Source organism: Silene latifolia, chromosome 6, assembly GCF_048544455.1.
Source record: "Silene latifolia isolate original U9 population chromosome 6, ASM4854445v1, whole genome shotgun sequence".
In the NCBI taxonomy this organism is placed as follows: Eukaryota; Viridiplantae; Streptophyta; class Magnoliopsida; order Caryophyllales; family Caryophyllaceae; genus Silene; species Silene latifolia.
In genome coordinates this window covers 3,971,565-4,043,653 of record NC_133531.1, presented here as the reverse complement: position 1 = coordinate 4,043,653, position 72,089 = coordinate 3,971,565, and the positions used below count along the sequence as shown (strand labels likewise).

The window sequence follows — 72,089 nt, the reverse complement described above, 5'->3', positions numbered from 1 at the left end:
TACAAGACTAACTACATGTTGGCAGGTGATTTCTCCACAGAAACCTTACTCCCTCAAGATAATCAAAGGCAAATATAAGCTACCCTCCAAGCTCAGCATGTCGGAAACTCTCACGGGTCACTATTAACATTTGAGCATCCAATTATACAGTTGCGATCAAAACAGAGGTTATACTATAATAACTCCTGCAAAAAGTATCAATAAAGGGACACATCAATAGAAAGAAATCTGATCCAGCAAATTAGCATGTGTAAACTGTAAACTTGTGACATCTTGGAAATTAGCATGTGTAAACTGTACGGCTAAAAAGGTTTAATACAAGTTTATAACTTTTCGGGCTAACAAGGTTTTAGAGTAAGAGGCTGGCTAACAAGGTATAGTCAAGAAATCATTCTCACTAAACAGATGATAAAACAGTTAGTCCCCAATAACCAAAGACACATCACGTATAGTTTTGTGTTGAATTATCAGACTTGGGTGCCAAAAATTGCAACAGTACAAAGTCACAGATACCCTCCTCTCACATATGCTAAACTGTCAAGTTTATAGATGAACTAAAAAAAATTCAGAATCCATCAACAAATGATGCTGAGGAAACTTGAACAATTTCACCCCCAAACACAACCACTTAATCATGGCTCCAATATGCAAATTATCAAAATGCAAGCAATTACAAACTTATGTCTATCCGAAGATAATACATGTTTGATATCTATTATGAGCCTACACGGGTCACGAATTCAAGCTTAGACACGAAATTATATCATCATGAGTATAAGTATGGCATTCAAATTCATAAACATTCCAAGAGAAACACACAACACCACCATACACAAAACTTTATGCAACTTAAAATATATGGCAACCAAGTAATCAAGTCATACAAAATAGATAAAACAATCAGCAAATCCATAATCTCTGAAGTAGAGTAACTCTATCATTATCATTCAATTGCGAGATATGAGTGTCAATGTCAATGTCAATGTCTTTCAAATTGGACAAAGAAACTGGTTGGTTAAGCTCGACAAAATCGACATTTTCTTATTGATAACTAAGAATGGGCAACAATATTTCAAAACATAAAAAGTTGCCATTTGATAAAAACTCCACCTCAAATGCTTAAATTCAAACAATTGCACCCTCTTATAACCTCAGTTTCATCCAATTTTGGCAGTTATATCATCGAAAACAAACTCGTAAGACAGATAAAAACAAGTAAAGAAGCATAATTAGCTATCCATTGAAGTACAATCAGATCTCACATATTCCAACATATGTCTGAATTCGATAAAGAGAACCAACATAAATCTGAATTCGATAAGAAGAACCAACATACATCTCAATTCCTTACCACAACTAGTAGTAGTACTATTACTATTAATATTAATTTAGTGAGTTGTTTCATAACTAAATTAATTATTATCTTACATGTTGTTCTCTTTTTCCTTCTCCTTCTGGTTCTCCTTGTACCACTTCAACACATCCCTTTCTTTCTTCCATGCTCGGTAACTATCCTTGTGAGCAAACCAGGTAATCCTATACAACAAACAAATAATCATATAATATTATTTAGAATAACCATATCATGTAGATTGTAGGGTCAATTATTAAACTCACCCCGCTCCCAAAAGAAACAAAGTACTATGAAAGTCCTGAATCTGCAGCGGACGACACATCGTCTTGTTTCTGCCAACACAAAATCATAACAATTTAACAAAATTTAATCAATTACCTCTTAATTCTCCAAGACAGTGGCTTTGAGGTTTTTAAACCCCAAATCAGAGGATTTTTGAAAATTTCCAACCTCTGCGTCCTATTTTTTTTTTTCCAATACTTTTTTCCATTGAATCTCCTTTCTTCGACAGGATTAACCCCCACACAGCCAAGACTCCTCCCGCCGGAATGGCAACCAGATTTAAGGCCTTAGAACTCGCCCAAAATATATCACTTGATTTTCTCTGACTAGCATTGTGCATTGCATCAATCACCCTGTTCAAAAATCTAAAACAAAAAAATCAGATCATTTCACCCTAACCTAATTACTCTAATTTATTTATTATAATTAATAATTAATGATATACGGAGTATATAATAATATAATTAGTTCTATTACCCGTGAAAATCTCGAGGTTAGCTATATTGTCATGTTGGTGATGTTATGCAATCCTGGATTTGTGGTCGCACTGAGTCCTGTTGGCAAAAAGGACTCGTAAAAATTTTTTTGTATCAATTTATACTTATACTACCATAATATATCGTCAAAATATATTTTTCACAATTTACTAAACGTTTGCCATGGATTATTAATATTTTGTCACGAATATTGTTATATTTATTAGTGTTTTGTCACGATTATTGTTATTATTATTATTATTGTCTTCAATTTTGTTTAGCTATCTAGTTAATTCAACCTAAAAGAAATTTTTCAAAATAGAAATTTTTATATTTTTATTTGTGAATAATAATTCAAGGTAGATTGAATGGTTAGCATTATTTTGAAAGATTATGGTGAGAATTATAATTTGTGTTTAATATTAGATATATTGGCTTTAATTTTAAGTTTAATTTTTTGTTTAATTTTCTTAACAAATAAAAATCAAATATTGAATTGGCTTTATACTCATAACAAAGGCAGCAGCTGGCTTAAGAAACGTCGAAGGAGTGCTCTCATGCATGTGTACTCTATATTATATTTGGCAAGAACGTAATGTTAGGTTTATATACCTTTTATTAGACTCCTCTAATAGTGAACTAATTGACTTCTTAATTATTTGTTCTTTAGATCTAGTGCATGCATAACAAAATAAGATATTTATGGGGAAAAACAATGTCCCTTACATTATATATATGGTCCGAAATTATGGGCACAAGTAAGGTCACCTTCCTTCACTTGTTCTTGAGCTTAATATGTTGGATGATCCTCCAAAAATCTCAAAGTATATATTGCACCCAAGACTTATCTCTTAAACTAGTATACTAATTAACTAGATTAATACACTAGTATCCTTAAAAATGATTCCAATATTATGTTTATTACTACACTAGTAATCTTGTTTTGATATTAAAATGGATGAACAATTTATTGTATTCTAAAACTTGTTTAGAGAGAAGTGGGAGAATATGGAGCAAGCTTTTGCATGTAATGTGTAAGAATGATGATAAGAGAACAAAATTCTCTTAAGAAAGAGGAGGGAGCACGGTTGGGGCAAGGAGAAAATGTCAAGGATGACATCTTGCTTTATGCTTTTTCTCTTCACAAGAAAATAGGATGTGTAAGCTAGTATGTAGGGTATGATTACTTCTTATTTTATCTCATAAAATAAATCAACCATATTCTACCATAACTCCCTCCATTCGGTCCAACCTACATAAAATGGACTACCATTTTATTTTGTCAATTTGTCAATTGTCACACAATATGTCACATTTAGTATGTTACATGTTATTAATTAATTTAATGCATATTTATCACATAAATATCATTTTATAAATTAATTAAATTACATATAACAAATTGACTAGTGATACTTGATCACATAAATAAAATGGGTCATATAATTATAATTCACAACATCTTGTAATTATAATTAACCATTCATTTTTATCTCTATTGTTTCCCAAACAATAAACCATTTTAGTAATAAAGTATTTCAATTACTAAAATAAATCTTATTTAATCCCATTACAATAAGATATCAATATTCGCTCTCATAAATGAATTGTTCAATTTTAAGGAATTGATCACCTTGTATCGTCATACAATTAATCAATTTATCTATTAAAGGAATTGTCCTTTAGGTGTGACCTTAGGGGATCAACTGACCACCACCGTCATACGACAGTAATGTCAAACTCTAGTCAGCCAATCTTTACCGATTAATGACGATAAGTTATTATATAATAAATCATCCCTCACGTATTCTTAATATGAGATTTAATTATGATATTAAATCATGTGATCGCACTATATTTGAGGACACATTTTCCAACAAACTCCCACTTGTCCGAGACAAGTGTGCGTCACCAATTCTCTTGTCCTATTACATTCTCTCACTCAATGCAAGGTGTCTCTCAGGTCGTACTTGCATTTGATCATATCTTGAGTGGTTTCCTCGATCTGGAGAGTAACTGTCTGACCGTAATTATCTACCATAGATACCTTCCTAGCGTGACCACGCATTTTCAGTTCACTACTACTCGAGTGGCCTTGAGATTTCAAACAACCCTGGCAAGGGGTGGACAATTCCTATCACACTATTCTCTTCGTTCAGCCACAGTTCATCATAACCCAAAATATACCCATTTGACCTCATTTACGATAATCTAGAGTATAAATCAAAGCCAATCAGAAATTTATGCCAATTTGGGCGAATAGTCTCTAGTTAAAAGAGTTGACTCATAAGAATACTATAGTAGCTCTTGTCATGACCAGACTTTATGAATTACCAGAACTCTATAAGTGGTCACTGCCCGACAGAGTGTCCCATACAGTCTGCCTATGTGATCGACTAGTCATCCCATATGACTCTATGGCACTTGAACTTGCCATCAATCGCATCACACTTTAGTTACTTCGAGACGTCACTTCATATAAGTAACTAGGGGCGAATACCATGTCAACCTAGTTCACTTTAATGGGGTTCAATTTGTCTCTACAACGCATTTGGATATAACAAGGTAACGGGTGAGTTTAATAAAACTTAAACGATAAATGCGATTATCACATATAAATAGTTAATACTCTATTGCTACTTCATATCTTACAATCTTTAGTGTACCATTACACTAGTAAAAATGCAATAAAAGCTTGGCAAGTGGATATACCCTATATCCATAAATTTCAACTTTGTCAATTGCTATTTCATCTATTCAATGTTATTTCTAATAACTTGAATTTATCTCTAAGTATTTGTCTAGTCTTCTTACTAGACTTGAACTCTTTAACTTGAAAGATACTCCCACTGTTATCACATAACTTGTGATAAAGTCATTTGTAGAGGGATTCACCCTTAATCCCTACGTTGACCATTTTATCACAATCTACTTAGATTCCTTTTGTAGAATTTGCAATGCGTGAATCTAAAACACTTTTCTAGTCTCTTACTCCCAAGTCAATAAGACATCCTAGGATTTCAACAAATCTCTTTTGGTTTGGAAACTAAAGTTTGTGCAACTTTTCAACACATAACTTAGTTTATCATCCAAACATATGAACGAATCCTTAATTCTTCTCAAGAATCTCAAGGATGTTCTTTAAAGCTTTCACAGGCCATATCATGGGAATTAACCTGTTATCGACTTATAATGCTCTAGGTATATATCACATCATGGTATGTGCGTCTGTTGGCATACATGATCATTCTAATGGCGGAAACATTAGCAAACGATTTCATGTAATCAACAACTTAATAGGTTCAGTGAACGACTATGACTCCATCATAGTAATTCCACTTCCATCAACATGAATAACCTATTCAACCTTGTTGATGTTTAACAGATACGAAAGATCTTATCCTCATAAGACTCTCAACTCTATGCCAATATTCTCTCTCACAGATTCAAAAATCTAGAATACTTTGAATTCCTTTCCAAGTCTCCCAATCAATCTTTCACAGAAGAAAGCATTGGTACATTATTCTTAATAAGTAATATGTTATCAACATATAAGACATGGAGAAACAATTATAGCTCCCACTTAACTTCATGTATAATCATGATTCTTCAATCATGTGAATGAAACTATTCACTATTATTACATGAACGAAAAGTATAATCATTTAATGCTTGTTTAAGACCATTCTAGGATCACTTAAGAAAGCTACGCATAAGATGTTAGGATTCTTAGATCTTTATTTAAGGTTTTGTGTTTCAAACACATCGATCCTTCTCTAAATCCCCATTTTAGAAAAGCGAATTTATAAAATCATTTGTTATTCTTCATCAAAATGAAATGTGGCGATTCCTAACATAATTTATTTTGATCAACATCTTCATGTCAATCTATGCATTTAGGTACTCCAAAGCTCTATTTACCTTTAAGGAGATCCTCGCCTTAAAGTAAATCTACTATTGAGTAACAATTTTTGGGATTGTAATGCTATGTCTTACTTTTGAGGAGACCCTCGCCTTAAAATAAATCTACTTTTGAGTAACAATTTTTAGGATTATAATGCTATGTCTCGTATGTAACAAGGTCGATTTGGGACAAGGTCATAATACCATTACTTTCACAAAGCAACATTTTAACAACAAGACATGTGTGCTAAACTCCCACTGAGCTATACTCCCACTCTATCTTTATAGATTATAGTTCCATTACTTTCACAAAGTAACTCATTAACTATAAGACATGTTTGTGAAGATCTAATCTACTCCCACTCTATCTCTTAGAAATACCTCTATATTCTCAAGAGATAGTTTTGTGAGTTACAAACATATATATAGTGGAGTATTAGGAAGTTTGTCAAGATTGACATGTTAGCACATAAAAATACCATCTCTATCATGGCAGTTTGATTCATGTCATTTGCGTGTCTGATCCATGTGATTTGTTAAATAGACTCTATATCTCAGGTATCTCATGGCTGACCATCCGTTTAGAATTATGTGTCCGTTTTGGTTTGCAAATTCCCAAAATTAAGTTCAATAACTCAAACCGACTTATATTAATTTGATCTTATGGGTAGTGACACTAGGTCATAATCCATCTTTAATAAATCAAATTTATTACTTAGATCTTTGCCACTACGATCGAATCGTAATGCTTTATTACCTTGTTCAATTGGTTCTCTACGTAATTTAGAAATTTCTCAAATACTTCACTTTATATTTGATTAAGTAAATATACTCATATCTACTTAAATCCTCGTTAAAAGTGACAAAGTAGTCATAAATTCCCTTTGCGGTGATGTTTATTAGAACACATACATCGGCATGTATTAGTCCCAACAAATCACTTGCTCATGTCCCTTTACCACTAAAGAGAGTACAAATCATTTTGCAAAGGAGACAAGATTCACAAATTCCATATGATTGAAAATCAAATAGTTCATTAAATCTAGTCGACACTAGCCTTTTAATGCGTTTCTCATTTATGTAACCTAATTGAAAAAGCCAAATGTACAAATCATTTGGATTACTTTGTTTGAGTCTTTTGGATCGTATTTTGAAGATATTTTTGCTTCAGTTGGAAGTGTCTAAAACTTGTATATCATAAAGATAAGTGACATGGCTCACAACCATGTCTGTTTTCAACAAAATACAAATCCTTTCATGTCTAACATAAAAATGGAAATAATGTTTTAGACAAAATGGGTACATAATCATCATTATGTTGATTACAACTCAAAGTTATTAGTTATAACAAGTACACAAGTCCCTCTTGAAGTGGCGACTACCCTAGCTCCATCTTCTTGTCGGATATTTATATCACTCTTGTTTAGCTTTTCCATATTTCCAAGTCCCACTTGGAGTAATAAGTCCAACTTTGATATCTCCCAAATACTTGGGGCAATTTCGCTTCCAATGGCCCATGACATTACAATAATGAAATTCCTCATATGATTGGGCACCCTTCTTGGTCTTGGTTTTGGTAGTCCCATTATCTATTTTCAATTCATTATCAGGTTTGGGTTTCTCACCCATCTTTGCCTTCCCTTTAACAATGCCAATACTCATTTCATTTGCAAGGACACTCTTGCTAGAACTCCTACTCAATTTAATATTTCTCTTTGTTTCTTCAAACAAGGATGCCTTGGGTTTAGCGAGATTTTCTTCACAAGATTTTCTTACCAAGGTGGTGGGCATTAATATTGGAGTGGGTGGTGTGGAGGTGGTAAAGAAGCAAAAATTTCCATCCTGACCAATGCCAACGTGTAATTTTCTAATCGTATCATTGTCATACTCGGAGCATTTTTCATCGAATGATTGGAGCCATGAATCAATGGTGATTGATGTAGGAGTATTAGATGAATTCATTGCATATAATTAACTACAAAAATGGAAATGAAGGAAATAATTAACATCTATCGTTTTAAAATTACTTGTAAACAAGTATTGCATTTATATAGTGACCTCTACGGCTCTACCCAACTATTATAAATGATTCCGAGATCCAAATTCATATTAATACGGGTACGGTGAGCCGAGTCATCCCTTATTAATATAACTCGGTGGATTAACCTCTTAATCGATTTTACTTCTATAACTCTCGGTCGATAAAAATTACTCTAATTTTCATCTTTAGCTCGGAACACATGCGACTACGGTCATGAATACTTCCGTTGAGCTCAATCCAAATTTCGTTGTAATAACATTTTATTACCCACTTACCCAACGTAACAAGTTTAGTACTCCGGTGAGCCGAATCTACTTCCTTATGAAATTGAGATTCATGGTTTCTACTATTTGGTAAGGCTAATTCTCAATTATTAAAAGTGAGAGGTCTTGTCAATTTATTATCTATCACGTTTTAAGTGAACTAAAGCGGTGAACTACGATAATTGTAATTAACACGGTCGATGACTCGATATGATATGCATGTTGTTGTTTATGGCGATTTGGCAATGCATGTAACATATTAAAACAAATGCAAAGCAATAATTAAAAAAAAATTCATAGTATGGCCTTCCTAAAATTAGAAAATCAAATAATCTATTACATATTCGGAAACCAACTCCTTCGTTCCTTGAATCTTCAATTGACACGCCTCCCAAGAACACCGTCTTCGTCGGATCACCTTTCCGAATGGCACCGTCTTTGAAGATACTCTATAATTACAAATAATAATAAAACTACAAAGCTATTCCTATTATACATTTGTAAAATGGAAAAACTAGTCACTACTACAAATACAGGCAACCACAACGGCCCTTTAACAACGCTTATTCACGAAAATCATCAAAACACGTTGTAGAATTTATTCCGCGAATTTTACCAAACTTAATTACAACGGTTATGTGTTGTTAGCCGTTGTTATTTGTTTTAACAACGGGTCATACTTAAACAACCGTTGTTAATGAAAAAACTAATAACAACGGTTAAATTTTAACCGTTGTTAATGGTTTGGCGCCAAATTAGTGAAAAGTAATCACAACGGTTATATTAGAACCCGTTTTTAATACTTTTTAACAACGGTTGTAATCTCAATAACCGTTGTTATTAATATTATGAAAATCTTAAGAACAACATATTGCTTTATTCTGCTATACGCTACAAACACAAACACAAGCTAATACTGCTACTATATCATCCTCCATTCCTCCCCGATCGTCTCTCTCTTCATCTCTCCATCACTTTGTTGTCACGTCTTCTCTCCCTCATCGCGCGTGTTTATCAATCAGGTATATATATGTTTCTTAGCAACGCTTATTATAAATAGATATAGGATTTTTGGGTTATTATCTAATTTGTTGATAATTTAGCTTAATTGCTTTCCTGAATTTCGTTTATTTGTTTGCCTATTATTGTATTTTCTGAATTAGTTGCCTATTATTACGAATGTAGAATAATGACTCGAACTTGGATGATTGATGCAAATATGAGTGACCGCACCTACAAGGATGGTTTAGCTGAATTTTATGAATTCGTTTCGAACAATTTGAATGGTTCTTCTAGTATTGCATGTCCTTGTGAAAGATGTGGTAATATTAGCTATATGGCTTTTCTGGACGTTAAAATACACCTAGAAAAGTGGAGATTTAGTCGATCCTATACACTTTGGATTTTTCATGGGGAATCATTAGAGGAAGAGAATAACTCTTAAGAAGATGATGTTGAGGTACACGAAAGGCTAACTGATGATCCCGAGTTTGCCGAGTTTTTGAGTTGGAAGAGTTGGAAGTAGAGAAGTTGAATGTTGGGTCTATAGATAATGAAGAGAATGATGATGAGTCCATTGCTTTTGAAGATGTAGGTGATGACACTAGTAATTGGGATGACCTTAACAACATGTATGAGAAGTTGTGTGAGTCCAAGCACCTCTTTATCCTGGTTGTAAGTTCACAAAAATGTCGACTGTGGTGAAGTTGTATAATATCAAGGGGGCAAATGGGGTGAGTGACACGTGTTTCACTAGTTTTTAGCCTTGATAAAGGAGTTGCTTCCTGATGGTAATGTTCTATCTGTTAAGACATATGAGGCGAAAAACTAATAAGAGGAGTGGGTATGAAATATGAGAAAATACATGCATGTCCAAATGATTGCATATTGTATCGGAAATTATATCAAAACTTAACCAATTGCCCTAAATGTTTTGAGTGGCGTTATAAGGATAAGGAAGGGATCCCGGCTAAGGTGTTGTGGTATTTTCCATTGATACCAAGAGTCATAAGGATTTATGCGAATCCCGATGATGCAAAAATGTTAACTTGGCATGAAACAGGGAAGAATAAATGATGGAAAGCTAAGACACCGTGAGATGGTAAGCAATGGAAATCGTTCGACGCTAAGTATCCCGAGTTCGGCAATGAACCTAGAAACTTACGTCTAGCGCTGTCCACCGATGGAATGAACCCACACGGAAACATGAGTAGCCAACATAGTACTTGGCCAGTAGTGTTGGCTATTTATAACTTACCTCCATATGTGTGCATGAAAAGAAAGTATTTGATGTTGTCGTTGTTAATTTCCGGCCCTAAACAAACTGGAAATGATATAGATGTATATTTGGAACCTCTTCTAGATGATTTGCGATTGTTGTGGGATAGTGGGATAGAAGTATTTGATGCATATAAGAACGAAACTTTCAATTTGAGAGCGATGTTATTGTGTACAATATCCGACTATCCGGCTTATGGCGACCTTTCTGGGCACACAGTTCATGGGAAAGAGGCTTGTCCATTGTGTGGGGAGGATATCGAGTCTGAATACTTGAAGTCTTCTCGTAAGTATGTGTATATGGGAAATAGGAGGTTCTTGTCTCATGACCATTGTTATCGCAAGATGCAAAAAGCATTCAATGGAAGACAAGAACTTCGTCAACCTCCTAGAATTTTGAGTGGGCATGAAGTTTATCAGAAAGTAAAGCATATTGAGATAGATTATGGGAAGAAGAGCGGCTCTAAATTGTCTACTCGTGGGTATAAGAAAAGATCCATATTTTTTTGATAAACTTCCATATTGGCCTGACTGGAGGTCGCATTGCCTCGATTTCATGCACATTGAGAAAAATGTCTGTGATAATATTATCAATACCCTTCCGAATGTTCCTGGTAAAACAAAGGATAACGCCGCAGCTAGGGAAGATATGAAAATGATGGGTATTAGGCTAGAGTTGGCACCACAGAAGAGAGGTAATCGTACATTTTTACCGCCAGCAGCTTTTACCCTTTCACGGAATGAGAGAAAAGAGTTATGTGCATGCTTGAATGGAATTAAAGTGCCACATGGTTATTCGTCGAACATCAAAAGCCTAGTGTCGATGCAAGACCTAAAACTCACCCGGTTAAAGTCACATGATTGTCACACTTTGATGCAACAATTACTACCTGTGGCTATTCGTTCCATTTTACCCGAAAAGGTAAGATATGCTATAACTAGATTCTGTCTCTTCTTCCAGTCCATATGCGAGAAAGTCATCGATCCCGATGACGCGGATTCATTGCGGGACCTCGTTGTAACCTCTCTTTGTCATTTGGAAATGTATTTTCCACCCTCTTTCTTCACTATCATGATTCATCCGACCATTCACTTGGTTAAGGAGATTTTGTACCTTGGGCCCGTGTACTTGAGATACCAAAGATCCTTTCGAAAGATTGATGAAAGTCTACAAGGACTATACATCTAATCGGTATCGTCCGGAAGGTTGTATTGCTGAACGCGCTATTTTAGACGAAGCTCTTTCATATTGTTACGCTCATCTCTCCCCTGAGGAGTTGATTGGCGTTCCTAAGAATCGTCATAGTGACTGGATGACCGGAAAAGGTATTAGGGGCCGGGTTGAAAAAATTGTGACACGTGAAATGTTGCATTTAGCACACATGTATGTGCTAAACAACGAAGATGAGGTGCAACCTTATATTCAACAACACAAAGATGAGCTCAAATACGATCACCAAAACAAGACCGAGAAGTGGATTGCGAACGAGCATACGAAGACGTTTCCAGAGTGGTTTAGGAATATTGTCTTACAGTGTACTGATCAAACTGGTGATGACATCTCTCCTAGGTTACTACGTCTTGGTTTAGGTCCAAATGCCAGGGTCACCTTTTACAACAGTTTTGCCATTAATGGATATACTTTTTACACCCGCGAGCAAGATGAGGTGAGCACAATGCAAAATAGTGGTGTGAGTTCTGAATTTGAGGCAATGCACTTTGCTACTTCAAAAGATAAAAAGCCTATTTGGGGAAAATGCCTTTATTATGGTGTTATTCAAGAAATATTGGTACTAGATTACATTGATTTCACAATGCCTTTGTTTCGATGTAACTGGGTTGATAACAACATCCATTGTGTCCGAAAGGATAAGATGGGATTTACGTTGGTCAATCTGGGTAAGGTTGGCAATAATAAGGATGATCCTTTCATAATGGCATCCCAAGCTAAACAAGTGTTCTATGTCACCGATCCTAGGGATAAGAAGTAGTCATTTGTACTGTCTATAAGGAAAAGAAGGAGTAGTCCATCCGATAATGATGATGATGATCGGGATGTCGTTTTTGAGGGAATGGATCGCCTACCACGTATCTTATTTCGACGATGTTGACACTGATCATGAGGACACTGAAAGCATCTATATGCGTGATGACCATGGTGAAGGTATTTGGGTTAACGAAGAAACTATGACATCCAAGAAACGTCCCCGATCCTGAGATAGTTCATCAGGACACATACAGTATATGCATGCATGCTGGTGTAAGTTGTCTTATTTTCTTGATCTTATTATTAGATGTGGATGCTGGTGTTGAAATTGCTGAATAATGTATTGTTACAGTTTGGTTGTAATGGAATTACTGATAATTTTTTAAAAAAAAAGGTTCAACAATAACAACGGTTATATTTAAATTACCCGTTGTTAATACTTTCAACAACGGGTGTAGTACCTCTACCCGTTGTCAATTATTTTTTTGACGTATTTCATTTTGGCGCAAATTTGGTGAAAATATATTACAACGGGTATATGTTACCCGTTGTAATAAACTTTTGACAACGGTTGACTTTTATTGACCCGTTGTTATTAACATATAACAACGGTTCTTCTTTGAGCACCCGTTGTTAATAGTTTGTCTTAATAAAAAACTAATATAGAAACCCATCCAGCATGCCATACACAAACTAACACACACAACATTATTACTCCAACCGTTGGTATCCTGTGTTAATCCTTCTCTTTCCTCGCTTTTTACATTCTCGTCGATTTCTCAAACCCAGATTCCGTTGCCTTCCCTTATCATCCTGCTCGTTCTCTTTATCATCATCATCAACAGGTATGTTCACTTTAATTTTGTGTTTCGTCATTAGGGTTTTAAGACGATCATCTTGTTTCTTTTTTCATGCATTTGTTTGTTTTTCGTCTTCTTTGTTATCTTTATCATCCCGCATCATCTACTTTACTCCTCTTATCAGGGTTTAGGATTTTAGAAGCTCAATCTGTTGTTTTAAGTTTTCATTCCTATTAGGGTTTAGGGTTTTAGATAATACTCTGCATGTACGTTGTTAAGTTGTTCATATCCAGCTATATCATTCATATTTGGTTTTTAGGATTATCATGGGTGAAAAACGTAAAAGAAGTCAAAAGAATAATGAGCCTGGTGATAATAAGCCTGGTGAAAGGGATGCTACGGTGCAAGAAAGTCCTTGCAGCTATAGCCGCTAAAATGTACAATAGTTCGAAATAACATGGAGTGAGAAGGGTTTCCCTCTTTGGTCCAAATGCGGGTCTTTTCTCCAATTGGATTGGTGCTTGCACAAGACAGTTTGTGCCTATCCATTTAGAGGATGTTAAAAGTTTGAATCCAAAATTGGCGGAGTTATACTTGGCTCGTATAAAGGAAGGCTTTATTATACCCGATGAAAGTCATGATGAGTATTTAATGCATAAGGCGGTGTGTCCACAAAAAGTGGAAGTGTGGCGTTGCTAGGGATTGGTTGTATGTGGACAAGGCAACGGGGAGATGCGTAAGAGCCCACCGGAAAACAAGTGTCCCACCATCAAGCAGGAAGAATGGGATCTTTTCAAAAAGATGAGAACTACTGAGAAGTTTCGGGTTAAATATCCTCGCCTTTTAACGATTTACCTATCATTTTTTTAATTAATGAGTCCTTTATATAATCTTTTTATTATCTCATCTACTTGCGCTTTTATATAATTATTTGAAGGCCGTTAGCAAAAGAAATCGTGCTAACATTTCATGCAAGAAGGGGAAATTCTATGGTTCTCGAGGCGGTTCTGAAAAGATAGAAGAGGACCTCGTAAGTAGCATGCATTATTGCCCCGTGAGACTTTATTTTTTTAATCACACTTGGACTTGCATTGATACACATTTACGTGTATAAATGTTACCATGTTAATGTGTAGGTGGCAAAGGGAGTGAAAGAGGTGGATCGGCATGTAACTTATAAACATGGGCACACGCCTAAAGGATCCCTATTGCCGCATGACAAATACGATGTGGAAGTTTTGGCCAACATAGTAAGCATTATTTTATTAAGACGAGTTCATTACTAACTTTATTATTTTAGTCACAAATATAATTTGAAGTTTATTTAATATATTATAGGATAACGTATTGAAAGAGGTAGAAGAAGGGAAATTCACTCCCGGTGGTCGTAATGACGTTCTTGCTAGAGCGATCGGCCGACCCGAACATCCAAGTCGTTTGAGGGGCGTCCCGTTACAGGTTGGAGTAACGAAATATTATGGGAAAACTGCCCAGATAAAGAAGAAAAGGAAGACTAAGTCCGAGAACGCCGACATGGTAACATTTATTCTATTATTTTCATTTAAGTTCAATTCACATGTTATTGTTGGGATAAAAATTGCGACACATTACATTCTTGGCAAGCGACTTGATTAATGGCATCCGTACTACTAAAGCTGAATGCTGGAGGTAAGCTTTCCGAAGAAGAAGTGAAGATGATGGAGGATGTCATTTCTAAAGGGGGTAATAATAAGGTACAACAAATTGGTGAAGAGGCCGCTACTACCTTGGCAATACATGAGAAGGAAGTATCGGTCAACGAGATTCGAAAGATCGGGTACCTAATAATGCTTCCGTTGTAACAACTAAAGCCGATCGGGTACCTAATATACTTCCTTATTTTTCTTTTGTTTTTTTTTTTTTTTAAAGATCGGGGGTGTGTTCACCGCCAACTTCCGACATGGTGCCATTGAATTGGTTAATTTTATTAGGTAAATAATGGGTCCGAAAAGGAGATGCAACTTGATGAGAAGACGGTGATGGAAAACAAAGATACATCCCCTTCAAGTCGGTTCCACTGTTTTCGATAAGGTATGCATGAAGTGTTTAATTAGTTAAATTTATATGAATGCTGAAGTTTGTGCAAAAATCGGCCTGAGACAAAAAGCGTTTTTGCAAAATCTTTTGAATCTTTGAAGCGTTTTTGCAAAGATATATATAATAATGTATATGTATGTGTATATTCTTCAAAGCCGTAAACAATAGGCCATTATTCTTGCTGACCCTAATAGAATCGAAAAGCCACATGTGCGTGTTGGCGGGGTCTCGTAGAAAACAAATCTGCAGCAGCGAAATCGTAGTTATTCATGGCGAAAAACTTTTGCCGAATCATACAATAGTAGAGATAACTCTACAGTCTTTCCAGGCCATGAAAACTTTCCACCGCTGTCCCGATTCGTGGACGACATTACCATTCTGGGAGATGCGCTTGGAAGTTTCATCCAATGGCCTAATACTCACATCTACTTGGCGAAGATGTCTCCGCCGCCTCCCCTTGAGCAAATGGAAAGAAATATTGGGGTTAGAAGAAATACCTTTATATATATATATGTGTTACATTTTTAATTGTTGAATGTTTTTATATGTTAAATTTATATGTTATTTTTTTTTGTAGGGAACAAAAAAGGCGGCTTTGGCGGATAAGCCTAAGTCCACAGACATGCCAACAACCTCGACTTCACAACAACTTGATGAGGTATGTATTTAATTAACTTCTCCATTTTTTTAAAAATTAACCTCGCCCCTTTATTTATATTTTGTCTGTATTTATAAAAAGCATGGTAATTTTGTGTAGGGGACAAAAAAGACTGATAAGCCTAAGTCCCCAGTCTTACCTGCTACTACTACCTCATCATTGAAAGAGCAGGTTGACGAGGTATTTAATTAAGTACGCTTTTATTTTTATTACTCCAACTAGGATATGTTACCTTTGGATTTTTTATTATTTTAATTATCTATACTACATGTGTAGGCTGGTGGTAGTAGCACCACATCAAAGACTCATTCTTTCCCGGTAGAAAGTTAGGAGTATAAACTCCACAAAATATAAAGGGAAGGATTACATGCAAAAAGTAAGAACGGGGATGATGATGAGACTGTATGAGGAGGCTGGCCATCGCATAGCCTCCGAGCAACTGATAATTATTCCGCTCGAGGAGGATATTCTAGGGGCTGAGCGCCAAGCATGCATATCATGGGATCCTGCCAGCCGTATGGGGGACTAGACCAGATTGATATAGCACACATATTTGTTTGGATGAAGTAAGTTTCTTAATAAATAATTTCATAGTCTAATATTCTGACTACTAGGTAGATAGTGTTTTAAATACCGGAATTAATACCGTAATAATGTAGGATATTGCAAACCAGAGTGATCCCCGAGAAGAATATTCCATCTGATCAATACGGATTCTTGTGCCCCTATGTTTTATCTTTATTTATTGCGGATTTCTCGTTCGAACAACGGGTAGATTATATTGCTCAAAGAATTGGCGACAACCAAGAAGCTGATTTTTGGCGTTTATAATGAAAAAGGGTAATAAACAAATTAATATTACGTTTCCCCTACAATTGCATTTTCATAACTAATATATGTACTTGTTAATAATGATGATGTCTCTTGATGTAGGACTCATTGGGTGCTAGCAGCCATCATGCCGACAAAGAAAAAGTTTTCGATTGGACTCTTTACATCATCAACCAAGCGAGACTTTTAAGCACTTGATTAAAATGTAAGTTTATAATACTGATTTATTTATAATAACATTTTCAATTTTTATTTATAGAAAAAGCTCGTTCATATTTTTGCCCCTAAAAAATTAGTTTCTGCCTCCTTTTTTATTTTTTAAAAAAAGGGCCTTTAAGAAGAAAAGAGCAAACGAGGAGGATCAACCCACGAACGATTCTGATGTTGGCCCTGATTTTATTACGATAACAGGGGTACGTGCTCAAATACAATAACATTAAGTGCAAAATCCGTGTTTAATACTAATACAATACCTAAAGTTCAAGATTCTGATGTGAGCCTTCTCTCGTCTGTTTTTTTTATGTAATAATAGGCCCCTCGCCAGCCAGATAGCATACAATGTGGATACTACGCTTGTCGGTTCATGTTGGAGATTATTAGGCGAAGATATCTCGTTATTCCAGAAAGGGTTAGTAATAATTTAAACATGTGTTTATTACTTTTTTTAAATTAGAGCTAATGTTGTCTTGCAATTGCTGCTATATATACCATAATGTTGCTAATGTTGTCTTGCTTGCGCTATATATACCATAATGTATTCTCTTCGTTTTTCCGCAAAGATATGTAATCAACTAAATCACAACAGATTGAGCAATACTCAAGTATAGATATAGACGAGGTAAGAGACATGTGGGGCAACTACGTCTTAGAATATATATAGATAGAAATTTTTTTGTTGAAGTTAGGGAATGATTAATTAGTTCATGTAAATTCAACTCCTTGTAATTATATATATATATATATATGATCTCATTTATTGTATGTGGTTGAATTGAATCTATTGAGTTAATGAACCCGCTATGATTTATCTTTGGTCTTTGGTATATGGTGTCTTTGATATATGCGAGTTTTTGAATGGCATGAAACAAATTTAATTTTTCAGAACATTAGGTGTACGTAATAAAAACGGTTACTAAAAAAAAACCGTTGTGAATACCTTTCACAACGGTTAATAAAACTAACACCGTTGTGAATGACATTTACAAATACCCAAGATAATATTCAACAACAAGTTTTAATCAAAGAACCGTTGTTAAAAGTATTCACAATTTTGGAGGTAAAATTACAACAACGGGTATTAAACAAAGAACCGTTGTTACTAACAATTTCAACAACGGGTATGTAACATAAACCCGTTGTCAAAAGACTTCATAATTTTGGAGGGAAAGTTACAACAACGGTTATACATACGACAACCGTTGTTATATTATTCCCTCCAAAATTTTGAAACACTTTCCACAACGGAGAACACCCAACAACAACGGCTTTTAACCGTGGTGAATACTTTAGACAACGGTTTCACTAAATAAGCAAACCGTTGTAAATACCTTCTACAACGGCCGCTTTAACAACGTCCGCTTTTTTATTTTACAACGGTTTTTATCCGTTGTTATAGGCTGTATCTGTAGTAGTGAGTAAAAATAAAAATAAAAGTGATACGAGATCACACTAAATTACAACCGAATCAATATTCCCTTTTATTACGGGTAATATCGATTAAAACTAAGGCCATAGATAAAATTACATAATTCAAAATTATATAAATAAAAGGACATTCAACAATTGAAATATGCAGCATTATAATATGTACCTATCATGCCAAATTACGTGCCAAATCGCCCTATTTAACTTGTATCGTATATGTAACCCGGTTTTATGGAAATGCGCGATAATAACTTCTTAAAATCACAAATTAACACTTAAATCACATATAAGCTCAAGTTAATTTATCCTAACACTCTTAGGACTCAAAAATTAGTCATCACTCAATTTTTGACAATAATTCAACTTGATTTCTCTATTGGTGTCTTATTAGGTAGAGATTGCCTTGCCTCTTTACCTTTGCCACAATTACTCTATTTAAATGGTCCTGAAACCAACACTCATTTAGATGAAAAATGATTTTCAGGCCAGAAAATTCCAATAATCTTCCTACTGAAAGCAGTTTTTGTTTAAAGTCTGGAATAACAAGAACATTATGAAGGGTGATATTGTCAGTCAAGTAAACTGTTCCAGTTTTATGTACTAGTTTAGTACTTCCATCTGGCAAACCAACCATGATGGGATGTTTAAGATTTTTGACATGATGTACTAAGGACAAACAAGATGTCATGTGGTCAGAAGCTCCTGAATTCACTGTCCAAACATCAGAATGTGACCTTAAATTTGGTGAAGGTTCAAAGAGAGAGGTTATACTGCAAAGCTTGTGGCAGGAAGAGTATAAGAAGCATTAGACTGTGCAGTGTTTGCACTAAGCGCTTTCATGACCTGCTGAACCACTTTGTCCACCCGTCCTGGTGCCAAGTCAGGAGTTCCATATTGTTGTCGTCCCTGAGACTGATTATGAGTGGCATCAGTATTATAAAATTCTTGCTCATCAGTATCAAAAGGAGTCTCATCTTCATAATCCCGTGATCCAGCTCTGACTGCATCTGCATTGTTTGCAGCTGGCCTTCTATAAACATTGTTGCCTTGCCTGTGATAGCTGTTAGAGCGGCCTCTGCCTCTTCCATAAGAATTCTGAGATCTGCCCCTGCCACCTCTACCAAGGCCTCTGGCTAGGTAGCATTGAAATTCCACATGCTCAAACACATTGCACATTGGACAAGTCTGCAATTGATAGCATTCTGTCACATCATGCCCTTTCTTCTTGCAATGTGAGCATTGTTTAACGGGTTTCTCATCTGTATCCAGTTTAGGCTTATTTGAAGTAGATTCAAGAGTTGAGGCAGACTGCTTGAAACTAGCATACGCATTGGCTTCTGTCATTGCCTCAATAGAATCACTAATCTCTTTCTGTGTCTCAATTCTCTGCAAAAGTCCTAATGCTTTGTTAATTGTTGGCATAGGATCCATTGTCAGGATATTGCTTTTAACAGTCTCAAAACCAGAATTCAACCCCATCAGCATTTGAATAAGCCTGGATTGCATCTCTCTATCAAACAATCTCTTCAAGAACACGCAGGAACACGAATTCAAGGCACCACAAGTAAATTGTGGAAGAGGACCAATTGCATCAATTTCTTCCCATGTTCTTTTAAGACGACTGTAATAATCAACAACTCCAGAGTTCTCCTGAGAAATAGCACCTAGGTCTTTCTTCAATTGATATAACTCTAGGCTATTAACCGGACCATAATGCTCAACTAATTCCTTCCATAGCTGCTTAGAAGAGGAGACACACTTAAAATTGGCGCGTAAAACAGGCTCCATTGAATGTAAGATCCACTGCCTCACAAGAAGATCCACACGTTTCCACTGATAATGCTTCTTATCAGTATCATCAGGCTTTGAACAAGTGCCAGTTATGAAACCTTCCTTGTTCTTCGCCATTAAAGCAAGCATGACCTCACGCTTCCAATTCATGAAGTTACGACCATTGAAAAGAACATCAACAAGACTATTTGTAGGTTGATCATGAGTTGTGATGTATAAAGGATCATCATAGAATGCATATGGTAAAGAATTGTCAGAGGAAACAGTAGTATTAACCGATTCCGGCATTTTGTGAAAATTTGAGTAACAAAAATCACGAATTCTGAACTTCGATTGAAGTATGCAGAAAATTCGAAGGAATTACGAGGAATAAAATGCAATTAATTCTGAAATTCGACGGAATTATGCAGAAATTAACGCCAAAAGAATCGAAAATGACAAATTGATTGTTGCGGAAGCGTTTTGATGATGATAGGGTCGTCACCTACGCGATTGATACCATGTTAAGCTAACCCTAACCTCCATTGATGAAAGCTTCAAGCTTGAAGAAACAGAGCTAAATAAAGGGAGCTTTTATTAGAATATATTTTGTGTTTTTACAATGAATTAACTTAAGGACTAATCTGTTCTTCTAAGCTTATATACAAACTGTAACAAACAAACACAAATTCTAACTAACACACTGCCACATCAGCAATCCGTGTGCACATAGAAGCTCAGCTGTGATTGGTAGCTTGAATGCCTTGCATATTTCCACAATTTTAACTATACATTTTTGTAATGCTTTTATATGAAAGCTAGTAGCCGTAGTAGGTTTATAAGATTCGATTTGTAATATGAAGAGTTGTATGATGTGATTAGTAGCGTTATTTTTTTTACTAATGCAAATTTAATTAATAATGTCAGATTTGTGGTGGCGTATAGTCGACGGATGGGACGAAACTAATTTGGTGCTAATTGTTGTGGTGAGGGAGGGCGTTCGCCGGCGTGAAGGGATGACGGTGCGCCGGTGTGTGGTGGTGCCTGGCGAAGAGGGGGGTGGTTGAATGGGTATAGATTTGCGTTGGTAATGAAAAAATGTAGGTTAAAAGAACAAAAGTGAAAAAAAGGAAATTATTAAATGCTTAAACATTGCCCTATTTTAAATAATTTTGGCGGAAGGAAATCATTTATATATTTGGAAAAATATTAATTAAGATATATAACAAAATCAATGTTATAAAAAGATCTTATTTCATATCTCACCATTGCCACATGTCATTGCGTTACTCGTAGTGTATATAAGATTCTATACACCGAGTGTAACGTAGCTTTTTCGTTAGTTTTTAGGACCCGTACTCGTTGCCACTTGCATATTGTGAGAGGGCATTGTCCGTCTTCAACTTGTAGCGGATAATGTCCCTAGAATTTGTGTTTTTTTTACTATTCTAAAGTTTTAAATAAGAGTTTTTTTTTATTATTATCTTTTGGTTAAAAAAATTTAAATTCTAAAAATATAATGAAAAATGTTGGGGATACGTTGTAATTAAATTACGTTTTATTCAAAAAAAAGTATTAACAAATATTATTTTATTTTCGATTGCACTTAGTCGCATTACAATATAGGGGAGGGGAGATTCGAACCTGGGGCCTAGACGCCTAGTGTCCACAATACCTCTGTGGCTTTGTGGGTATGAGTTTAGATATCCTCCCGTTGAGACGAGATTTGTTTTACAAACTTGTACCCGCCATAAATGGTGCGACGACGAGTATGGGTATGGGTATGGGTATGGGTATGAGTATCAAATATGGTGTTCAAGAAGAACATCTTAATTCGGACATGTTGTACATATTAGAAGACATATAGCTAAGAAGCAACATCTGAAATTGATAAGAACGACCAAGATTTGACATAGCTAAGAACCAACTAATCCTGCATCAATAATCATACAATTCCACCGATACTCAATATTATGTATGTCATACATAGTTACATACATATCCGATAAAACTTTTTAGTTAAAACTACAGGCTAATATTCAGAAAGTCCACTAATAACATATCCTTAGAGTACAGAAACTAGGGGTGGTCAACAATGCGGGTTGACCTGGTCCGGGCCGGGTCGGGGGCGGGCCGGGTTAGGCTTTGGGAGATCCGGGATCGGCCCAGGTAAGGGGCGGGACGGGCCGGTTTGAGGCGGGTCGGGGCAAGCCGGGTCAAAAGTGACCCGTGAGGCGGGTCAAGGGCGGGTCTGGGTTTGAGCGGGCCGGGTTTGACATTTGGGAACCCGTAACCGGCCCGAATCTAGGGCGGTCGGGCCAGGTCCGGGTCGGGCGGGGCGGTTTCATCAGCGGGTCACAGTCAGGCCGGGTCCGGGTTAGCAAGGCCGACCCGCACTATTGACCACCCCTAACAGAAACCATTAGTGAGTCTCCTTGCACCAAAACAAAAACGAAAAATAAAAAAAAATATGCATGACGATATCCCTACGAAACAAGAAGTCTATACGGAAGTCCGACACACATTAACCAGACAAAAGGCCATCTATTTTATTATCTTTAGTACAATTTTTTCTTAATTTTGTACAATAATTTTTCAATAACCTTATTAAAATACCGTCTCTTAGAAGACCTACTCATCCTAAGAATTACTCTTATAACCTATAAATGACTATCGGACTTCTAACAGCATGCCTTGAGCTTCTCCAAATAAGTGAAGCCGATAACATTCTTACACCGAATTCCGGTCTAGTTTTCACCACAACCTTAAAACTCCTCATTTGAGAGGCTCGAGAGAAGTTAAGACTCGAAGGCGTAACCGTGATCTCCACACCTTTCGGAACCCTAATTGTGGCATTGTACACCGAGTTTGGTGGACCCACATTGGTGACTCTTCTTCGGAACACACCAACTGTGGGTCTCTGCTTGTTCTTCACGCTTAGCTGCATTGTAGGATAGTTGAGGGCATCATACCCAAATGAAGGAATCATAGATGTACAGTTGATGGATTTCGACCCAACCAGGACGGATAATGAGGTTCCGTTATAGCCCTCTCGACATAGAAACTGAATGTAAGTCATTTCGTCCATGTCGTAGATTAAGCCTGGACTCACTGCTCTAAGTGGGTTTACTTGACCCGCACCATACGCGAATTCCGCATCTTTGTTGACCCTTGAGCTCATTGGCCTCGCTGTTGAAACACACAAGGATTAAAATTAGACCTGGCAAAACTGACTTCATGAGTCACGAACCAAACCCAATCTAAGCAATCCTAATATTTATAGGGTATTGATTTTCGTAGTACACATTTTACTCATCACAATCCTAATATTTATAGGGTATTTTTCACCTAAAAATAGGTACTCGTATTATATTTGGAACATTTTCTCATGTACCCCTTCTTTTCTTGCAAAAAAATTTGACACAATAACTTTTGGCTATAAGTTCAGAATACAATAATTTTTTTTTTTTTCAATTTAACCTTGTTTAAGAGGTCTTCAATTTCAAAAAAAATCCACTGCCGTCTTAACTCGTAGTCGGAATTATAGACGGTCAAAGTTTATTCGTTAAAAAAGCTTTGACCGTCCATAACTACCGGCTACAAGTTCAAAAAATGGTGATTTTTTTTTCAAATTCAAGGTCTCAGCAAGATAATTGGTTTGAAAAAAGAAAATTACCGTTTTTTGAACTCGTAACAGAGAATTATTATCGGTCAAAGTGTTTTTGTGAAAAACTAGGGATACACCTTAAAAAACGAAAAAGTTCAGGGGTATACGAGAGAATATCCCATTATATTTTCATTGGGAGCCTATGTGGCTACACTATTCCAAACCTGTTGTGAGGATAGCAGACCGAATAGCAGCAGGGGACCAATTCGGATGAAACGACTTGACATAGGCCGCAACTCCTGCAACATGAGGGCATGCCATTGAAGTCCCTGACAAGAGGTTAAACTTTGAGTGTTGGGTATCGCCCTTCAACCCAGTCAGGGACTTCAGAGGAGTATATGCAGCCAGTATATCGATCCCGGGTGCAGCAATATCTGGCTGCAGCAATTAAGGCTTCAATCAGTTACATAGTCACTAAACTGGAAAAGTGGCTTGAACCGAAATCAATAAGGATCCTCTGTCTCACTTTTGTGTCTCATTCTCTGTCCCACTACATTTATCTTCTGACACATCACTTGATGCAAGAATAAAATATGCAATATATAGTATAATTAGTTGATGTGTCAGAATATGTATAGAGTGGGACACAGAATAGGACACCAAATGGGACAGAGGATCCTTACTGAACTGAAACTTGCCCCTTTCTCAGATTTAGACAAAGCAAGGGATGCTTAAAAATATACCTTAAGAAGTCTAAGTGATCCCGGATTTGGACCTCGAGACGAAAATGAACCAATATACGGAGCTGAAACCTTCACTTCTTTGGATTTATATATTGTTGCCGAAGGTGACCTGCCATACCATACAAAACAGCCAACATTTTATTTCAATTGTATTCCATCTCAATCATTTGTTTACCTTTAATTAAAATACCCCTCAGAAAAAATCCAAAACGTAAATAAATGATTAAGACAGAGAGTACAAACATACTACAACAGTAAGTCTTTTTTACCTTGTTGAGTGGATGTATTCGTCAATTTTTTCACCAACAGTAGAATTTACAATAGTACCGGGTGCCATGAAAACCATAGCAACATCCAAAAACCTAGGGCTCGAAACAATGGCACCGATACCTTGGTTTTGTTTTACCACAGACTCGACTCCCCAATCCTGTAGTCTACACAAAACAATTTTTCCTTTTACCTTTGTCGGGCTCATTGAGTTATCCAAACAGAACCTGGTTCATAAAAATGAGAATCGCGCTATTGTAAGTTTACATTGGATATAGTTTTTCCGACAAAGGGAGCCACAATGACAGTTTTGATGGTGAAGTACCTTGCGCTACCTTTGTCTTCGGAATTTTTTGCTACATCCTCCCCACTAACTAGATCATATGACTTTCCGTTCGTTTCAAACAAGTCGACTCCGACTCCCTGATCAACAAGTAAATGAAAACATCATGCACATTTTCATTTAATTCATGTGTTTTGTGTTAAGCAAACTACAAACTAATCTTGCAATTTACGAATTAAATTAAAATTCGTAATGAACCAATTTACCAACTAACTGTAGTACAATACATAGTGGAGATTCGAACCTATGACCTAATATTTAAATGGACAGTGATAGGGCGTCACCGGATGACGCTCAAATTGGGTGCCACCCTCTCAGGCTCTCACATACATTCTTAATTGAAGGGGTCCCCACTCACCCCATGTGAGATGGTGGCACCCAAATTGAGTGTCACCCGGTGGCGCCCTTTCATTTTCCATATTTAATTTCTCCGTCTTCTCCGTCGTAAGGAACTCATACCTTCCATTACGTCTGGTCAATGGTGCGGGTCGGTTGGGTCAAGACCGAGTCAGGGGGCAGGCCAGGTTTGGCTTGGGAGACCCGGAACCGGCCTGAGATATGGGGCGGGACGGGTCGGGCGAGGTTAAGGTGACCCGTGAGGCGGGTTTTGGGGTGGGCCCAGGGCGGGTCCAGGTTGGGACGGATCGGGCTTGATATTTGGGGACCCGGAACCGGCCCGAATATGGGCAGACTAGGAGGCGGGCCGGGTCAAAAGTGACCCATTGACGGGTCGGACCAGGTCCTGCATTTTTGACCAGCCCTACCTTCCATCGGTCATAAAGACATACAACTGGTGGTAAAATCCATTTACTGTCGTATTTAGACATCTTCGATATTTAATAGAAACTTTAATTTACCTCGAGGCTTTTACCATTACCGAGCAAAACTTTACTCCGAAACCCACGATCGATCCCACTAGCAGCAACAGTCAAAATCCAAGGCGCGTGATTAGCAACACTGCCACCAGCGGGCCCATCATTACCAGCGGACCCCACAGTGACGATCCCCTTCCTCATTGCATGAAACGATCCAATCGATATAGAGTCCGACACATAGCTCGGTGAGGGCCCACCGATGGAGTAACTGATTACATCAACACCATCAGCGATGGCGTGGTCAAAGGCGGCTAGTATGTCCATGTCAGAGCACCCTGTGCTGACCCAGCATACCTTGTAGGCCGCTATCCGGGCTGCTGGGACCGCTCCTCGGGCAGTCCCCGCTGCCAGACCCGAGAGGCTGGCGTTGTTGACAAGGACGCCTGCCAAGGTGGAGGATGTGTGGGTCCCGTGGCCTTCGACGTCGATTGGGGAGAGAATGTCTGCTGGGTCCTTGGTACCGTCTAGCTTGAAGTAGTTGGCGCCTATTATTTTGCTGTTGGCGGGAAAGTTAGTTAGTTAGTTGGGATTGTAATGAAATTGAAATTTTGATATTTTTTTTTTTTTTTTGAGGGGGAAATTTTGATATTTTGGGTGGGTGTCCACATTATAAATTTATTGAAGGTTTAATAACAACTGAATTTAACACCTGACATGTTTTAGATTCGTATTACTCCCTCATATTCACCATTTTCTTCCCTATTTCCTTTTACGGATTATTCACGTTTTCTTCCCTATTTTCTTTTTTGGGTTGATTTGTGTGGTCCAAAATTCAATAGCATGTGGGGTAGTGTGTTTTATGTGGTCCAAATTCAATTTCTTATTTCTTGTGTAAAAAGGAAAGGGGAAGAAAATGGTGAATAGGAGGGAGTACATTACAGGAGTCTCAATAATAATTTTAAAGAAAATGATAAATACAGCCCTATGTATTTAAGGTGCCAAAAAAGGAATGAAAGTCTTAAATCAAGCATTAATGACATCAATTTACGCGTAATTGTGTCTTAAATAACTAATTTAATTCCATTTTGGGAAGTAATTTAGTTCTTAAATACAGGGTTGTATTTATCATTACCGTAATTTTAATATTTAATAATCTCAAACTATACGACACATAAAAGGGGAGTAATTATCATTTTTAATTTCGGGAATTTATACATTTCTTTTATGTAAGGAAAATTTTATACTTCGTAAAAGCATTTTAACTCACACGGGGGTGTCTTTTCAACCGTTATTTTTTAATTAATTTTTGTGTTGTTTAGCTAGCTCGCTATTTTTCAGAGTTAAGTTAATTTTATGTAAACCGGGATATAAACCCTTTTAAAGTAATTTTGTTTCTTGTTTGGTCATCATAATTGTTGATGCATTATTTCCCTTATTTATGCCTAAAACTTAAAATGTCCAAAATAACAAATGAAACATAAAAATTACTTGTTGCATCCTGAGAAATTAGCATGGTGTGAGCAACTTCCCTTCCATTTTCCGGGGGGCGGTCCGAGACCATCATCTTTGAAGCTCACCGATTGAGGTGTAATCCCTATAACAACAACAATGATTCGAGGTCAACTAACACGCACTCCCGTGTCAATAATTCAAAGAGAGCTTAATAAAATGAACCTGTGTCGAAAAGAGCAACAATAACATTGCTTTCGGTTTTGAGTGATCTCCTAGCTGATTGAGGAAACCCTACAAAATCCCAAGATTTTGTTGTGTGGAGTTTGTGATATCGGTTCTCATAAATCCATAGCACCTCTTCCATGTCTACAATAATATTCAACAATTATATTAAATTCTTACTACGAAAAAAATGGTTTGTATATTACGGTTTTTCTAACATGTGCACGTGTAAAATGTAGTACCAACCAGACAATGCTTCAGCTTCATGTTTTGACAATCTAGCAGCAAATGCATTGAAGCTCCTATGATAACTATGTACTATTGATTCTTTTGCCTCTTCTTCACTGATCAAGTCACAAAAGAAAATAGTTAAATAAACTTTTTTATGATAATATATTATTTCGTTTTTTCTTTTGATTGTTGTTAGTTTGTTTCATATGAGGCGCTCTTACATAAGACGCGTTAAGATGTTTCTTAATAATTAACACAGACAACTCATATGTGGATCGTTTTAAAACAGGCTCTTTATGTTTATAACATAAATAATTATAGTCGGTTAATGTAAATTGGACCTCATCCACTAATTCTTGAAAACAAAAACTTTATAGTGAATTTAGTTTCTTAATGATTTTAACCAACCTTCCTTTCAAATTACTAAGTAGGTTTAAATGTGTTTGAATTGCGGACGCTTTATCTTGAAGCAGTTGATTTCCCAAGTAAATGATGTAAAATTCCTGCAAATCATTGAATTTCTCGAAAGTTATATAAACTAATACTCCGTATATAACATATAATCAATGACAACTTCTTACAAAAAAGAAAAAAAACGTCAGGAGAGGTTTTTTTAGTACGTATTAGAAAAACCGATAGACTGCGTTGTAATCGCAATATAAAAAGAAAAAAAACATAACCTTTTGGTCATTTGGGTGGATTGTGGTGGCTAGGGTTGTGGATATGGAAATGAGGAAAATAAAAGAAAGAATTTTGAGAGAGAAATTGCATAGTGGTGGCATTTTGCATTGAGAGAGTAATGTTGTAAATAGAGAGTAGAATAATAATGTAGGAAGGTTTGCAAATAGTATGATGACAATGGTTATAAGTGATGGTGTTTAATTGGGTTTAATTTCATCAACCAATGAACACTAAACTTGCAGCAAACACTATCTAATAACACATCTTGTCTTTCAATGCAAGTGATTTTGATTTGCTTCAACGTAAAATAGTAGCCTTTTGTTGTAGGGGTAATTATAATTGTGAAATGAGTGGTGCATGGATCTTGATTCAATTTCACAATTTGTTATAGTGTAAGATTGGTTCATTAAAAAAAGGGAAAATATATAGCCCTCAGGTTTTAAAACCGAAAAAACAACCCAAAAGGCTGTATTTATTATTATCTTAAAGAAAATATGAATTGTCAAAATAGGATGCGTAGACGAAGTTAGCGAAGTAGGATTTACCAATCTATAACATCCCCTATATACTAAAAGAATAGGAAAAGCTTCAAGTTTTCCCGCCTAAAGCACATTTCCTATTTTGATAAAATCTTTTATTTACTTTCCTATTTTGATATAATCTCTTATTTAAAATTTGTCTCTAAGATTTTTGTGATAAAAAATTCGTTCTTTGTATATTAAATTGTGCCTAAAAGATATGCTAATAAAAAATTTATAAACAATTTCATTAATTTTGTTTAAAAATATACACATTTCATGACATCCCCTATATACTAAACGAATAGGAAAAGTTTCAAGTTTTCCCGCCTAAAGCACATTTCCTATTTTGATAAAATCTTTTATTTACTTTCCTATTTTGATATAATCTCTTATTTAAAATTTGTCTCTAAGATGTTTGTGATAAAAAATTCGTTCTTTGTATATTAAATCGTGCCTAAAAGATATGCTAATAAAAAATTTATAAACAATTTCATTAATTTTGTTTAAAAATATACACATTTCATGACATTACTCAATTTTTTTGGATTAGTTTTATAGTTACTTTTTTTTTCTAAAAATAAAAACTCTATAAATACCGCGCATTCATTGCGCGGGATCTAAACTAGTTCCTATCAAAGAGGAAAAGCCAAATGGATAGTCTTGTTCAGGTTGGGACATTTCACATCCAGGTAAATAGGGATAATGGTCAATTCATACAACAAATATTCAGGCTAAGTCATATTAGTTCGGGTTACGAGTTAAGCTTGGGTACGCAGTTTAGATGTCGCATCGAATTATTCGGGTCGGATTATTTTCGCTAGGCCTAGTTATCGGAGACTTGAAGTATGGGCCTTTGGGTCTGACTGGCAATGTCCCTGCTTAGCTGCGTCAGGTGTTACAACAATGAAATATAAAATAATGGCCCACCAAGGTTTGGGCTGATTCACGCCATTTCGGCAGCTTGATATAATACTTCCTCGGTCCCTAACATTTATTTACGTATTCTATTTTTGAGTGTCTCAATCAATTGTTTACTTTTTTATTTTAGAAATGTTTTTGATGGAAAAATTGATCTTCCACACTCAATTTGGTTTACTTGTCATGTAATAATTGATCATTCATTATCACATCGTTTTTCATTAGTCTTTGGCGCTGTTTGGTAAACGGCATATTGGCCAATTTTTAGCATATTCAAGGGTTTTAACATGTTTGACCAATCAATATGCTAATTTTAGTGTTTGGTAAATGAAGCAGCATATTTGGGGTCAATATGCTGTTTTACAATATGCTGCTTACCTAGCATATTGGTTAGCATATTGTAAAATAGGAAATTTTTCTCCATTTTACAAATAAAACTAACAATCTACTAATCGTAATCTGTCAATTACCAAACACTCAAATTAATTCTGTTAATTATAATATGTTAGTCAAACCTTCTGAAAATATCTGCCATTTATAATCTGCTTTTGTAATCTGCTTATACGGAATTAATTCGCTATTTATCAAACATGGCCTTTGCGCAAAAACTAAAAATAAATAAATAAATAACCGGAACGAAGGGACTATTATACAACCTGTATACATAGAAGTATAATAGTAAATGGATAAGATATTCGTAGATTAATATTTTAAGTTAACTAGATCTAGAAAAAGATGCATTAGATAATTAGATCCAATATAATGGAAGTCATGATGGGTTTAGTCAGCTGTATATTCTAATGTTTCGATTGTCACTGTAAAGTTGCAGGCCAGGCAACAAGCTGTGTGACTGATCGCATGATATTATGACCAAACTCACATGCTTCTCCAAAACATTAATCACACATAAATCGGTGAAACTGACCCAACTCAAATAATCAGAATACTTTTAATCCATGTTCAGATAGAAAACTCAAATTTTACTCGCAGTCTAACACTCTAACCCAATCTAAGTTCTTGCAAATTGAAATGACTGGATCCAAACTAACGTGTTTCACACTTAATCCAATTGACTTGTTTACTAGATCTACCGTGCAACACAGTATCAAGTAAATATTAATTTTGTTGGACTTAGAACATATAGAAGTTAGAATCATGTTGATGAGTTTTAAACCACGATTGTGGTATTAAAGTAATGTCGCCATTATTTGGGTTGTCTTTCTTATTGTGATTATATGTGGTTTTGTTTTCGTTTCCCTTGGGTAATTATGTACTAACCAAATATCAGAAACGGTGTATTAAATATTAACGGAAATCAATCTTGAATTGGTCAATATTTAATATAATTTGTTCGCATAAACTATATATTACGAGATTGTTGCAGTTGTACTACACTCTTACAAAAAAAATTAATCAATTAATTAAGGGACTTACTAAATCCCGCACATTAAAGTGTATACTACGTATTTTATATATCAAGTAAAAGTGTAAAACCATCAACAATCTTAAGATTAACGACTAACGAGTTAGAAAATGACATCGTCGTAGGAGACCAATTAAGTTAAGTAATCAATCAATATAAAACAGAAAGCGCTAATACACGTGTGATTTATGTGTTCACATTTGACTCACATGGTGTATACGTAGCTAAATTTATATTGAAGAATCTTCAGTCTAGCAAAATTATTTTGATTCACGAAAAATTTAGAGAGACGGTCTTTTAATAGTGTTATTGAGAGACTTCTTATATAATGGGATAAGAGATTCAGTGAATTATTTTTTTTGTCTATTATATCTCTCACTAAATTAGTAGGAGACGATCTCTCATGACACCGGCTGTTTTTGATTTTGTTATATAAAAAATGTAATACATGTGAAAACTTGGGTTTGATTTGGTGTCATTCCTTAGCTTTCATTTGTTTACAAATCAATTATTGCATTACTCAATAAAAAAATAAATGGGAAATTGATCGATAATAATTTAAGATTGGTCAGATTTTTATTGTTTATTATAATTTGTGACCTTTTCAAAGTATTTATAAATTTATAATATCGATTATTTTGAAAGTTATCTTTACAAGATCATGTCAATTATCCATTAAACACGAAACTAGTAATCTCGATTTGTACCAAAAAAATCGAGACAATAATTCTTATTCTTATACATTTCCTTAAGACGTTACACAGTCCTAGACCTCAAGGAGAGACTTTCTACCCCTGGTGCAAGGGGTGTCGCCTGGTATAGATCCATAACTCGACGAAGGTAGTTGTTTTCCGGAATTAAAGTACACTATTGGAAAGAGGGGCACCTATGTCGGCTGTGTGAACATCTCCACTACGGCTCTAGAGAAAGGCTTTTACGCTGGATGGGCTAATCTCGATTTCTTATTCTTTTTTTTTTTTTTTTTTTTGACAGCATATTTCTTATTCTTTGATTCATTTTAAGAACTACATGGAGAAATTATATGTTGTCTCGTTAGCCTTTATAAAACTAATGTTTAAACATTGATGGATAGAATGTTGTTGGATCGTATAATTGAAAATCAAGAAAATATCAATAATGATTGGGAAAAAAAGTCTACAAAATCTCACATGATACTCGTGTAGGGTGGTTCTATACTTCTATATATGTTTATCACAAATTCTTATTATAGACGGACACTATCCGTCTATACGTATAGACGGATACCATTTTCCCTCACAAAATATCCATTTGCCATAAAGTGGGAAGCACATGGGGGTGCCCCACTTTGTCCCCCCTACCCATTTTATTAGAGGTCTTTACCCGTCTGTTCGCTCCACCCGTCTATACCAAGACCTATTGTATGTTTATATAGTCATATATTTTTTTGGGCGATTCATAAGGGCGACTTTAATGCTGACGGGTTTTAAGCCTACGCCATAACCATTAGCTCTCACGAATTTTCCAACTATATTAGTTGACAGCTACATAAAAAACGATTATCAAAATCCCGATTCACACAAACTCTTTCAGTAAGTGGATTATACATCTGATGTATTACCACCAATTCATTAGTTTATGAGCAAAATAACAAAATTTTTGATTTTTGTTTTAAAAATTCTGAGTTTTACTATAAAGTTTTCGAGTTTATTCATTTAAACATTAAGCTCTAGAAAATTACAATAAACTCAAATACATTACATATAAATTTAGTAAAATTTGTTTTGAAGGAAAAAAATTAAAATCTAACTTAAAAATTTTAATAAGCTCAAAAAAAATATACATATGCTTAAAAACAAATAAAGTTTGACGTAATAAGCTCAAAAAATATATATATATATGATCAAAAAATAAAAAGGTTAGAGATACTACATCCGATGTATGTTCATTTTTCTCCAACTCTTTTGTAAAGTCGTCTTAGAGTCCACTATAATTTCAAGCTCAATTTATTTAGAGCCACTAATCTTGAAAAGCCAAACAAAAAAGCAAGAAAAAAACCAACCCCACATACCACAATTGCGATTGCACCCTGTATATACACATCTCTCCCCACAAATTATTTCATTTATTTTTGTCGGATTTTTTTCAATTAAATTCCACAATCTTACCAACCCAATATTTTTACGCGCTCTTAATACTCAAAATTCAATCTTTTTCCTCCAAAAAAACAAAAAAATTCCAAGCTTTCCTCCAATGGCAGACCACCATAATAATTCACTTAAAGCTCCATTATTACAACAACAAAACACTAATAATACTACTAATAGTAATATAATTAGTCAACCCATTAATCTTAATCATACTGTAATAAACATAGAAAATCAACAACAAATTGATTTACAAAACCCATATAATTTTCTGGGAATTAATGAATTTTGTGTACCAAGTTCATCAGCAACATCAACAGCTGATCCATTTAGAAATCATACATTAAAAATTAATGGGGTTTATGAATGGTTTAAGATTGTAATTAGTATACCATTAGCTTTAATTAGATTAATTTTATTTGGGTTAAGTTTGTTGATTGGTTATGTTTCTACTAAAATTGCTCTTTATGGTTGGAAAGATAGACATAGTCCTATGCCTAGATGGCGGTCTCGTCTTATGTGGGTTACTCGTCTTTCTGCTCGCTGTATACTCTTCTCTTTTGGGTATGTTTTTTATCTTTCTCGATACGGTTTTAGATGATGATTCATGTTAGCCGACCCCAAATTATTGTTGTTGTTGTTTTAGTTTTGAGGTTGATTTTTGTTTTTGCATGTTTTTTTTTTGTATGGAAGATTTGATCTTTGTGTTTTAGATTGATACGGTTTTAAAGGATGATTCATGTCAGCGGACCCCAAATCAATTTCGAGGTTGATTGTTGTTTTTGTATGGAAGATTTGATCTTTAGTTGTTTTGGTGGGATGGGGTGGTGAGGAATTGGTGTAGATGAGTTTTGAAGCTTGGTTGACTATTTTAGAATTGAGATGTTATGATTTACTCCCTTTGTCTCGGTCAATTATTTATCTTTTTTATTGATTGTAAGGGTATTTTAATCGAAGGTAAATAAATGATTGAGAGGATCAAAGAAGTGAGTACTTTGATAGGTTGATGCATCTTGTGTGTAATTTCACTTTAGTATGAATTTATGGATGTTAGGAATGTTTGAATTGTTGTCTCTGTATGAAAGATTTCAGCTTTATTTGTTGCTCAGTCCATCTCTGTTTATGTTGTTCTCATTTGATTTTGAGGTCAAACTTCGTTGACTTTGCCGATAATTTTCTCGCAACTTACCATAGTCATAACTTACATGACTGGTGGTAAATTGAACATGACAGATTTTGCATTTAAGCTTTCTACATGTATTTGGAGAAATTATTGGGTAAAGTAGACATCAGTTGACCACGAAAGTCAAACGGCGACAAAATTTGATTGGAGGTAGTATTTTAGTAGAGGTGAAGCTGTATGAGGTAGTTGAGTTCGACATCTAGGTTGATGAGTTGAGCTAGCTGAATTCTGATTATGGGTAACATCACTACCGCGTACTCCTATTTGATAAAAGATGTGTGTGCGTGTGTGTGATAACCTATGGTTGTTAGAGCTGAATACTTTCGTATAATTTGTTATATGAAGTACTGTGTTATAGTTTGAAGGAAGAATTAAACGGAAAGGAAGGATTTTTAGAGTTTGATACTCAATTTTGTGAAAAGAATCGTGTGGAACTTTTTAACAGTGATCTTTCTGCTCTTTATGAGAAATGCTTGCCAAAAATAATGGCAATGCTTGGTAACCATAGTTGTGACCTATTCCTGGCAAGTTAAATACCCGAACTTTTAAGTTTTAACCCTTTCATATTTGGTTGCAGATACCAGTGGATAAAACGAAAAGGTCATCCGGCACCAAGAGATGTAGCCCCTATTGTTGTGTCGAATCATGTATCATACATTGATCCAATTTTCTTTTTCTATGAGTTGTTCCCCACAATTGTAGCATCCGACTCCCATGATTCAATGCCCTTTGTTGGGACCATTATAAGAGCTATGCAGGTATGCGACTCTTCTGACCTGTGCTCGCTGCTGGTCTTTCATATTATTATTATCTCCTTTTGTTTGTTCTATTAAGTAAACCAGTAAAGGCCCATAATTAGGCACTTACAAATGTTACAATCCTATGTTCGCTGCAGTTAGATCTTAGACGATGTTTTTGCTTCCTTGTAATTGTTTTCAGGTTATATATGTCAATAGGTTTTTGCCAGCGTCAAGGAAAAATGCTATTAGTGAGATAAAGGTATGATGATCCTTGCTTTTTTTTTTTTCTCTTTTACCAAAACAAAACATAATTTGATCTAGAGGGCGTAATATGCTTCGACATTTTCTCCCTTAATTTCCCAAGCATAGTTCTGGAAGAGGCGACATTTATGAATCTCTTGTAATCGTAATTTGTGGAGACCTCATTCTACTTTTCCTCTTTTACATTGATGCTATTATCTGTGACAAAGTTCTGCGGGGTAAAATGAGGCAAAGGACCACCATCTGTTGAATGTTGTTGGTTATTGATTACCTTTGCAAGTTGCAACAGTACTACCATCTGTTTTTACTACCAATTAGTCTTATACTCCGTATAAGACTGTTGTATTCGTGCAACCAAACATTTAACTCATCCATTACAAAGATCCATTGTATGACGGTCCTTATATTAGATTTTGTTGTTTGCTATGAACACTAGTTATTTGATTCTATAGACCGTCTGATGAATTATGTACATTTTGAGATTATGTAAATACCTTTATTGCTGTCAGGCTTGTAGATGTCATAATTGCACACCTGCAATTATAAGTATATCGAGTTTTGTTTTTGTGGTTTCAAATTATTTTGTTGCTTAAGAGAGCCAAGTGATGAAGCAGCAAAATGTATTTGAATGTTAACCTGTAACTGGTGTAAGGCTAAGGGCACCCTAGTATTGAGATATTTGCATGAAGCCCTTGCTGTTAGAAAAATGTTATTCTTTATAGATGTGACTTCATTGAACAAATAGGGATACTTATACTAGGCTAGCGCAATTATCATTTCAGTCTCATTGCTGTGCATGATAACCTACGATGAACTAGCCCAGTTCTTAAGCGACAAGAGAAAAAAATTGTTTTGCTACTTTCTGTCAATTGTAAGCCATTTGATACAGACATTTGCTTTCAAGGGCCTATATACAGAGAAAAGCTTCATGCGATAGATTTCCTCGAGTTCTATTATTTCCGGAGGGAACCACGACCAATGGGAGATTCCTTCTTTCTTTCCAAATGGGAGCGTTCATACCTGGTTATCCGATTCAACCAGTTGTTGTTCGTTATCCGTATGTCCACTTTGACCAATCATGGTATGTGTCTTAATATTTATCTATTATCTCTGAAATTATAGTACTTGTTTATTCTAGATCTCTAACTCCATGCTTTACTTATCAAGGGGTAATATTTCCTTGGCGAAGCTGATGTTTCGGATGTTCACTCAGTTCCACAATTTTATGGAGGTAACGTTCTTTTGTTCTATATGGTACAATGTTAAGTTCGCACTCGTCTTCAGTTTGCTGCTTGGTTTTCTGTGAGTTTTTATCATTAATAAGGAATAAATAGCAAACAGAGATTGGAGTGGTATAGATGTCCTTGTACGAAGATGGCAGATTTCTTTTGTTTTTGTGAGTTTTATTATTAACAAGGAATATTTTTAAAATTCATCTTTGGAGGTGGTATATATGATAGATGTTCATGTACGAAGATGGCAGCTTTCTTTTCCCCAGTGGAAGTGTTGGGGGTGTGGTTGTAGCGGGTGGTGGCATGCGGAAAACATGAACGCTGGATGAAAACAAAACGTATACAGAAATAGTGCATGTTAAGCTTAAGCGAAATTATTTATGGGTCTGTGATCTCTAGGGTAAAGTTGATAGTAAAATACTTAACAACTCAGAATTGAGATTCATCTAGAGAGTTGCGAACTTGTAACGACAAAACGGTTGCTCATCACTGGAGTTTTTTTGTGGGGATGACTCCCCTCCAAGGTCACGTCAATTGGTATGAATCTGAAGTTAACGTTATGGATACATGTCAGTTGCGAAATGGAGAGAGTGTGCTATTGCTCGTTGTTGATTTGTTTTTCCTTAAAGACCCTTAAGATGTTGTCTCTAGAGGGGTATCCTCTTCAAAGTAGAGTAATGGTAGGGGGGAGTGTTACTTTTTGGTTGCTAGCCGTTAATATCGGTCAAAAAGTTGACACCGTTTGACCATCAAAATCAAATGGGGATCAATATAAATGGAATGGCGGAAGTGTTATTTTTTGTTGCTAGCCGTTAATATATCTGAAGGGGAGCCTTGGTATGGTGTTGCTTTGTGACCGTGAGGTCACGGGTTCAAGTCCTTGGAGCGGCCTCTTGCCAAAATGGCAAGGGAAGGCTTGCCCCAATTACACCCTTGTGGTGGGACCCTTCCCCGGACCCTCCCCTAGCGAAGACGGCATCGTGCACCGGGCTGCCCTTTTTTTAGCTGTTAATATATCTATGAGCTTTTTATTATACAAGTGTTCCATTATGGGTTCCATGTTGCAATCTGCATTCTGACTTCTGAAGATGTATTTATTGTTTGTCACTATCTTAATGCATTGGGCAGGTGGAATATCTTCCAGTTGTAGAGCCGTTGCGAAGTCCAAAAGAAAATGTGTCCCAGTTTGCTGAAAGGGTAAGTCTATTTCTGAACGGCAATTAAGCCAATTAACATGAGAATAGATTTTGTGTAGACGGTCTTACTCGGCCTATGCATTGTTTTTTTCAATTCTTTATCTGCTCTTAGACTCATCGCACTTGGATATTGCGTTAGGTCGTTACCCAGTCTCATGTACGGGTGTCAGACATGGGGACACTGTTAAGAAAAACAGAATATGAGTTCCTGGATGCATCTTAAACCCCGAAAATTACAACTGAGAAATTTTTTTAGTTTTCAAAGTGAAATAAAGAGATATATGAGATCTGAAGCTTAAAGTTATCGAACGTCATACAAGTACTATATACTCCTTTACACACCAGTCCCTTCCTTTCATCACTTTGTCATGCAAGCCTCCCTTTCTATACATGAGAAGTGTCTACTGGAAAGGGTCATTTATGGATTCCGTACATAATTATTTGAATGTTGAGTTAGACATGGGTGTGGCCGTAAAAGTTAAGAGCGATCTGGCAGTGTCTTAGCCCTTCATTGGCCACACAGATAGAGGAACAATACGATTCCTTGGTGCCGAACAATCGTTGAAATTGCCAGCAGTGCAACAATTTGAGCCCAATCTTATTATTTACGAGTATATCTTTTGCCAGTTTTTTTTTTTTTTTTTTTTTTGCCCTATTTAGTTTATCTTCTAGGCTTTTTTCTACATTTGTGTGTAATATTGGTGTATAGGTGAAGCTCATTAAAACCAACTTGTTGACTCTGCGCAGACTGCGAATGCTATGGCCAGTGCATTAAATGTCTTGCAAACATCTTATGGCTATGGAGACATGATGCTTCTCATGAAAGCTGTGGAAATGAAACAGGTGAGCTATATTTTATTGCCCATGACTGTTCAATGAATTTAGTGGTGTCACTGACACATGGCTTCTGTTAATGACAGGAAAATCCGTCTAGATATATGGCTGAATTGGCGCATGCAGACTTGGTTAGTATATTAAAACTACAAACTCATTATTTACGTTTACTGGGATCTATATTCGGTCAGAGTTAACTTTTTTAGGCTCCAGCCTTCAGGGAACGATTGTGAAATCTACATTTATATTATTGGCTTTGGATTTTGACTATACTAAAACAATTCGATTTACTGTTCTCTCAAGGGGCTTATTTAGAGCAATTGGTTTTTCTCTTACTGTGCTTACATACTTCGTACTTGTAATTTCACGGTAAAATAATATATCAAAATACTAACGCGATATATTACTCCATTCATTCACTTAAATTTACGGAATTTGTGTTCGAACCAGTTTTAGGAGGTCAAACGTATTTGAGAGGTCCCACTATTACAAATATACAATAGAGTTTTTCTCTGTCATTTCTTACTTAAGTGAAAATACTGTGATTGCTTCGAATGTCCCAAAAGATAAAATGTTGTTAGTCCAAAGACAGAGGGAGTATAAGTTTTGATGTGTGCAATTGATGCCAATGTCCCAACACATACTATAATTCAAAACATTAGATTAGTAGACTAGTAGTGCTACAATGTTTGATAGGCGTGTCTTCCATGATTTTGTCAGACGGGTTTTATGCCAATTTTTTTCCAGTCTGGTTTCTGCAATCATATTATTGTGTATGTGCTGTACGCGGTACGCGACAGTAATTTCTCAATTATTTCCCCTGCATCTTCCTGAATTACTTCGTTGTCTACAGTCATACCGCATTAATACCATGGAGGCTTTGGAATTCTTGGAGAAGTTTTTATCCATGAATCCTGACAATGGGTATAAGAATTTTCTTTCTTTACACTTTCGAGCTTAGAATCCATATGATTTTCATTTTATAGTTCCTTCAAAGGGAAGTGGGTGCGGCCATGATGGAAAACCGAAAACCTATATAAAGGGGGTTTCTGTAGCCAGTAACGCCAAATACGCTATTTTTTGGTTCTTCAATATATTTGGTTTGTTCAAAGGTTATCTTAACTATAATGTATGTTGAAAGGACATGAAGGTTTTTCTTTTAATCAAAGGTCTTCGTTCTTATGCAGTGGCTGTGTAAAACTCGACGATTTCATTAGTACGTTGAGATTGAAGCGCTGTGGTTTGTCTAAGAAGGTATTTTTGTCGTTCGTATAATCTTAACCCAGTGAATGCATGAGCTGTGGGTTCATGGTGCCCTACAACGCCTCAAAGTGCGACTAAAGCAACAAAAACAAACAACAAGATTTGGACGAGAACATGATAAAAAAACTCAAAAAGCAAGTTAAAATAGTCGAATTAATGAGGCCTTTCCTTTTTCTCATGACTGCTTGTTAAGTTCCTTAAACGGTGACCCTAGCCGAAAATTTACTGTTTTCCATTTAAGCTTGGAGGCATTTTAATGATTAATTTTCATTTGCCATGCAGATATTTGCATTTGTTGATACTGAAAAGAGGGGAAAGATCAACTTTAAACAGGTATTCTGCACGTTCCGTTGCCTTCATTTATTTGCCTCTGCTATCCATTGTTTGCAACCTATTAACTTCGGTTCTGTACATATGGTGCTTTTGCCTCTAGACCACAAATTTGGTACAACTAATTCAATCAAACAATTCGTAAACAGCAGTGCGTAGTGATTAACGAGTAATAATTGTTGTATCGTGTTGTTGCAGTTCTTGTTAGCATCAACTCACGTCATGAAACAGCCATTGTTCCAGCGGGCCTGTGAATATGCATATAGCAAATGCAGCGATGAAGATGAATATGTTTCTCATGAAAAGGTATTTTCAATCCATCCTTCTTTCTAAATCAGCTTTTGGAGGTAAAAATTTTAGTCAAAACAAATTGTAATTTTTTTTTCATATGCATGTTATATAGTTCGGAGATGCGATTAAAGCCGTTATTCCATCCGCCAATGACAACGATGTAAGTCTCTATCCCTCTTCCTTGTCGCATGCTCGTTGTGACTGTAACTCTCACTATGTGAGCGTGAGACTGTCTCGTACAAGTTTTTGTGATTCGGCTTCCCATAAACTTTGATCTCATGCAATATCAGGTAACGATACTGTTCAATATGTTCGACATGGATGGTGATGGTAGAGTCAAGAAACACGAGTTCCTAACGTGTTTAAGGAAACACCCACTGCTTATTGCTCTCTTTTCTCCGCTTATTCAAGACGAGCTCTCAAATACTACCAACGGGTTCCTGGAGGAGATTATTTGCTAAAATTATTTGGTTTTCCATAAATTGATGTATGATTTTTTTCTGATTTATTTTTAATTATTTTTCTTCTTCCCCCCATATCGGGGGATATACCTGGAGCGGGTCGGGTTGTGGTAGGCGTATGCGGGTCTGGTATATTTGCAATTCCAGAACTTTGATATGTAACTCATTCTGGTAAAGGTTTTCTTGTAACATATTATAGTTAACATAGTGAATTATGAGTTGTGTGTACTGTGTAATAATACTTCCCTCATACCATGTGCCGAAATTTGACGGGAGATTTTCAAGGTTCTCGCGATTTGAACTAAGGGTCACCGAGTTTTGATACCTATAAAAGAAATGTCCCAACCATCAGCTTAATTAAAATACTCGAGTCTAGAGCATTATTCTACAAATGTGTGATTTTTTTTCAAGCGGCTAAATTATGCAGAATGGATGATTTTTTAAAAAAATTCTCGTGATTTTTTTTTTTTTTTTTTTGTGCGAATAACTTTTTGTAGTTGAAGATATTGAATATTCCGCGAGACACCTCCAAGGCTCTGCCCATTGAAGTGGATGTGTAGGTGTTCGAGTCCACAACAAATCAACAATACGTGTAACGTTAATACTATCTGAACTGAGTCCCTTTTATAAATTCTATATCATAACAGTGTGGTCATTAAGATAACACAAATTCTCATTTGTGACGGGGATATCCGTCATCAAGCGAGCATGACGAGATCACGCTTTCCTCTTACAAAACGCCTATCGTTGAGAGGTGAGTGGGAAGACATTTAGTCTTTTCCACCTTTTCCCTCTCCCTTTTTGTGAGAGGCCATAAGTTTTTAATGACGGGATTAATGTACATTCTGTGAAAGAAATTGGATAAAGCACAAAGTTTAACAATATGAATGCCCATGTACATATCAATTCCATAGATAAGTTGACACACCAACAAAGTGGCAAGTAAATAGAATATATGTAGTTGTAGGATAAAGTCCTAAAGATAGTTATTACCAAATAAAAATTGACTTTGAGTTATTCTGTAATGATCTTGTGTAGCTTAGTCATCATCATACTACTCCATTATTTTAGACTCTCCACGTATAGGATTTTATAATCATCCTACTAGGTGTAGCAATTAGCATACTAATACACTTGATAAACTTGCCAAAGGTCTATAAAAAGCCATAACCTTCTCTTATCACAAAATCTCATTGAAGACGGACGATATCCGTCACAAGCTTGTGACGGATACCGTTTTCTCTCACAAAATACCCATAGAGAGGTGAGTGGGAAACACATGGGGGTGCCCCACCTTATCCCCTCTCCCTTTTTGTGAGAGGTCTTCAGTCCGTCACAAACAAGACGCTTTATTCTCTTATTTGGACAGTCACGCAAATATACACAAAACCTTGTTATTCTCGATTAGTAGATTACCATACATAATATATACTGTGTACTAACTAAGCCACCTTGTATTGTAAGGTATGATTTCAGGACCCTGCGTCGATATAATTAATTGTTTACCTTTGAAATAAGAGATTAGAAATAATCGGTTATATTAATTTGTTTGTTAATTTCATCTTATGATTGTTATCTTGCTCACATGTTATATTAGTTACCGTCTTATAAATATATGACTGTGATAAGGTGGTTGTTTTCATATTGCATAATTGGCCAATTATAGCATTCGGGATACGATTATTGGTTTGAGATGACATTACTGAGGAAATAAAAATTGTGTACACAATAAGAGCGTTGGCTCCATATATACAAAGGGGCAACGTTGGTACCAAAGACGTTGGCCCATATTAAAAAGGGAGCGTTAGTTCCAGGGTGTTGGCCCAAATTAAAAAGGGAGCGTTAGCTCCAGGGCGTTGGCCCATGTGATATACGTAATGTCTATTCTCATCGGTAATGGTATACCGGCATTAGTGTCATATGAATATATATCCCGTGGGTAGGGTAGTCATATAATGTTTTTAGATACCGGGGGAATAATGTATTCTGGTAAGTACTTGGTTGGAGTGATATAAAGGTGATAATTCTTATTGAATAAAGGATATGACATAAGGCCGGTGGAGGTGACCAGGGTCATACTGAGCCTGTGGTTGGCTGATTCCGTTACTCTTACTCTTTTTCAGGTACAAGTATCCGGAAAGGTCAAGTGTGAGAAATTCCATGTGGAAGATATGACTTATAAGATGTATAGTTTATAATAATAGAGTTTTAGTTTTAGTCTTATAAGTGTATTTATTTTATTGTAAAAGCCTTGTATTCTCAGAAGGGGGATACGGCGGTGACGTCCTATTATAATTTCGCTGTTGTCTTTTGTTAATAAAAAAATCTATTTTGAGCTGCCTGCTTGTTTTTCGGGGTGTTACATTTGTCAACATTAATGTCGATCAGTAATTTTATTTCTCTATTTCAATAGTTTGAAGTATCGAACGATGAACGCTGAAACGAAACCTAAATGGATATACATAAAGGTAACATAAAAAAATGAAAACGGCGGCGTATTTTCCAGATTCAGTTACTTTTTTTTTAAATGTAGACCAAACTTGTCTAAAAAAATAAAAATAATTTTATACCAATTTTATTCAGGGTATAATATTTCTCGTCACAGTTAATACTTAATAGTTAGTACACCTGGAGATATAATAGTTTCTTATAATAAGGTATATTATTTGTGTTGTAAAGTGTATTAGTGTTAGATGATTTCCCCTTTGAAATTGGTATATTACTACACGTCCTCATTTTATTTGATTTCCCCTTTTAAATTGTGTTCCGGGTGTAATTCCAGAGCAAGTATCGTTACCACCCGTGGCTTGTAGAATAATGTCTTGAGTTGAACCCTTCTTGCCTTTATGGTTCCTCTCGGCCTCTCCTGCAACAATGAACGAACTGAGGGCTTGGCTTTGTGCCAAGCGTACTCACTCCGACGCTCAAGTCAGTAAACTTAAAGGATTAAGTTGTATTACTTGGCTAGATATGTATTGTAGAGAGAGAAGGAAGATATTACCAGATGAATAGTGTGTTTAGGTTCAGTTGTGGGATCCTTTCCTCAATGAAGGTTGAGGAGTATTTATAGGCTTTCACCTTTTGTCACGTAGTGGCCAAGTGGCCAAGTGGCTAGCAGGTGGAAAGACTGATCTACCCCTCGGCCGAGGGACCTATGGCAGGCCGGCGGGCCATGTTGACTCGCCGCCGAGGGGTCTTGGATATGAGTACGCGGGTATGTGTCCTGGCTGGCAGGTTGTCGCGCCGAGACCCAGGCTACCAGGCCGATGGGCTCCATCGGCTAAGCAGTCTGAGTTGTTGACTTGCTGTGGATATCTTTGACCTTGTTCAATATGTTGACTTGGTCAGCGGTGCAGAATATGCCCCATCAATTTGCCCCCAGCGTAGTCTATGCCGTGGTATGGGCTCCGATGTACGTTTGAGCGTATATTCTGCGCAAGTAATTTGTAACTGTTGTTTTGCATTGGCTTCTTCTGCGGCGGCTTCTTTTACCTCCGCCGGTCTTCCTTGGGCCGTACCATATCCCCCCTCCACATGGATGTGTATTGGGCATCCGATGTGGAAAAAGAAAGGGACGCTGCCGAGACCGACCGTTGAGAGTGCCGGTAGTTTTTGATTGCCCCCGCCGGCGCCGTCTAGCTTGGTTGATCATGTGGCCGGGGAGAACAGGGATGCTTGGGAATTTGTTGAGGAAGGTGAATAGGCGGAGGGATATGAATGGGCGTGTTGAAGACGCTTGGTCACCGTTGCATTGATTGACGTCTAATCGCTGCAACGATTGACATCCCGTGGTTGCATATCCGACACGTGTCTGCATGCTGATTGGATGATGCTTCATGGGCCGTTCGCTGATTGGTCCTTCTTTATGGGCTTTTCCCTATAAATAGGGTAGTTATTCCGTGAAATTGGCCACCAATTTAATTTTCTCAAATTTTCTCCAAAATCTTCGTCTTTCTAAACTTTCAAGAGCTTCCTTCCAATCTTCAGAGTCTTTGATCCGGCGAGTGTTTCTCTTCAAGGTAAACAGATAAATTTTCTTTTATCTTGCTAGTAATTTGTTGTGAACATGTCTTCTGCTGATGCTGGACCTAGTAAACCTGCGTCGGGGGGCCCTAGGTCTCCTTCTCCTGAAGTTGATCCTCAAATTCTGGAGGAATGGGAGGATGATGATTCTTATGGTGATTTTGGTGATGATTTCGGCGATGATGCGGAGAGGCCTCGTCCTAGTGAGGGGAGACAGTACGTCATGGATCACGGCGACGCCTGTAAGGTTCGCCTCGACCGTGCTTGGTCCCATAAGCTTGCCAGTTGTTCAGGCGAGAAATTTTTCGAGGGCCATTTTTTCTTTGGCAAGGGATACAAGATTGTCATCCCTGAGGAGGGTCAGGCCGTCTGTTGCCCTCCACCGGGCCATACCGGTGTATATATGCGACATTTGGAGTACGGGCTCCGGTTTCCGCTGAACGAGTACGTCATGGCTATCATCAAAGCTATGAACGTCGCCGTGGCCCAATTGCATCCGTTTGCCATGAGGACGATAGTCGGCTTTGTGTGGCTTTGTCTCTTCAAGGGAGAGGCTCCAACGGTGAATTTATTCCGCCGGCTCCACCATCTCAAACCATCAATCTCTGGCCGCGTCGGATGGTACAGTGTGCAAATGGAGCGAGGTTATGTCTCTGTTGACAAACTTTCTTCCGCAAGGACCGCAAGATCGGTGGGTGTACGTTAAGGTGCCGGATGACTATCCGCTGCCCGCCAAAGACCAAGTTAACTTGCGGTGTGAGAGATCGAGGCGGAGCGCGACGGATGGGTCTCTCGGAAAAACTCAAGATGGATGCCAGCAGGTCTCGCTTAAGGAGGATGAGAGGTCACGATGAGGCTCTTTGAGGCGGACAAGAGTGGAGTGCCGAAAAGATGGATTCCCCAACGCAGATCATTCTTCAGGATGAGCCGCTCTGCCATGTCGGCCTCATACCTACCTTAGCACAGGGTGAGTGGGGTCGGTGTGAGGCCCATCACCAATGTTCTTGCCTCTGTTCTTCGAACTCCGATTTAATTCTATTTAATTCTTGCTTTGTTTCCTCTGCAGACCACTTTGGACCGGACACAACGAGAACATCCTCCGAGAATGGGGCTGCACAAAGACAAGACCGTTGCTAATCCGCATCCCAAAGCTTTAGCCCATGATCGCGGACGTCGCCGAATGACCTCATGGATCGGCGGTGAAAAACCCGAATGCGGTGGAGGCCAAGGCGAACGTTGTTAGTAACGTGCCGCGTCATACGCGAAAGACAAAGCCTTCGACGGTGGTGGCGTCGACATCGCTCCACCTTCCATCCCCCTGCTCGAAAGGAGACGGTGGAGATCGTTTATATCTCTAATGGGGATGATTCTAACGAGGAGGAGGGGTCTCCCCTTGTCCGTAAGAGAAAGCGACGCTTTTACCGCTGTCGTTGCTTCTCCGCTGATGAGGAAGTGCGCCCTTCGGCCAAGAAGGCTAAGCACGGTCTCGATCTATCTCGGTGCCTCGTATTTAGCTTGTTCATCAAAGCGTCGATGGCGGATCATCGGCACGTCTATGTAGATACGATGCTTTTCTTCTTTTTTTTTTTTTTTTTTTTTTTTTAGATCACCGCGTCGCCGTTTACTTAAAGCAAAGACGTGTAGGAGAAACCCGCGCAGGTTGATGGTCATGACGTCGCCATTAGCTCTTCATCCTGTAAGGTTTCCCCTCCCTACCCGGTGAAGGTTGGCGATCATAACGTCGCCATTGACTCTTCATCCTGGTTTCCCCCCCGATCAAGGTTGGCGATCACAACGTCGCTATTAACTCTTCATCCCGTAAGGTTTCCCCCTCCCGGCTCGTAGCGGAAGGTGCGAGGTTGGTCGAGGACTGGCGAGGTGGAACGAGCCGACCGGCGCTCGCGTTATAGAGCGAGAGAAGGCCGCGGCTCAGTCCGCTCTTGAGCTTGATGTCACTAAGAAGGTGGCCGCGAAGGCGAGACGGATCTCCTTAATGAGCGAAGCTTAGGGGGACGTTGAGAAAGCGCTCTTGGGCCGAGAGGAAACTTAGGAGGACGCTGACAAGGAGGTCCTTGCTGAGAGAGCCAAGGCCGAGGCTGCTGCGGCGAAGTCGCAAAGTTGCTGGAGAAGTGTGACCTTGTTCAGAGGCACGCCGACCTTTATCTCCAGCAGAGGAACGAATTTAGGGGTAAATTTCAGATCCAGGGGAAGGTGATCCGGAGCAAGGAGGCCATTATCAGGCAAAAGGAGGATGACATTGAGATGCTCCAAACCAAAATGCTCCCCGACATGTGTTCCGAATTCGGGATCCGCCGAGGCGGCCGCCGGGAAGCAATTGAGGAGCTCTTTCCTCTTGAAGGTTCCTTTCCGTGGGGCAAATATGACGAGCTGTTTGACGATAAGCTCGAAGTTAAGGAGAAAGCCGTGGAGGAGAGGGTCAAGGAGGCGGCGAGGGTGAAGATAGAGCAGAGGCGGCCGAGGAGGCAAGCAGCCCTTCGCCGAGAGGGCAAAGGCGGCCAACGAGGAGGCCAAAAGAATGAGGGAAGCCGAGGCCGCCGAGGCAAAGGCTGAGGCTGCCAGGAAAGCCGCTGGGTTGCCCACCGAAGGAGACGCTGCTACAGCTGCTGATGGCGAGCAGCAACAATGCAGACATAGGGGATGATGTCTCAGACCTTTTTTGCCTTTGTCTTTATTTTGTGCAACTTTGGCAGTTGTCCTTTGGTCGACCCTTATGTGGACTACCGTCGTTTGTATTTCTTGTAATTTGTTGAACATATTTAATAAGAGCTCGTTTCTTCTGCCTCTGGCTTGGCCGAGGTCTTTTCTCATCCTTGTCTGTTTTTTTTTTATTTTTGGGCGTCTCCTCTGTTTCCGCCTTGGCTTGGTCGAGGCGGTTTTAGAGTGCGTTTTGATCGCTTTGCGAGTATCAACTGCGCTGGTCGTGACCGTCGAGGTATTTATTTCCTGAGGGTGATTGCCATTCTTGCCAGTGTGACGGTGTCGTCCGCGAGTGCTCCTTATTGCGATTGCCGCTCTTGTCGGTGTGACAAAGGTGAGTCCGCGTCTATTTCTTGATAGCGTCGACGTGGCGTCTACCACTTGAGTGATCGCGACGTGTCTACCTCTTGGGGTGACTGCCGTGGCGTCTACTACTTGGGGTGACTGCGACGGCGCCTATTTCTTGGAGGAGACTGCCGCTCTTGTCGGTATGACAGTGTGAGCTGGCGTCTATTTCTTGATAGCGTCTGACGTGGCGTCTACCACTTGGAGTGACTGCGACGGCGTCTACCTCTTGGGGTGACTGCCGTGGCGTCTACTACTGGGGTGACGCGACGCGCTATTTCTTGGAGGAGACTGCCGCTCTTGTCGGTATGACAGTGTGAGCTGGCGTCTATTTCTTGATAGTGACTATGGGGAAAATGAACGTTCTGATGGAAGATTTGAACGATTTGTCATTTAGATAAAAACATGCGTCGGGGTGTCCACAACTGTTTTGGACACCTCCGCCGTTACACCGAGTTTTCCCGGAATTACCAGTCGAAGGCGCACCTTCTCGGTCAGCCGCTAGCTACATCCATGAGGTCGCCCCCCTGTTGCAAGGATAGACTTTTCCCTTTCTCCGATTTCTTTGCTTCTTTGAGGGATTGCATGTTGCATCCTATGGAAGCTATCTGGACGTTGACCACTTCGTTATTTTCGTCTTTGGAGACGAGCTTATGCGCTTCCCCCCGGTCCGAGACATACATCAGTGTTAGGGCCGGATGGACATCACCGCGTCGGCCTCGCTCGGGTGATTCGGCCTATGAGAACGTTGTAGGCGGACGAGCCGTCGATGACCACGAACTCAGCTAGGACATTTTTGGCCGCATTCTTTTCGCCGAACGTTACCGGGAGTCTGATTGATCCTAGTGGTACCAGGCCGGCCCCGGAGAAGCTGTATAGTGGGTTGGTGCAGGGGCTCAAGTCCTTGATTTTCAGGCCGAGGCTGAGGAAGCACTCCCTGAACATGATGTTCGTGTACGCGCATCAGACGATCGGCACCTTTTGACCAGGTGGTTGGATATGTCCAAATTGACTACAAGTGGGTCGCTGTGGGGAGCGATGACTCCTTCGTAGTCCTTCCTTCCAATGGTTATATCGGGGATGTTGGAAGCGGGGATCGCTGTGTTGGGCACAAAGTTGATGGCCTGATATAGCTCGTTCAGGTGCCGTTTGTGCCCATGAGCGGACCCTCCGTTCTCGTTGCCCCCGATGACGACGTGAATCACTCCTATCCGTTCGAAGACGGATTTCTTACTTGAACTGTCTGTGTCGGTCTTTTGGCTTGCGGCAACGTTTTGCCGAGGCTCCCTTCCGGATCGCTCTTCAATGGCATTCTTCGGATGCCTGGCATCGTTGGTTAGATGGCCGGTGTGGCCGTGGTACTCACAGGCTCGTGTCACCGTCACTTTTTGGCTTGGGGGTCTCTCCCACTTCTGGCCCTCGTTTTTGCTCAGGGCGAAGACCTCGGCGGCTGATACGACGAGAGGGGTTTTGTCACTATACCGCCTCTGGTGGTACGTTCCTGAACTCCACCCGGTGCCCGCCGAGTCCAGTTTCCTGGCGGATCTGTTCGACCGTGACCTATTATTCTCACGGCGCCTTTCATCGGACCGTGACCCATTGCTGTCACGGCGTCTTTCGTCCGGGTTGTCCTCCCGGCGGCTCTTCTTTTCTGAGTGTTCGGCCTCACTGGGGCCTACCCAGGTCTTGTGATAGTCTTCTACCTTGATGGCTTGGTCAGCCAACTTCCTGGCGGCGTCCAAACCTAGGCCTCCGCACTTGATGAGTTCATTTTTTAAATCTCCCCTTGGGAGGCCCTTCATCGCCGTGAAGGCCGCCGCCGGGATTAATTTCTCGAATCTGCTGGACTTTTCCGTCGAACCTCTTCATGTAGCTTCGTAGAGACTCGCCCCCCTCCTGGTTGATAGTTAGGAGGTCCGATGTCTCCACGGCCCTTCTCTTGTTGCAAGAGTACTGGGCTAGAAAGGCGTCCCTTAGGTCGGCGTAATAGTATACCGAGCCGTCGGGAAGCCCCTTGTACCAACTTTGAGCCATCCCATGCAAAGTTGTTGGGAAGACTCGGCACCAAACCTCATCGGGCTGCTCCCATACCGACATGTGAGACTCGAAAGCGTCAACGTGGTCGGCTGGATCGCATTCCCCTTTGTATGATATGGGCGGCAACTTGAGCTTGGTTGGCACCTGGGCTTCTAGGACGTAGGCGCTGAGGGGCTGTCTGATCACATGCCGAATGACACGCGGCGATCGGCTCCTCGCATTCCTAATTCGGCTCCTCTCCTCGTAGCGGGAGGGGCTCCTTCTTTGACTTGGACTTTGTAATATCCCGAAAAAAAAAACTAATATTAAATAATATAGATCATATGACTATTATTATTGCCCGTATAGACAAATATCCGACTACACTAGATTTTATCAGTATGGTTGGATATGTAGTAACCCGAGTTAACTCGACTAACTTTCGTCTTATTATAATAATGTATATATATATAGTTTACTTAATAGCTAAGTAATAATATTAGATATTTATTATAGGATAAGCATTACATTATAATAGTTATCATCATCACTAATTCTTATCTTATTCTCTTTTAACCGACTACATGCACTATATAAAGGCCACCACCCCTCATTCCTCATTCATATAAAAATTTTACGCAAGTTACATGCATAGAAATATTACTTTGTACTAATCACTATTATTTCGTAACTAAGTCCATGTTAGTTAAGCAAGGTATGATTTCAGAACCCTTCGTCGTAGAAATAAGTAATAATATTGTGATTATTGTATAGTATTATCGATCGTATCATGTTATATTATCATTATGTTACTCTCATGCTATATTAACCGTCTTTGTCTGAACGTATGACTGTCTTGTTAATACTTCTGTTATAATGTACTATTGGCCAATTGTAGCATTCGGGATACGATTACGGGAGGGGGACAACATTACAAATTTGACCTATGTACATGGAAGGGGGCACTGCCTCATGTGAACTACGGTTCTGATTATTACTGGTAAAAATACCAGGGGGTTTACACGGGTCTTAGACTCGGGATCCTGTGTACATGGAGGAGGGCTTAGCCCGGGGAGTTTTTACTCCGTAATGTGTCTCATTTCAGTAATAGTAGACCGGTAATCTATATTTTGCATATTATGATAAAATGACAGGTTATGCATGTTTATTTATTAATGATTATTCGATTGTGTTCATGTGACCTATTATTTAGTCCTTGTTCGACCAGTAAGAAGTATAAATATTAAAATGGAGGTAAATAGGGCCGGTGGAGGTGACCGAAGTCATACTCAGCCTGTGGTTGGCTGATTCCGTTACTTTCATTCTTTTTCAGGTACAAGTAAGGGGGAATGTCAAGTGTGAGGATTTTCAGATGACCTAATAAGATGAATATGTTATAGAGTTATTAGTTTTTATCTTTTAAAAGTGTATTTATCTTTATTTTTGTATTAGCCTTGTATTCTCCGAAGGGGGAATACGGCGGTGACGCCCTTGTAATTCCGCTGCTGTCTGTTGGTAATAAAAAGAGCTATTTTGAGCTGCCTGTCTGCTTTCCGGGGGCGTTACAAAATGGTATCAGAGCAACCTTGCGACCGCGTGTTGAGCCTTCGGCCATACGTCTAGCGGGGTTATAGATTCTTGGGTCTAGTATAAAACTCGTATCAAACACATATATAGAAACCGACTGAAAGAGAAAGGGGTAGATATAAAGTGTCTTGGATTACTTGTTTAAGTGATTTGTTTACTAATTCTTTTATTGCTTTAATAATGTATAGTTTGGATGTTCTAATTGTTTTTCTTGTGCGTACATTACATTTTTGCATGACGTTGCTACTTGCGAGTCTCATGAGATATATGCATATTTATTTGTGTGCTATACGCTAAGAAAGTTTCGGGACATTCTACCTTTACGATTTTACTCTTTCCTTCCACTCATTATATCTTAATTTGGTTTTGAAAATTTCGAAGTTTTAATACTCAAGCTATTTCACGTATTAGAAAAGTTCAAATTTGTTCCAGTTAGTCATTGGTATTTTTTCCAAAATTTTATGTTGTATATTTAAAAAAAAAAAAATTAGCTTTACTAAGACTTTGAAATAAAATTTCAATTTTTGTTTTCTTTGCCTTCTGCTTATTAAATTTTGGTTGTTTTCCTCCGATTTCGAAGTTTTAACTGTTTCACGTATACGAAAATTTCTCGCTACTTTAAGTTAGTCTTTGATGTATATATTTTCAAAATTTTATGTTCTATATAGATATTTTTAATAAAAAAAAAAATTCGGGACATTTTACCTTTAAGATTTTGACTCTATCCTTCCACTCATTATATCTTAATATTATTTTCATAATTTCGAAATTTTGATACTTATTCTATTTATCATACTACAAAAGTTTCAAACTAGTTTAAGTTTATTTTGGTCTAATTTCAAATTTTATATTGTAGTCGCAAAATTATACCGTTACTAAGAGTTTGAAAAGGAACTTCTCAAATTTATATTGGATTTGGACAGTTAGTTTGACGCTAGGACTTGTTATTGAAAACGTTTAATAACCAGTTCAACTTCTACTAACTCATAATTTGAGTTGGTCTTTATATTGGATTGCTCTAATTCTTGATTGCAACAGGAATTCCTGCTTTCCATCATATAAGGCCTACGTTTTTTTATCATTTTATAAATATGATTGAAAGACTTTTGTTATATTCTAATAACTTTCTAAAATTTTGAGAAGACGAAGTTTTTAACTTTTCAATTTTTTTCCAATTTCAAGTTTCTAGACATTTTACTTTTTGAAATTTTACTTTGTGCCCTTCCACTCATTATATCTTGATATTGTTTTCATGATTAATGATTTCATAGTTTTTGATTCAAACAGTTCGACGTATAACGAAAATTTTAACTAGATCAAGATTTCGAGTTAATCCTTGAAGAATTTTCAAAATTTTTGGTTGTATAAAAAAAAAAAATTATCTTTAGAATTTGAAAAAAAAACGAAATTTTCAAATTTGTTTTCTTCTGTTTTTTTTTGCGATTGTTGGGATGACAATATTTGTTGTTAAGACGTCTAATAACTGGTCCAATGCCTACTAACGCATGATTTGAGTTTGTCTTTGAATTGGATTACTCGAATTCTTGTTCGCGACGGGAATTCTTGCGTTCCATTATATAAGACGTACACATTTTACTCATTTCTGGAATTTGAAAAAAAAATTTGTTGAATTCAATTCTTATAAATCTTTTGAAAAGTGAAGTTTTAACTTTTAATTTTCTATTTTTCAAGTTTCGGGACGAAACTTATTTTAAGGAGGATAGAATGTAATATCCCGAAAAAAAAACTAATATTAAATAATATAGATCATATGACTATTATTATTGCCCGTATAGACAAATATCCGACTACACTAGATTTTATCAGTATGGTTGGATATGTAGTAACCCGAGTTAACTCGACTAACTTTCGTCTTATTATAATAATGTTAATATATATAGTTTACTTAATAGCTAAGTAATAATATTAGATATTTATTATAGGATAAGCATTACATTATAATAGTTATCATCATCACTAATTCTTATCTTATTCTCTTTTAACCGACTACATGCACTATATAAAGGCCACCACCCCTCATTCCTCATTCATATAAAAATTTTACGCAAGTTACATGCATAGAAATATTACTTTGTACTAATCACTATTATTTCGTAACTAAGTCCATGTTAGTTAAGCAAGGTATGATTTCAGAACCCTTCGTCGTAGAAATAAGTAATAATATTGTGATTATTGTATAGTATTATCGATCGTATCATGTTATATTATCATTATGTTACTCTCATGCTATATTAACCGTCTTTGTCTGAACGTATGACTGTCTTGTTAATACTTCTGTTATAATGTACTATTGGCCAATTGTAGCATTCGGGATACGATTACGGGAGGGGGACAACATTACAAATTTGACCTATGTACATGGAAGGGGGCACTGCCTCATGTGAACTACGGTTCTGATTATTACTGGTAAAAATACCAGGGGGTTTACACGGGTCTTAGACTCGGGATCCTGTGTACATGGAGGAGGGCTTAGCCCGGGAGTTTTTACTCCGTAATGTGTCTCATTTCGAAATAGTAGACCGGTAATCTATATTTTGCATATTATGATAAAATGACAGGTTATGCATGTTTATTTATTAATGATTATTCGATTGTGTTCATGTGACCTATTTTTAGTCCTTGTTCGACCAAGAAGAAGTATAAATATTAAAATGGAGGTAAATAGGGCTGGAGGTGACCGAAGTCATACTCACTGTGGTTGGTCGATTCCGTTACTTTCATTCTTTTTCGTGTACAAGTAAGGGGGAATGTCAAGTGTGAGGATTTTCAGATGACCTAATAAGATGAATATGTTATAGAGTTATTAGTTTTTATCTTTTAAAAGTGTATTTATCTTTATTTTTGTATTAGCCTTGTATTCTCCGAAGGGGGAATACGGCGTGACGCCTTTGTAATTCCGCCGTCTCGTTGGTAATAAAAAGAGCTATTTTGAGCCGCCTGTCCGCTTCCGGGCGTTACTGAGACTTCTTCTCCAACTCGCCGAGTCGGGCTCCTCCGCTCCTTTGGGGCGAGCCTCGTTCGTCTTGCGGGACGCCGTCCTCCTATGAGTACGGAAGGACTTAGGTCCACCGCGCCCACTTTGGGCTCCCTGCCGCTTGACCGGGTCGCTTCTCCTAGTGCTCCGTTCAAATTTCTCGAGTCACGTTTTGGGCCCCGGTCTCCCGGACGGTTTCCGTCGCTCTTGTCGCGTGATGATGTGAGCGGCGACATCGATTAGGTCCAGGAGCATTTTCGGTTTTTATGTCAACCACATGTCCCATGATAGTGACTCGGTTGGTTGGCAATGGCATGTCGGGTATTATTGGCATCCCGAACTCCGGTTGGATTACTCCGCCGGTGGAGGGCCGCATGACTCGGCACTGTTGAAAGTATCATCCCGGTAGAGTGCGGTTTCGTCGGTCACGATCGCGTCTTGTTGTTTTCGACATCTTCTTAGCCTTTTGGGTGGGTTTTTGTTGTTTTGTTTTTTTTTTGTTTGGGAATGTGACTAGCTTCTAGTGTCTTTCCCCACGACGCGCCAATTGTTCCGGGTGTAATTCCGGAGCAAGTATCGTTACCACCCGTGGCTTGTAGAATAATGTCTTGAGTTGAACCCTTCTTGCCTTTATGGTTCCTCTCGGCCTCTCCTGCAACAATGAACGAATCGAGGCTTGGCTTTGTGCCAGCGTACTTTCACTCCGACGCTTCAAGTCGATGAAACTTAAAGGATTAAGTTGTATTACTTGGCTAGATATGTATTGTAGAGAGAAAGGAAGATATTCTGGATGAATAGTGTGTTTAGGTTCGGTTGTGGGATCCTTTCCTCAATGAAGGTTGAGGAGTATTTATAAGCTTTCACCTTTTGTCACGTAGTGGCCAAGTGGCCAAGTGGCTAGCGGTGGAAAGATCGATCTACCCCTCCCTAAGGGGGACCTATGGCGGCCGTGGCGGCCATGTTGACTCGCCGAGGGGTCTTTGATATGAGTACGCGGGTATGTCTGGTCGCGGGTTGTGTGGCAAGAGACCCAGGCTACGGTAGATGGGCTCCATCATTACGATCTGAGTTGTTGACTTGTTGTGGATATCTTTGACCTTGTTCAATATGTTGACTTGGTTAGCGGTGCAGAATATGCCCCATCAAATTGGTATATTACTTTAAGAAAAGTAATAATCGGTAAAAGCAGAGAGGGAAGCATATATAGCTTTTTCACCCGAAAGAAGTGCAATATCAAAAAAAATGAAACAAATAAAAAAAATATCAAAAAGAAAAAGTGTAAGATAAAATGAAGGGTACATTACCTAATTCATGGACTAAATTATACTATGTAATAGCGACTAAAATAAGAAAAAATGAAATAATCATAGATTAAATTTCGGCCATTAATTAAAAATTAAGATATATAAAGACGGAAATGAAGAAGATCCCGACTCATTAAGACCACTTGTATTGATTTGATTTTAGATATATATTTTGTGATTTTGGTGATCAAAAGGAAGACGGAGATTGGGCGAGGATAAGCGTGAGGAATGTGGTCCCAACATTTGTCAAGTAGTTACGCTCAATATTTGGGTATCGCGGCTCCACTTCCTGACACGTGTCGGCATGCGTATGATTGTATTTTTTCACCTCACCTTGTTTTTTTTCTCTCTTTATATTCGGAGTAGCTCACTATTGAATGGGATTATGGGAGGGAAGTATTTGGAGACTTCCTCAAAACGATGCTTAAATACAAAATTGACATTCAGCATAGTATTTCTTAAAATAGAGGTATATGTCTTAATAATATTAAATCTATGTTACTCTAATTTTTTTAATTCCTTCATATACTCCTGTCTGATACTAGATACTCAGATAAAAGGCTACACTACTACAGATACAGGCTATAACAACGGTCAAAAACCGTTGTTAAATAAAAAAGCGGTCGTTGTTAAAGCGTCCGTTGTAGAAGGTTTTAACAACGGTTAGTTTTCTTACGGAAACCGTTGTTAAAACTATTAACAACGGTTTTAAATATAAAAACCCGTTGTGTAAAGTGTGACTCAATTTTGGGGGGAAAGTTATAACAACGGGTTTTAATATACAAAACCGTTGTTATATATAACGACAACGGGTTGTTCTTAAATAACCGTTGTTGTTTGTTCTTAAAAAATAAAAAAAAAATTAAATTAAATATTACTAGCTATAAATATTAAAGCATCCTTTACCTAACATATATTAAAGCATCCTTTACCAACATATATTAAAGCATCCTTTACTAACATTCATTAATTGAAACAACATGGCAATGAACCCTAATTTTATCAACAACGAAGAATGGCTTACACAAACGATTGAAGATGATGGGAAGGTTCTCGCCGAGCTTCCCACCGATCAACACCCATTAATCAAAGCATCCCTTGAACATCAACGGAATTATTGGATTAAGAGGCGTGAAGCGGTCCGGCTTGTCAACAAAGCCTCATCATCATCATCATCTTCATACCCTAGTCGGCTGTTACTCGCAACTTGGTCAAATGACCAGAGATATGTTGAGTTGTACTCTTCCAACCTTATCTCCACATGCAAGTCGTGTCCTTGCATATATTCAATCTGTTATTGCAAAATATGAAGCCAATGACCCTAAGTTAGCGGTATACCACAGTGGCGTGATTGGTGGCAGGTTGAGAAGCGCTTTTTACGCTTAACCGGGGTTGTTCCCGCTTATTATACATCTTTTGATTTCGATAATTGTTTGTAATGTATTTGGTTTAAAATTAAATGAAATGATCATTTTGAAAGTGTTGAGTTATGCTTGTTTGATTTGCTTCCATTTTTTCAACTCCATAGATCTATCACTCATCATCAAGATCTGATTATGGCACAACTTCCTAACATATATGGCACAACTTCCTAACATATATATTAATTAAAAAACAACTCAACCCACACATTAGTATAAATACATTGCATTATCTCAACTAACTCGCTAAAACATGCTCGATCCGTCATCAAGGACGCCAAATAAGATGGAAATGAAATAATTAGAAACACATACATGGAAATGAAGATGGAAATGAAATAATTAACAAACCCGATAATTACGAACGTACGTAAAGAGAGGATGAAATCAACGGATGACGGCGAGAAGATAAAGCGACGATGAGAAAGAGAGAAAGAGACGATGAGAAAGTGTGTGTTTTTTGTGTTTGTGTTTGGTCACTGCTTTGGGTTTGTGTTTGTGTATTAAGGTTTGTGTTTTGTGGCTGCAGCAGACTTGTGTTTGTGTGGTTTATAGTATGGGAAGTATTGACAACGGTTATTAAACAACAACCGTTGTGAAATATGTTTTGACAACGGTTATAAAAAACACCCGTTGTTAAATAAGTTGTAACAACGGGTTTCAAAAATAACCGTTGTGATTACTTTTCACTAAATTTGCGCCAATTTTGCGCCAAATTATTAACAACGGTTGTGCATGGGTGACCCGTTGTTAAAACTAATAACAACGGTTTTTATAACCATACCCGTTGTAATTTATTTTAGTAAAATTCGCGCCATACATTCTACAACGTCTATTGTGATTTTCGTGAATAATCGTTGTTAAAGGGGCGTTGTAGTTGCCTAAATTTGTAGTAGTGCTATGGCATTTCGATATCCCATTTTAAACTAGAATACGCATATTTTTCATAAAAATGACGACTTCGACACTTAGACACGCATTAGTGTCGGATATTGCTAAACGAGTTTGAGCGACATAGATTAAAATATCAATATATCAATTTGGTAAATCGGATTAATTTCAATATAAGCAGATTGTAAAAGCGAATTATAAAAGACAGATTTTATTAAAAAGTTTAACCAACATATTATAATTAGCTGAATTAGTTTTAGTGTTTGATAATTAGCAGATAAATTTTTTAGATTTTATTTTAGAATATGCTAAGCAATATGTTAGGGTAAACAACATATTGTAAAACAACATATTTGAAGACAATATAATACTTATTTCAATATCTTGTTTACCATACACGAAAATTAGCATGTTAATTGATCAAACATGCTAAAATCCTTGAATATGAGATCGGTCAATATACCGTTTACCAAAAACCCCGTAATTTCCTTATTCTTTAATTATTTTCTGTTGTACTAGTACATTTCATAAATGTTAGTGTAACAAAGTGGATACAAGTTGAAACTTGTTACCTATCTTATTCAACACTTTGTACTATTATTTAACGCCATGGTTTTACCACAAATAGGATTATACATCCTGTTGTACGAAGCATTGTACATCAGGCCCATATAATATATGATTAACAATCTATAACCCATTAAAAAATATTAAAAATTGTACCTTCAACAACGTAAAACTTAACGTACTGTAGTTCTCTCTTTAGCAAAAGTTCCCCTCTCCCCCAAATTTGATCTTATATAATATTTCAATGTCTATAAACTCGTAAATAGTACGCACATGAATAATACGAGTTATTATTATATACAAAAAAAACATAAGCTTAAAAATTCAAGTTAAAAAGAATAAGAGCTATTATAAGAAGAATACGAGCTACTTTGAAAAGAACACGAACTTGAACTAAATTGTAATGTATGAAAAAGATACGAGTTATTAAGAAAAGAGTATGGGTTATTATAAAAATAATTCGAGTTAAATTTTATGTAATGTGCTTTCAAAAAAACACGACCAAATAAAGCTTCAGAGGTTATCGTATTTCATAACTAAATGTCTATGAACTCATAAATTGTACGCACATGAAGAATAAGAGCTATTTTTTTTTTTAAAAAAATGAGCTAATAAGAATACGAGCTATTATGAGAAGAATGTGAGCTATTATAAAAAGAACACGAGCTTGAACTAAATTGTAATGTATGAAAAGAATACGAGTTATTAAGAAAAGAATATGAGTTATTATGAAAAGAATTCGAGCTTAAATTTATAGGAAATATAGTTTAAAAAAAACACGATCTAATTCAAACAGATTTGTAAGATGAGATTCCATTATTTATATAATCTAAATCCCGATAAAAACTCTATTGATTTTTTTCATGCCCCTTCAAAGTTTTTTTTTTCCATTGATGATGATACCTTTTGATGTTTCATCTGCCGTTGAAGCTTCTCTCACCGTGATGGTAAAAATCAATTAAATTCATATTGATTCTGATTGAAGAATGGGAGATATAATAGTTGTTAAAATAATTTACAAGGGGAAGATTAGTTAACTACATAATGTAGGAAGATGGAGATCAAAATATAGAAGCAGTTAGAGAGAGAAGAAAAGTTGAATTGAATTACGTATTCTTGGTTTTAGGGTTTAACATATAAAAGTAGTTGAGGAAGACTAAAATAACCTTGGATGTACAATGCTATTGTACATCCAGTTGTATAGTCCATAAACTGTGGTTTTACGGAGCAACTCCCGACTTTAATTACATTCCTTCAAATAATCAAAAATATAAACTGTCCATGCCTTGTTAAATTATAACTCAAGTGAGTCTCAATAATGCATATAGTCAAATAATCTCAGCCTGGATATTTCATGATGTTATGCTAATCTGATAACGCACAATACTCTTGTTATGCAAATTCTCATTTTAAATGGCTGAATCCATTTGAAATAAAGACGGATAAAATGTGATCATTTTACAATAAAATGTAAACATTTTCTGTTAAAAAGTTGTCATCGGTTTATTGTTATAAAGCGATAATTTTAATTATAACTTTTTTATTATTAAATGATCACTTTTTATTATAAAATGTTGACATTTTAATCAATTTAAGTTAAGACTTTATTAAAGAAAGAGTAATTGTTCTTCTTACGTTAAATATGTAGCTACCCTCGATCAGATATTATTGTCAAGTGGAAGGAGTTTATGTTTATCTTGCGTAACTGTGTAAGACTGTAAGGGATGAAAATATGAAGTCATGGAGTAAATGTGTTGGAACTTGGAAAAAAGAAGGAAGAAATGCAGTATTATTGTCAAGTGGAAGAAGTTTTGTCTAAGATAAATAGTGGATCATATTTCCATCATTTTATATATTTTTAAATTGAAATCTAAAATTTTAAGTTTAGTTCTGTTTATAAAAAATAATTAAGTTATGTTCTTTTCACTGGAGTTAAAACTGAACTAAACTGAATTGAATGTAGCTGAACTAAGCTGGATGAAACTGAAATAAGAGATTAAGCAAAAAATAACAGAGCCTTAATCTACCATTATTATACACAAGTTCTTCACTAATAACTACCTAGTTAGCTATCATATGACACTTTTTGAACTCGATCTAGCAAGCGTTTCATGTACTATTCAACTTATTTTTCACAAATCACAATGACTTCATTTTATTAGTTATTAAAAGGAGAACGACACTAAAATTAAGAATCTAACTATTAAAATTGACTGAAAATCAATTTAAATAGCTCAATTCCATTTTATGACTAACCATGCATACAGGTGAGACATCATGTACGATTTGGGATCAGCCAACATTCAACATAATAATGTATAACTCTACTTATGTATTTATGCCGTAAATAAATAACCACGTAATCCACACTTCTATTACTAAATATCAAAAGGGTAATTCCTAAAACACCCATGACGAGGATCCACGAATCCACCACCAAACTATTGACCATATTCATTAAAATATAATCAATTAAAAATAACCAAAAACCACTTCTAAAATCTGAGTAATTAAACTCCATTTATGATTAACCATACGGGTGAGACATCGGGTCCAATATAACTCTATTCATGTATTTATTTCGCGAATAATGATCATATAGTTCAAACTTTCGCTACTAAATATCAAAGCGTAATTCCCAAATCACCCTTCATACAGCTGTTATACGAGATATGAAACCTATGTGAGACATCGGGTCCAATATAACTCTATTCATGTATTTATTTCGCTAATAATGATCATATAGTTCAAATTTCCGCTACTAAATATCAAAGCGTAATTCCCAAATCACCCTTCATACAACTGTTATACGAGATATGAAACCTATGTGAGACATCGGGTCCAATATAACTCTATTCATGTATTTATTTCACTAATAATGATCATATAGTTCAAATTTTCGCTACTAAATATCAAAGCGTAATTCCCAAATCACCCTTCATACAGCTGTTATACGAGATATGAAACCTATGGATGGAGAGAATCCACCCACCAAACTATTGACCAACTTGTGTATGAATATACAATACGTTGTCGCATTTTTTGTGAAGGAACCATAGATGTGGGACATGATTAGATTTATGACTATAGAAGTCTATATAGGAAATAATATTAAGATCATTAATCGTAACCCTAATGGGAGTAACATAAAGGGAATCGACGGGCACATAAAAAGAAAAGAAATGGGACCCACTATCAATCACATCAAACATGAGCGATGATGCAAAACGACTAATAAACTTTGGAGAAAGGTGTCAGTCTATGTGTCTTACGCGCCATGTTGGATGTCGTGTGTCTCACCTTCCCCTATGTGTTTTCGACTTCTTATTGGTTCTTCCGTACCCCCGACCTTGACTCCTTTATACGGCCGACTATTTTTATTTCTTAGATCTTTCTAATTTTTGAGTGCTAAAAATTGCGCATTAATGGATAAATATAACCATTTTATGATAAAAATAACTATATACAAATTCTTATTTATTAAATAATGATTATGTTTTTTTCATACAATGATTACATTTATGCGTCACGAGTTTATAATGTGTTATAAATAAAAATTTGTGGAAATTATTAAAATAGAATTTTTACTACACCAAAATATCTACCAATGACAAATATTCTAAAATTAAAATCAGTTAAAGTATTATTGTTACCACAAATATCTACAAATGATAAATTTGATCTAGAAATATCCTAAATTTCTATTTAATTATAATATTGTACTTTACACAAATATCTACAAATAGTAAAGTAGAGTGAACAATAAAGAAGAAGAGTTAGATATTTCAAGATGAACAATAAAGAAGAAGAGTTAGATATTTCAGGATGATTCTGTCACTGGGTGTTTAATCCGTGCCTAGAAGTATTACATTTATACATATCAATATATCACTAAGATAATAAGGGAAATGATTACGAATACTACCTATTGTTTCTGTTTTTTCCATTGCATGCTTGTTTTTTCATGATTTTTATACCACATTGTTACTATTTTTAATTTTTTCTTTATATACTATACTTTTTATATAACATTGTGAAGATTTTTAATGACAATTATAAATATATGTTGTTGTTCCATTTTATTTTGTGTGACATATTCTTGATCAAAATTTTAAAAACTCTTTAACTTTACCAAAACAAATAATTTATAATAAATTAGACAAATCTTTATATTTCATTTACTTTATGTTCCAATTATTTCTTTTATTTTCTTTATTTGGTGTGTCATTCGTTTCTTTATATATATTTTTTCTCTCCCATACATTACGTTACTTTTTCAACTTCTGTATTTTTTAAGTATTTAGCTCTAATTTTTTGGTATTTGTGCTAAAAAAGCGTTGAAATTAACTGAAATGAATCGAGTACTAAAATAGAAGTAGAATCATATTAAAAACTAAAGACATACAATTCCTACTTTTTAGAAAACTATATAATCTATAATCTATAATCTATAATCTATAATCTATAATCTATAGATAAAGTTTAAAATATAAATATACAAATAAGCCACAGTGCTATATTTATCAAGAAATCAATTACTAAAAATAGAAAAAGTGGCATAGTGACGTAAGATAACAATAATTCAAACAGTTGGGATATTTTTGCTTTATTAATCCATTATTCCTGTGAGGCTGTGACTGATGAGTGATGAGTACATTCCCATTTTTACACTATCTCGCATGTTTACCGCATCTCCATATTAGCATCTCTATTCTATAGTCTCCATCTTACATTAGATATTGTGGTTTTACACCCTTTTTCCTTCTTTCTTTATTGGTTTTACCAAAACAACTTAGTAATTGCTTCTTTTGATTGTTTCCTTACATAGTTAAAGTAATTGTATGTGATAATTTGTGGATGTTTAATAAGGTGCATTATATATGAGGGGTTGTTGTTTCAGGACAGTGCTAAGCACAAGCCGATTAGGTTATGATGACCCAGGCTAACTATTTGAAAATAACTATGATTAGAGATATAGGTAAGATTGATGTTTCAGCCCTAGGTTAAATTTGAATGTAGATTATTCATTCCTAATTGTTGTGTATAATATAATATTTGTCATTTAAGTATAAATTAGATTGTTGTATGTATATCGTCTATAAAAGTAGAGTCTTAAAACGTTTGCGATTGATTATACTCTATAAACTCACATAAAATACTAATGTATCGACTGGTTTTAGTGTGTAAAATACTAAATATCGTCGTATTCAAATAGTTTATTCGAGCTTGATTAATTCCCTTGTCGTATTTAATTTTAATTTAGTTTAGTTTAATATAAATGTATAATCTTTACTTTAAATTAATCAATTCAATTCAGTTCAGATAATTTAATCTCGTAAAAATCAGGATTTAGGACTAAATTATACCCTTGTATAGTTGTAAGTTACTCCCTCCGATCCACACCAAAGGTAACACTTACCTAAAACGGACGATCCACGCCAAAGGTAAAATATCTTATTTGACCCACAACATTACCAAGTTGTCCCCCCATTTCATATTTACACAAAATGCCATTATATACCCCACATGACCACATATCATCCCATAATTAAACCTTCAATTACATGGCCCACATATTTTTTTTCCTCTTTACTCTTACTTTTTCTACCTTTTCTTAAATACTCTATTTTTCCCTAAATTACCTTTAATGTGGATCCGAGGGAGTAGATAAAGAAGAGTCAAGAGTCTATCCAAAAAAGAGAGAAAACGTCAAAGTATTGGGGACAATTGGAGTATCAAATAGGGGTATAAATAAGGAAAGGGGTGGTGATTGGAAGAGCTCAACCTCTGATGTTACTACCCAAAAAAGGCAACTTACTCAAAATTTCCTCAAAAAATAAAAACACTAGCTTCTTGTCTCAAAATAAATCTATCCAATTCTCAACCACCTGTTTCATTTTACGGTATTATCATTATCATTATTATTTATTATCATTTTTATTTCTTCACATTTGTTTCTTCACAGAAATAAATGTTTTTAATTAAAATTAGTTTAAAAAAAAATAATATAGGTGTATTTATTTTTCTGGGTATCATTTTTATCACCAAATCTATCTTGATTTAGCTCTATTTTTTTTCATTGGAGTGCGTTCCTCTTAACCACTAGGCTAATACATCTTCTGAGATATCGCTTATACGAGTTTTTGTTTTGTGAAGTAACTAGCTCAAGATGGTGAGAGGAAAGACACAAATGAAGAGGATAGAAAATGCAACAAGCAGGCAAGTAACGTTTTCAAAGCGGCGAAACGGGTTATTGAAGAAGGCATTTGAGCTTTCAGTTCTGTGTGATGCTGAAGTTGCTCTTATTATCTTCTCTCCTAGAGGAAAGCTTTATGAATTTGCTAGCTCTAGGTAAAAAATTTCTTCTTTCATTTAGTCAATTTTTTTTTTTTTCCTTCTTTAATTTGTTTGATCTTCCTCTATTCATTTAGTTAGTTACAATCAAAAAAAAAAAAAAAAAAAAAAAAAAAAAAAAAAAAAAAAAAAAATTAGTTAGTTACAATAATCTTGGGTGAAATTCCCAGGAGACCCAGATTCAAGCCTCCTCAAGAACAAAATCTTGTGGAGAATTCTTGGCCTGAGTACATGTCTAATAGACTTCGAGCCTGTCACCTTCGGGTGATTTACCTGGTATACGTGGTTTGCAGGCTATCACGTACATCCGCGGATTCCCTCGTTACCAAAAAAAAAAAAAAAAAAAAAAAAAAAAAAAAAAAAAAAAAAAAAATCATGATCCCATGTGTTTTATATAATGTTTCTGTTTGACTTTTTGAGATCTCGATGATAGTATTTTGAATTTTTGGAAATATTTGTAAAAAAGCATAGCAATATTAAAAATATAAGTACTTTTTCATTTCCTAAATTCAAACCATTTATTAAATATATATGAGTAGTTCTATTGAAATACTCCCTCTAAATTTTAATGTTCTTCTGTTTCATTAAAATACTGCTCATATATAATAGAACATATAATAGAGAAATTGAAAGAACATTAAAATGTGGAGGGAGTAGTATGAATCTAAAGACAGAAAGGAATAAAATTATGATTTATTATTATTATTATTATTAAAAGAATGTTTGATGTTTTTCACGCGTCTATATTTTTTGAAAATTATTTTTCTAAAACAATTTCGATCACAATTTTTTTTTAAATGTTACCATATTTTTTTTTACAGCTCAAAAAATTTAGACTTAAATGCTTTTTATGATTTCATGGCTTCTATTGGACATTCCTGCCCAACTCTTTCGAGGTGGTTTGATAGCCTGGTGACTTCAACTTACCTTCCTCATTCGAAAGGATGAGATAGGTTGATCCTACCCTAGAGGATCAACCTAATTTTTTTACCTAATCAAATAAGATAATTAAATTAAAAGAAATAAGAATCTATATAAGCTTGTTTAAAGGCAAATAGAGACATGATTCAATTAGTCTTTAACTTTGTGACGACGCTACTCCTAAATTCTGAGCATCACGACCTCTCACAAAAAGAGAGGAGGACAAGTGAAGACTTTATGTCTTCCCACTCACCTCTTAATGGACATTTTGTGAGAAGAAACGGTATCCGTCACAAGCTTGTGACGGATATCAATGAGATTTTGTGGACATGATTAGTGCTTGGTTGTCATTTTTGGCTTTTTATTCATTCGTATAGACCAATGAAATTTTTGGTGGCTAAATACTTATTGGCTTTTTATTCATTCGTATAGACCAATGAAATAGGTTTCGAATTCCTTATTGTACGAGTCAAGATCATCACCATTTTCTCATTGGTTCGGAGGTAAAATAGAAGGCCAGATCTATTTAACACATTTTAATTTTTACACAGTCCTATTAAAATCTAATACATCTATTTCCTCCCTCTAAATTAAGTCACACCCTTTGATAGAATGGAGAGGATCCATCTCGGTCACTCAACTCATATATAAACAACTGTAGCCGCCTAAGATCTAATCGAATACTGCTAAAAAGACATTTCCTAATTGTATTTGGAAGATGGTCTACATATATAATTTTTAACAAATAATTTTTTCTCTAAACTAAGTTACGCCTTCTAATAGATAACGGAGAGGAGCCATCTCTCTCACTCATATATGTACAACTGTAACCACCTTAGATTTTAATCGAATATCGTTTAGGGTGTGTTTGGATTAAGAGAATTGAAGGGAAAGGGAGGGGAGGGAAATGGAGGGTTTCAATTTCCTTTGTTTGGTTACAATATGTAGAAGGAGGGAAATGGAAGGGGATGGAAATGAGAGGATTTAATTTCCCTCATTTAGACTAAACTAGAATCTTTTCATCATTGACAAGATTTGGAAGGAAAACTTTCTCCTTCCAAATTGAGGGCGGATTTGCCAAATACTCCAGCAATATGGCAAGAGTATAATTGCCTATGCATTGAAATTAGCTTCGCACTCTTTGTCCTCCTTCATTGGAGAAATAAGCTTCCTCCTTTCTCCCCCTCCATTTCCCTCTACTTATTTTTGCTATCCAAACAACCCCCTTCCATTCTCCCTCCCTTTCCTTTCCTTTTCCTTCCCCCTAATAGATAACGGAGAGGAGCCATCTCTCTCACTCATATATGTACAACTGTAACCACCTTAGATTTTAATCGAATATCGTTTAGGGTGTGTTTGGATTAAGAGAATTGAAGGGAAAGGGAGGGGAGGGAAATGGAGGGTTTCAATTTCCTTTGTTTGGTTACAATATGTAGAAGGAGGGAAATGGAAGGGGATGGAAATGAGAGGATTTAATTTCCCTCATTTAGACTAAACTAGAATCTTTTCATCATTGACAAGATTTGGAAGGAAAACTTTCTCCTTCCAAATTGAGGGCGGATTTGCCAAATACTCCAGCAATATGGCAAGAGTATAATTGCCTATGCATTGAAATTAGCTTCGCACTCTTTGTCCTCCTTCATTGGAGAAATAAGCTTCCTCCTTTCTCCCCCTCCATTTCCCTCTACTTATTTTTGCTATCCAAACAACCCCCTTCCATTCTCCCTCCCTTTCCTTTCCTTTTCCTTCCCCCCCCCCCCCTTTCCTTCCCAGTTTGCTATTCAAACACACCCTTAGAAAGATGATATACATATGTTTTTTAACAATTATTTTTTTAAGGACTCTAATTATTTCTAAATAGTATGAATGTCTACTTTAGAACTATATAGATTTGCTTAGGTTAAAGAGCCAAATAAAATAAACAACTATGATGTATTCATTATTGGACGACAATATTTTTATTTTCATTAAATTGATAGTTGACCATTTTGTAATTTCAAATGATAACTTCATATGAATAGGAAGTAAAAATAGTGAATTAACTCTTCATTTATTATTCATCTATATAAATTTATTATCGTCCTTTTTAAAATGTTAGAGATTATATAAATTTCATACATAGTGTCTATTAAAGTAATAAAATTAATTAAAAACTAATGTAATAAAAAAAAAGTAACTATTTTTCTTTTGCTACAAGAAATAAATCATGGACTTTTAGGATAACATAAGTATAATACGAGTATAAAATATAATTTTTATTATATTTATCAAATATTAGAGATCATATTGATTTTATCATACATTAGTATGTATCTATACTAAACTAATAAAATTAATTAAAAAATATAATAAAAAAATGTAACTAATTTTTTATACAAGAAATAAATCATCTACTTTTAGGATAACATAAGTATAATATAAAATATATTTTTTTTATGCAACTAATGCATTAAATATTAATTAAAAAACAGTTTTTTTTTTTTTTTTTTTTTTTTTTTTTTTTTTTTTAGTATTTTCCTTTCTAAATTGCAATAATTTGATAAAAAAAAAAAGGTAAATAAAAATACACAAAAACCGTAGAAAATGTCATGTATGTAGTTATACAATAATACAATTCCTGCATTATACATGCTTTAAATTATCAACAAGTCAACAACATATCAGTTTGATCAGCAATGTAACCCCTTAGTTCATACCCTCTCCTACTTCATCATATGGAAATTACAACCATTGTTATTAGAATCTCGATTCAATTTTAAATTTTATGATTCAAAAACAATTGACCGATCTTTTTATTACGATTTTATTCATGGTTGTAGAATCTTACAATCACATACAAATTTGAAAATTTCTAGAGGTAGGATCCTAATACGATACTACAATCTTCGTAAATACGGAGTATATAGTATTTTTATATAATGTCTTGTAACACTCGATTCTCGCAAATTGTAAAAATATGTTCACATAATGATACTAAACTAGTAATCATCAATATTTTATGGATACATATTAATAAATACGGAGTATATGTTTTAATCTTCAATTCGAGTGGCTGAAGCAGCTCAATTTGTAGGATTTTACAATCGTGCAATCCGAATCTGCTGATTCAATCCTATCCACTTCATCAATCTAATGTGAAATCGCGATCCTAACAAGATTAAAGCTCTAATGAGGATCCTTTCCATTTATCTTTATCTACATACACCTCCTTTTCATTTCTCATTCACAAAATCTCATTGAAGACGGGCGATATTTGTCACAAGCTTGTGACGGATACCGTTTCCTCTCACAAAATGTCCATTGAGAGGTGAGTGAGAAGCACATGAGGGTGCCCAACCTTATCCCCTCTCCCTTTTTGTGAGAGATCACAAGCTTGTGACGGGATTAGTCCGTCACAAGCAAGACTAGCTGTTTCTCATTAGTAGGTGTAATTATGGTTCGTAGAAATAGAGAAAAATTATTACAATTCCGTATCTAATATTCACTTCAAATGATTCTTTCACGTATAATGATTAGACTTACACTTAGAATGTTCAAGAATTAGAATGTTCAAGAAGCCCCCGTGTTAATCAAGTTTGTACCTGAATCTGACACTCTTTCTTTACTGTGACATTGCATTAATCCTACTCCATATATAAGTGTGTGGTGCATACATGCACCTCGTAGAGTAAATGTGAGAAGAAAAAGGAAGCTAGTACTTACACGTTTTGAGCGGTAATATCTGTCTTAAACTCAAAAGAAAAATAAGATAGCGATACCGGGTGTTACTCAAATTCAGTAACACCCGAGATAAAATTGTAATTTGATTAACTATTTTGAATTTCAAATAAAATACTAATGAAGGGCAATTTAGAAACTTTGGCTAGTATTATTAGTTAAACAAGAATTAAAGATTTGGGCCTTGTTTGGTAATCAGCAGATTGATATTAGCAGAAGCAGGTTGGTCAAGCAGATTATAAATGACAGATGAGATTAATAAGTTTGACTAGTATATTTCAATTAGCAAATTTAGTAGGAGTGTTTGGTAATTAGCAGATTTTGGTTAATAGATTGTTGTATTTATGTGTAAATTGTTGACGGATTCATATTTCACAATCTACTAAGAGCAAGTTCAATGGTTTGCCTTAGGGACTTGCTTGCAATTTTAAGAAATTGCAAGCTAGTGGCTAGACCATTGGACAACTCCATATAGGATAGCTTAAACCAAACAACTAGTTTCATTAAGCTAGTAGCTTAATTGGCCATATACAACCAATAGAAATTAATTGGTTTATTAAAATTTGGGTCAAGCTAGTTAAAATGTAAGCTAAATCATTGAAATAAATTTGTAGCCTAAAATTAAACTAGCTTAAAAAGTGATATGGCAATGGTAAGCTAGTTGCAACTAGCTTACCATTGGACTTGCTCTAATGTGAATATGCTAGGTAGAGCAGCATATTGGAAAACGGTAGATTGAGCTTCAATCTACTCTGTCAATATGCCATTTACCAAACACTCAAAATAGTAGATTGATAAGTCAAACATGCTAAAAGTCTTGAACATGCTGAAAATTTTCAATCCGCCGTTTACCAAACAACTCCCAAAAATAACTAAAAAAATCTATTTGTTATCACGCCCATTTGTAGACAATTAAACTCTATCATCATTAGAATTAGGCACTTGATCAATACATCAACAATGGTGTTCAAACGAAAATTCATTGGTAAAGCTATGATGTGGAAAATAACAGTAATTGTATACATCATCAATGGTTTTCTTCAGCACGTGTCTTAGCGACCATGGAAATCAAACTGGGTAGATGGAAGAGATAGATTAGTTTTCACATTTTTTGGAATATTGGATATAGTTTATAGTTTTAATTAGTATCTTTTATATTTTATTTTATTAAATATAATAGATTGCGAGTTAGGGTTTTATCAACGTGTTATTGGCGCAAAAACGAAAACAACTTTTTAGTTTTTTCTATTTTTTTATTAGGGTGTTACCGAGCTCGGTAACACCCGGTGTCGCCCTATCACTTTCCAACTTAAAATATGTCAAAAATGGTAAATGAAACAAAAAAAATATATCTAAAAATATATCTAAAAGTAACAAAACTGCTACTCCATAGGCAATCTATTTTTGTTTTATCTATTCACATGAGTAGTATTTGATCCGTCACTAGCTTGCGACGAATATCTTTAAATCACAAATGAGAATTTGTGATCAAACAGTAACCCTATACTTTCTCCGATCTACCCCAAAGATAACATAGAGGAAAATAGAGTATTTAAGAAAAGATGGAAAAAGTAAGGGTAAAGAGGGAAAAAATAGGTGTGCCATGTAATTGTGGGTTTAATTGTGGGATGATATGTGAGTATGTATTATGTAATGGCATTTTGCGTAAATATAAAATGGCTATAAGAACAACTTGATAATGTTGTGGGTTAAATAAAATATGTTACA

The 72,089-nt window shown here is 36.3% G+C and overlaps 3 protein-coding genes across 6 annotated transcripts in view; 2 read left to right on the top strand and 1 right to left on the bottom strand.

Moving 5' to 3' along the window:
* Positions 1-22,889: 22,889 nt before the first annotated feature.
* Positions 22,890-28,903, bottom strand: LOC141658482 (subtilisin-like protease SBT4.14). Its single transcript, XM_074465426.1, has 11 exons — positions 28,723-28,903; positions 28,451-28,545; positions 28,058-28,155; positions 27,812-27,955; positions 27,626-27,731; positions 26,180-26,693; positions 25,305-25,402; positions 24,982-25,206; positions 24,713-24,821; positions 24,194-24,407; positions 22,890-23,551 (listed from the first exon to the last, which is right to left on the bottom strand). Exons 1-11 carry the CDS (start codon positions 28,822-28,824, stop codon positions 23,016-23,018), a joined length of 2,241 nt encoding a protein of 746 aa, XP_074321527.1. The 5' UTR covers positions 28,825-28,903; the 3' UTR covers positions 22,890-23,015.
* Positions 28,904-33,624: 4,721 nt separating this feature from the next.
* Positions 33,625-41,779, top strand: LOC141586037 (lysophospholipid acyltransferase LPEAT2). 2 transcript variants are annotated; one of them, XM_074407137.1, is made up of 14 exons: positions 33,625-34,275; positions 35,472-35,652; positions 35,834-35,893; positions 36,813-36,976; positions 37,063-37,126; positions 38,256-38,324; positions 39,071-39,166; positions 39,244-39,288; positions 40,011-40,081; positions 40,345-40,411; positions 40,703-40,753; positions 40,949-41,056; positions 41,154-41,201; positions 41,332-41,779. In XM_074407137.1, exons 1-14 carry the CDS (start codon positions 33,818-33,820, stop codon positions 41,500-41,502), a joined length of 1,653 nt encoding a protein of 550 aa, XP_074263238.1. In that variant the 5' UTR covers positions 33,625-33,817; the 3' UTR covers positions 41,503-41,779. The 2 variants fall into 2 exon arrangements, with proteins under 2 accessions (XP_074263238.1, XP_074263237.1); XM_074407136.1 differs by having other exon boundaries at positions 33,704-34,275; positions 40,011-40,078; positions 40,342-40,411.
* A 23,365-nt stretch (positions 41,780-65,144) lies between these two features.
* Positions 65,145-72,089, top strand: part of LOC141586036 (MADS-box protein SOC1) — a 16,691-nt gene continuing 9,746 nt past the window's right edge. The window contains exons 1-2 of one of the 3 annotated variants that reach the window (XM_074407133.1): positions 65,145-65,272; positions 65,526-65,720. In XM_074407133.1, the coding sequence (XP_074263234.1) occupies positions 65,539-65,720 (182 nt within the window). In that variant the 5' untranslated portion in view covers positions 65,145-65,272; positions 65,526-65,538. The other 2 variants (XM_074407135.1, XM_074407134.1) reach the window with 2 other exon arrangements.

Bases quoted from the DNA above. Each gene is read 5' to 3' on its own strand.
- LOC141658482 (XM_074465426.1), bottom strand. From the start codon at position 28,824: ATGCCACCACTATGCAATTTCTCTCTCAAAATTCTTTCTTTTATTTTC. The intron at 27,956-28,057 runs GTTGGTACTACA...ATATTATTGTAG, and splicing joins TGAAGCTGAAGCATTGTCTG to ACATGGAAGAGGTGCTATGG. The intron at 27,732-27,811 runs GTTCATTTTATT...TTGTTGTTATAG, and splicing joins TGTTGCTCTTTTCGACACAG to GGATTACACCTCAATCGGTG.
- LOC141586037 (XM_074407137.1), top strand. From the start codon at position 33,818: ATGGCAGACCACCATAATAATTCACTTAAAGCTCCATTATTACAACAA. The intron at 35,894-36,812 runs GTATGATGATCC...GCCTATATACAG, and splicing joins ATGCTATTAGTGAGATAAAG to AGAAAAGCTTCATGCGATAG. The intron at 40,412-40,702 runs GTATTTTTGTCG...TTTGCCATGCAG, and splicing joins GCTGTGGTTTGTCTAAGAAG to ATATTTGCATTTGTTGATAC.